The sequence below is a fragment of the Nuphar pumila genome, chromosome 6 (genome assembly GCF_984573655.1).
Source record: "Nuphar pumila chromosome 6, dmNupPumi1.hap1.1, whole genome shotgun sequence".
Lineage (NCBI taxonomy): Eukaryota > Viridiplantae > Streptophyta > Magnoliopsida > Nymphaeales > Nymphaeaceae > Nuphar > Nuphar pumila.
In genome coordinates, this window is record NC_143254.1 from 87756311 (window position 1) to 87828399 (window position 72089).

The 72089-nt window shown below is 36.8% G+C and overlaps 2 protein-coding genes across 4 annotated transcripts; one reads left to right on the forward strand and one right to left on the reverse strand.

The window, feature by feature from the left end:
* Positions 1-12663: 12663 nt before the first annotated feature.
* Positions 12664-24713, forward strand: LOC149835051 (filament-like plant protein 7). Of its 3 annotated transcripts, none has more exons than XM_090011661.1 (6): positions 12664-12820; positions 18526-18630; positions 20131-20272; positions 20428-22963; positions 23090-23141; positions 23856-24713. In XM_090011661.1, the coding sequence occupies exons 2-6, from the start codon at positions 18532-18534 to the stop codon at positions 24432-24434; spliced, it is 3408 nt and encodes a 1135-aa protein (XP_089867787.1). In that variant the 5' UTR covers positions 12664-12820; positions 18526-18531; the 3' UTR covers positions 24435-24713. The 3 variants fall into 3 exon arrangements, with proteins under 3 accessions (XP_089867787.1, XP_089867788.1, XP_089867786.1); XM_090011662.1 differs by lacking the exon at positions 12664-12820 and adding an exon at positions 17556-18214; XM_090011660.1 differs by lacking the exon at positions 12664-12820 and adding an exon at positions 17556-18214 and having other exon boundaries at positions 18531-18630.
* A 30396-nt stretch (positions 24714-55109) lies between these two features.
* On the reverse strand, positions 55110-69053 carry LOC149835052 (kinesin-like protein KIN-4A). Its single transcript, XM_090011663.1, has 26 exons — positions 68643-69053; positions 68094-68240; positions 67844-67993; positions 67049-67296; positions 65604-65791; positions 65373-65497; positions 65170-65206; positions 64679-64770; positions 64423-64533; positions 64208-64321; positions 63771-63975; positions 63566-63681; positions 63163-63261; positions 62970-63083; positions 62751-62867; positions 62541-62621; positions 61667-61738; positions 60231-60324; positions 59787-59818; positions 59370-59473; positions 59189-59290; positions 58805-59026; positions 58438-58600; positions 56106-56261; positions 55713-55999; positions 55110-55432 (listed from the first exon to the last, which is right to left on the reverse strand). The coding sequence occupies exons 1-25, from the start codon at positions 68760-68762 to the stop codon at positions 55784-55786; spliced, it is 3225 nt and encodes a 1074-aa protein (XP_089867789.1). The 5' UTR covers positions 68763-69053; the 3' UTR covers positions 55110-55432; positions 55713-55783.
* Between the last annotated feature and the right edge of the window lie 3036 nt (positions 69054-72089).

Below are 72089 nucleotides of genomic sequence, written 5' to 3' on the forward strand. Positions count from 1 at the left end.
ACTTTTTTGCCAGGTACCTGACTATTTTATATGTATTTTTTACTAAAAATAAAATTTTAAATTAGCCAGCTCTGAGCTTGGGATTCCATTTTCGTGACCTAGCAAATCTTGAACCTGGTCATTAATTATATGGGCGGATCTGAGTTGACCTAGACCGAGCGCTCACTTGACCCGTTTACATTCCTATACTCACCTTCATTTAAGTCATGTTATTTGCAAGAGACCCTGATACTGGCATTTGTAATTGATTTTCTTATATCCTCCCCAAATGTATATCAAGTACAGGAAAGATAAACCACCACAGTGCAAGTGTACATCGGCAATCAGCACTGTTTTTCTGAGAGCCACAGGTAGGGTGACCTTATATTTATATATATATATATATATATATATATATATATATATATATATATATATATATATATATATATATATATATATATATATATATATATATATACCTTAAGACCAAGAGCAAGACATTGAAAATTGTCAATTGTCCAGATATGCCGAAACAACCAAATTGAGGGATGCATTGAAACCTCAATTCTCTTCAACTCTGTCTAATCATGGGCAGACAAGATATGGACATATGAATCTTTCTAGGCACAATTTTACCATGTAGGTGTGTGCAACTTTTCAGGACAACCCTAGATGCATACTGCTCAACCTTGTGAGTTGTGACCTTTTTCTTTGGTGGGTTTTCTTTTTCACTTTGCTGCTATTTAATCATTTACATGACAAAGGACCATAACGATAGGGCACCTACCTTTAATCATGATCTACTGTTTTTGGATCCAGAGGCCTTTTACTTATTCATAGCTTATTTAGTCTATGTGTAAGGTGCACTTATAACACAAAGGTAGGAAAAAGGTACCCCTTGAGTATGTGCCCCTTGTTTGTTTCATTGCTTACGGAAATAAATAGTGTCTTCAGGAATACGCCCGAATGTTTATTGATTGGGAATCCACATACATCTATAGACTAAATAAATGATGTGCATCTTCTCATACCCGTTATCACTAGAACCAAAAAGGCTGGTTGGTGAGCACTTGTTGGCATTATTTAAGTGAAAAGTCACTGTTTTTAACATTGATCTTCTTCTTGCTAAGGGTTAACCTTACCTAGTTCAAGAGCATCCACAACCAACATTTATGCCTATTGCACCTATCTTTACGAAAGATGCATAATTGATGAGCATTTGTCATTTCCCTAATCTTTCTTGCTATGTGGATTACTGAAACAGCTCTTATGCTGTATTGCCCAATCACATTTTAAACTCAAGTTACAGCCCCAAATGCATCTGGTCTGAGTGAGAGAGAGAGAGATGGCATGCTAGATGATGGTACTTTTTATGGTTTGGAAACTTTAGAAAAAGATTTTCAATAAAAGAAAGTGAAAATCGTCCATCAAAAAAAATAAAAACCGACTTTCACTGTTATAGTGAGTCGGGTCGATCCACACGGAACGAAAGATATCCAAATTCCAATATCCAATCGAATGTCACTTTATTAATATTTAAAGACAATGTTAATAAATAGTCTACGAAATACAACCATCTGTATTACAAGTTAAGACTAAAAGAACAATAATAATAAAATCCTATCTAGTAAGCGTGAGCACTCAGAGCTCTCAAGTCAATTTTGCCTTCTTCTACAAGTTGTGCATTCACTTCCAAATTGTTGAACGCGACCTGAAGAATGTACACACGCCCTGCCAATACTTCAAGAAAATACTTTAGTACTCAAAACCAGCAAGTAAAAACTATTTAACCTAATATGGTGATCTATCTCACTAAAACAAATATGTGACTAACACTTATGTTCCATCTAACAACCGATCTACTAATACAGTGACACAAATGATGACCAAGTAAATTCAGTAAACAAGTAAACTCAACCACATCAACATGATGCGCTATTAGTATTGAATGAAACCGTGATGAAAATTAAAAACACTTAACTACTTGACATTAATCTAGAATTGTCTTAAATCTGCATATAATTTAAAACTAAAATAAAACAACCAAGAGACTAACGCCTAAGCTATGGCACTTCCTATGTGGGGTCCATACCAGCTAAATGGCAAACAAGGGTGACTGACACGTAGCTGGAGTGGAACCATTAAGGAATAATTGGATCTTATACTATGTAACCCCTTAATTATCAAGAGCTTAAAGAAAATAAAGGCAAAGAAAAATGCTAAAATCTCCTTAACTAGATTAGGTAAATTTAACAACTACAAAGTAAATTAGAAGCTAATGAAACCTTACTAAAGTTAGCTTCATATGGATCCAAGCAAAATAATACCAAAGATAAAAAATGGAAAAGGATTAGAGGTGAGAGAGGGAGAGAGAGTTAACGTGGAAAAGAGATAAAGAAAGAAAGGTGGACCTCTCTTTGGGGCCCACACGTTTTATAGCTTTAATGTTGATGCTAATCTAATCTACTTAAATGCAATGCAAAGCTAATTAAATGCATAGTAGTTACTAAATAAAACATTATTCTAAAGAAAACATTAGTTGAGATATATGGAATGCAATAACTCAAGCAATTCTATCTTTTTAAGCAAACAACTAATACTCTCTAAAATTTAGGAAACGACTTTTTTTCTCTTTTCAAACTTTGACTCTAGCTAAACCAACCAGTGAAAGACGTCCTTCAAGGAAGTTAATTTCCTAGAAGGTTTCTTGCTATATTCAAAAATTTGATTTTCAAAAACTAATAGATAGTTTTTAAAACAAGGATTGACTCCCTTGTACCACAAATACCCTTACAATTTTTACCTAGTCACTAGACTACCCTTATTTACATGACATGCATTGATGCAATTTAATGAAATATGCAATGAGCAAAAATTCAGTGTCTTATCATATGCAAAACCCAACAGTAATATGAATAATGCACTTAGCTATAATACCTATATGCTTAATGTATATGCAATGAAATAGTAAAAATTAACTAATGCATATTAAGCAAAGAAAAAACACCATGACCTGGACACACGACTTCCTGATGAAAAACAAAAAAGAATCAGACCAATAAACCACCAATAGCATGTCGAAAAAAAAATAATCCTAAGACCGATTGAATTCTAAGACTACACCGGTGGTACCCAAAACAATCTCAATAGGTTCCTGAGATTCGAGTCCTCAAACAAGCTGCCTAAGACACTTGAATCTAGACTGAAAGTAGATTGAACAGACCAAAATCTATAAGTATGACACCGTATTTTCAAAGAGATTGAGGTAATTTTTTTAGAATCAATGTGAACCCTACTCATGCGCCGGTGATTTTTTATCACTTAGTGCAACAAATGAATCAGCCACTTGCTGATCATCCACAGTCTGTACTAACCAAGGTCTAAAACGAATATGAGATGACTCAATAAAAAAATTAAAATGAACTAAAAAGAAAAGAAAATCCAAATACTTGATTTTAACCAATGATCCTATACTACGAAAGAAGATGCAAGAAGGCTTACCTTTCAAAAGCCCGATGAATGTAAGTGCAAGAAGAACATACCATGGCTTCTGGATCATTCCAAGGATGTCCTTCAATGGCTGCCTCAATGTCTACAAAAATCTAGCAGGTTTCACGATGGATGGGTAGAGGGAAAAAGAGCACAAATGCCCATAAGAAGAAGATTCAGTCATTAGATACAAAAAGGCCGACTGGATCTTCGATAGTGCTTGATTACTCAAGCATGATTCATGTCGTTCTCCTGCTAAATCTCTGCAAAAACACAGCAGCAACCATGAAGAAAAATGCACGAAGAAATTTAGAGAAATGAAAATGAAGGGATGAAGAATGATGGATTGATAGAAAAGACGATTTAGCCAGATTTTCGACGAAGAACACGTAGGCTAGATGCAAGAACAAAGTGGAGATTTTTTTCCAGCAGCCATGGACAAAACCCCTCAATGAAAAGCATGTCTTTTATGAGGAGACTCAGAAAATGACTTTTCAAAAAATTTAAAACACTTCTTATTTTTCAAATAAATTCATTTTCACTCAAAAATCCCTTTAAAAATGCATTTGGCCTAAAAACGCCCCTTTATTTTGAGTTATTTTAAAATTTGTAAAATATGAAGTTAGATGAATTTGAGTTAAAGAATGGATATTAGGACCTTGTTTGATCCAAAACCCACAATACTTAGTTTGGGTCGGATTGAAATTTGATCCACTGTCGAATTCGCTTCAGAATATTGAAATGCCTTTAACTTTTTCATTTTAACTCTGTTTTTGCTCAAATTCGAAATGTAGCTCCTTGAACCTTACGATAACCTAATTATGAACTTAAATAAAAAAAATATACTTAAATACATGCAATTAATTACTCAAATATATTGTATTTCATGCATCATCACTAAACCTAGTAGTAGATTAGTGTGGTACCAAAACCTGCCCTACAACATATGCAATGCTGCAGTTGATACTAGTGTCATAATATTAAGAATTATATAATTGCAAGCTAATCGCTCTGGACCTTTGTTATCCTGTACATGTTGTCATGCACATGGCAGCTTAGTAAGGACACCTCCAAAGGGATTATTGCCATTCATGGTCAGTAAAGATACAGAGAGTACGCACATTTGGCAGTACGTCCAACTGTGACCAAGCTCATAAATTCCAACATTTGCATACCCTTAAAAATGCATGCATAATTAAAGAACAAGCAGTGTGTAAATGAGTTGTGTTCAGGTTGGATGTAGTTGAATCTAGGTTAATTGGGCTCATATTTGAATGCAAAGTGCACCTACCAAATCTAGATGCCACTAGGATTATATATGCCCTATTCAGTACATATAATTGGTTTGGAATTTAATGAATTTTTAAGTCCGAATCAAGTTCAGATTGGGAGTTGGATGCAGAAATAGTTTAACCAAAACAATATTCTGATTATTGTTTTTGGGGAGTCCCATTGGAACGTGATCTTTGGGAGGTTTCCTTATGTGAGATATATACCTTCCTTATTTAAGAACATTTCATTACGTGAGAGTCTCATGACATAATATATATTGGTCTTGCATGTCCGTCTTGGACTCTTTGATTGAGAGGACTTTTTGTTGAGTGTGATCTTCTTGAACTTTCTCGATACCAAATCTTAACTTGGATAATAAATCCTAATATAGTAGTATTCTAACAATAACCACCGTTGGTGACTTTTAAATATCTCATTTATTCTTAAAGCTTTAACATATTTTTTTTAATTTTAACTTTGAGTTATATAGGATGGCACTACAAGAAAAATGTGGATTAGCAACGGGCGCTAATCCGTCACTAAACAGTTTAGTGATGGATTGATGATGGATTAGCGATGGATAGCATCTGTCGCATAATCCTAGTTGCTAATTAGCGACAAAACTTATTTGTCGCTACTTTTGTTGCTAATTTGCGACGGATTAGTGACGAACATGATCCGTCGCGAGTTCGTTGCTAAATAAGCACTGATTTGGGTTTGTGACAGATTATATTCTGTCGCTAAAATAGCGACGAAATATAATCTGTCTCAAACCATCAAAAATTCATCGCTAAATATTAGCGACGAATATTATCCATCGTAAAATTTAAAAAAAAAGAGCCCTGAGGCGTGCGCCTCATACGCCTTGAGGCGCACACCTCGAGGTGAGGTGCGCCTCAAGCTGAGGTGTACACGTCTTGAATTTTTTAATCAAATAAGGGTCAAAGTCCTCATTTGACCAAAAATTAGGGTTTTTTGTGCAGTTTTAACTAAGCTGCTAGTAAAAAATCGGGTATAATCCATAAAAAATCGGGTCTCAAACATAAGCCCAAGAAAAAATTTGGTCCCCCGCTGGGGGAACCCCCCTCCTGTAAGAAAAAAAACTCTGAATCAGGCTCCACAACTCATCTTCATATGATGACATTGCACGCTTAACAATTGCAATGTGTGTATTGTTCCATGCGTTGTTATCCACAATTACAGTTCTGGCAGTTATTTGATAACCATAATCCCAACATGACATCACTTTAGCATCCGGAGGTGTATTCTGGCACGACCAAAAGTAGGCCTCACAATAGTCATCAAAGATAACCCTACCACCATGGGCACCTCTTGCAGCCAAGACTATGAAAGGTGAAGAATATGCCTCTGATGTGACCCATGTGCAGTGTATAACATATCTGGATAGTAGGTAAAATGTAGCTACAAGCAGAGCAATAGCTCCATCTCTTTGGAAAGGAAGAGATGAATCAAGTCATGCTTGTCACAAAAACAAAGTTCAATGTTAACCGGTTAATATATGCAAGTGAAAATGAAACCATGGTAAAATGCAGCTACAAGCAGAGGAATAACTCCATCTCTTTGGAAAGGGAGAGATGAATCAAGTGATGTGCCTCACAAAAACAAAGTTCCATGTTAACCTGTTAATGTATGAAAGTTGAAATGAGATCATCATCCTAACTGTGTCACACCTTATACTACTGTTTGGCGTTAAAAGCCCTACCAAGTTACCAACTCCATGCAAGAGGACGCAGTTCATCATAATGAGAGAACATAACAATAGGAAGAAAAAAAAAGCCAAAAGGGGCACAAATGGAAGCAATTAGCTTAGGGATTCTGTAAGAGGAAAGTACATATATGCTGCAGGAAAAAGATTTTGCTTCAGAATACGTGTACAATAAGATTATGAAGTACTTTGTATCAACAATGCTAAATGGTAGATCAAAGCATCAAATATTAAGCAACATTCTCACGTTCTTAACTATATAGCTCTAGTTGCGAGTCTTTTTCTTTTGAGAAGACTTTAAGCTATTTTCGATAAACTCAGAAGAACAAAAATTTTCATAAAAAATCAGGTGAAAATGTCATGAAAAGGCTGAAAATTTGACACTGCTTGTAAGCATCACAAGGAAACATTGAAATTTTCTATGAAAATAATTAATTCCTGGAATTTTCTTTTTTACTAAAAAACTTTGCTGATATTTTTTATTTATCTCAATCAAGCAATAAACTCACCTCCAGTTAGCAATTGCCTTTGCAGTGTTCTCTAGTTCCATAGGATCTGGTGGTGCATGATTCCTGCTAGTTTTCACAGCACACAATCTACAACCCCGTGTACATGTATCCCCTAAAAGCATGATTGTTGCAGTCCCAATACCATCTCCTTCTCCGCCAGCCCCTCCCCCTCCATTCCAACACTGCAAGCAGCAAATCAAACCCCAAATGATCATTTCTTTCAGATGATTATGATCATAAACTTCCAATGTAATTCAATATCATCAATAAAATCCACTAAAAGACATTCCAAAAAAATTTCAGATTTCGAGTTGTAGATAATGCTTAATTAAAGATCAAACCGATCATGAAATGATCAAGAGATCTCAAAAGATGGACACAATATCCCATAAATAAGAGGCAGGTTGGATCCATGCTAACCTTCTGTTTTTTGCAAGTGTTGGCTGCCCCATGTTATGCACTTGGTAATCAGAGCATTTCAAGATTGCATCAAGCAATGCCTCTCGATCAAAAACAGAAAAGATCTACCTACTTAATGAAATGCCAAATATTAACACACAAATCCCAAAACAAGTACTCCTACACCTGTGAACAAAAGGAACCCCCTGCATAGTCATAACAAGCTAAAAAGTATTATTTCCATGCAATTTCACTTCAAAGACAAATTCAAGTACCATGAACCAAAAGCTCAAAAGTTTGAAAGAGTTCCCCGAGGACATCATTTCCATTGATGGTAAAAGAAAAAAGGTTGTTTAGATTCAAATCATAACCCGTAAAGCTATGATGAACAACCGTTTCAACATAACTAAATAACCCAAACAATACTTTGATAGAAATAACCATATTTAGAAATGCACATTTCATCAGAATAGATGAATTCTGCTTCAGAAGCAAATAGACCACAACCAAGACTATGTCATAGCTATTATGTTCCTCAGATTATTTACAAGTGGTATTAATAAAGATTCAATTGGATCAAATGATAACAGAACAATGATGGAGGGGAAACGTGGGCCCCATAGCATCCTACATTGGGCTTGTTTTCCTATGGGAGGTGTTTGCTTCACCTACCACAGGAAAATGACCATTTTTCATATGAAATCTGTCCTTTTTCGGTGAATAATTGTGCCCTTAGAAACAGATGCTCAAGGTACAACAAATAACATTATTTTCCCTCAAGTGTTAAAAGCCATGCATACATTCATCATGCTACAAGCCATTTATATACTCTTAACAAAAAAGGGAATGAATTAAACTATGAGTCAATAATTACCTTTGTTTCATGTAGTATTCTTGTTCTTTGTATGTTTTCTTTTTCTCTTAGTTGCTGATTTTTAGGACTGTTCATGATAAAACTTGTCTTTTGTGGAACCAGGGGGTAAAGAAATGTATAGAGAAAGTAGGGATTGGTTTTATTATGAGTCATGAGTACCATCCAACAATGAAAATTGTTTCCCCTGTATAAAAAAATTGAAATTGAAGACAATATTCAACATACTAGGCCCAATGTTGAATCCATCACGGGTTCCATATGCTATTGTTGGTGTCTATCATCAAGAACTGGTAATTTAAAAGTTTCCTTCAATATGCTCTTTAGTTTGTATTTTTCATTCTTCTTGTATGTTCCCTTTTCCTGTACTGCTCTCTAGTTGTTTAGGCTAAGGAATGGTTATATCTTCACTTTTTATGAAGGAATTTTATTAATTTAATGTACTTTGTAGTTTGCTCTCTTTATTCTTCTCATTTATCTTGATCACTTCACTGTAGCGACTAGCAACGTTGTGTTTTTCGCTCCTTATCAAGTCTGATACATGACACAAGGGCAGATTGCTATGGTATCCAAATAGCAACTTTTCTCATCAAGTTTCATCATTAAAGATATCATTTTAGTCATGAAAACTTAATGCCTTGCGAATCACCCTCTGCTTCTTTTGGAGTGCATCAAAATTGGCTTAAGGGTGAAGAATTCAAATATTGATAGAAACAAAAAAAGAAAGAAAAAGAAGTATAAATCTCCATAAGCGCATTCACATGATCAACTATCCCCTTTATTCATCACCATGTTATTAAGAAGAAGAACAATGTATAAGCTTTTATGCAACCCCTTGTTACTCTAAAACTTAAATTTCTTAAAAGCAACAAACTCCCAGTCTTTGAATCATACAGACTTCATCTTACCAAAAGAAAATCAAAACTCTACCTCATAATCAGCACCACCAACCTAAAACTTTCTTCCAGAGAATTTTGACTAGACCTAACAAGTCAGGACATGTAACTATAAAGCAACCAAAATAATTTCTAGACGCGAGCAATATATACAATTCAAAAAAAATGCACACAAAAATCTACTTAACGCCATTATCAACAACAAAATCCTAAACTCCCATCATTCAACACCACCACCAAATTCCTTGAACCAAAAAAAGAAACTAACGTTACCAATGTTGGGGCACTGGAATTTAGAGAGAGAGAGAGGGGTCACCTCCCCAATGGTAGGGCATTGGGCTTCCTCACAGACGGTATTGAGCTTCAGATGGGACAGTGAATCCTTGAGATCCCTGTACCTCTCTCCTTGTGCGGCCCTCTGCCTCAACCATTCTGACTTCTTCACGTCTGGTTCGCACCCCGTGTAGCATCCCAGGCCTCCAGGGTAAGACCAGCTCGCCAAAACAACGATTGATTTGAAGAGCTTGGGTGGATTTGCCAACGATGAACCAGAAATCTTTTAAAACGATGAGTTTGTTGCCTCTGATCTGATGGTGGTGGCGAATGGAAGGAAAGAGGCATGATTCGAGAACTTGGGTTTTCTTGGGTGGAGAAAAATCGAAGGAAAATGTGAAAGAGAGGGGAAAAGAAGAGGGGAAAAGGAAAGGAGAGAGGAAGGAGGGGAAGACGAGTCGGCCGACGAGGGTCGGCGACGATATGGCTCTGATCGGTCTGCGGACGAGGAAGAGAAGGGAAAAGAAGAGAAGGCTCAGGGGCCGCTGCATACAGTGAAAGGGGGAAAAGTGTGAAGGGGGTGAAAAAAATTTTGTGGTTTAAATTGAAAAGTAGCGACGCAAAATCCGTCTCTAATTAGCGACAGACAAATATTGTCCCTCATCCGTCGCGAAGTTGAGATGAAATATTTTCGTCGCTAATTAGCAACGAAATAATTCTATCGCAAATTCCGTCGCTAATTTCAATTATGGCGATGACTAGTTTTCTCCAGTTAATCTGTCGCAAATTTGCGATGAAAAACATCTATCACTAATTAACGTTTTCCTTGTAGTGTGGGCTTTATAGGAGATGACCTACCTATGCACTTCTACTCTTCAATAGGTTTTAATTAACTCTTATTTATTATTTTATTATTTTATTATTTTATTAATTGATTTTATTTAATGACTTTACATGTAATCTAAATTATTTTAAATTTATATAAAATTCTTTTAAATGTTTATTTGGCATAATTATCTAAATTCTTTGATCAAAAATGTTATTTTCTTTTGAAATAAATTTTGAGTATTATTTTCACAGGTCGACAAGAATTTTACTGTTTTACTACCATCCATTATCCAATGTACATCTTTGTTAAAGGACCAAGGCTGAAGCACGTGTATCTTAATCGAAATCAACGGACGAAATCAATGGAAGTACCGCTAAGTTACGCCAGTACAAAGCCTTGCCGGCCGTGTAAGTATGGACACACGTGGGCCTTGGGTCCCACAGAATACGGTACACATGTTCTTCAATTACAATAAATGCTAACCTACAACTCAGGGTATTAATAGTAGCAAATGACCTAAATGCGCTTGCTTCATTCTACGTTTCCATGTCCTTCCTCAACTTCCTCCACGAACGCTTCAGGACCTTTTCCGTCTTTTCATAGTTCTCTCTCTCTCTCTCTTTATATCAGATAAAAATAAAAAAGGAGATCTAAACGGACGACTGCAGTTGTTCTCTTGCCGTATGCAAAGACAAAAGGACGGTTTTGTCATCACTCAGCTTGGCGTTCTTGGTGGCCGGAAAACTTTCCGGGCCGGGATGAGTCGGAGGCGTCGCTGTGGGAACGTGTTTCTTTACTGCTTTCAAGGCCCGTTTGGCGTACGGACGTCTCTCTGACCACCGGGTCAGTGACGTACCGAGAGTCAGCTGATCGACTTAGGGCTGCACCTTGATCTCTCACCACCGACACTCCACATGGGCTTTGACTCGGATACAGGGGACTCGAACCGGTCTGGTTGGCTCCTTGTCGTGTCAAGTATTGGAGACTCGCTAAATAGCGAGTACTGTGGATTGGGTGGGAATGTGGAGGTGGGCTCGACCAAGTCACCCAAGTTCTTAGTTTGACAATAATAGTGGCCAGGTCTTGTGTTCACCTAGGTTTGCTGGTTTAGCCCACATGCACTAGAGACTCGGCTAAAAAAATTATATCGAACGCAACGATGGACTTAAAGTAAAGCAAGTTCTCAGTTTTACCAAATATGTGAATTGTTGCTAATAGGCTTGAATTGGCTCATTAGTACTGAACCGGATCAAAACTGAATTTTTTAAGGGATGAAAATCGGTTTAATGTTTTTTTTTATCCTTTTCTATTTTGAGGTGGCTTGTGTAATTTTTAAAAAATTTCTTTTTAATGACACATATATGTTATCTGATGGTTCAAAATTTGGCTTGAGGATTCAGACAACATTGCTTGATCTGGCAATTCAAGGGCCTCACTTTAGAAGAATGAAACATGCAAGGCACTAGGGGTGCACATGAGCCGAGTTTTGGCTCAAAAAAAGCTCGGTACCAAGCTTGAATTCATTATGTACAAACTTGACAGTGGGCAGGATTTGAACCCCAGACATCACACGCAAATGACCAACACACTGATCAAGCTTGGCTCGTTTACCACACCAATCCAGTTTGGTCAAATTGAAAGGCAATTCTAGTAAACCACAAAATATGAGACTAAAATCTACTCGACTGGCACCAAGACCAGGTCCCAAATGAATCGGACCCACTAACCCACACCGATCCAGGAGGGAGCCATCTTTGAATATCTGCCCGAGTCATCCAGGGGAGGAACCTGAGAAAAAGATGGAGTTCGTAATTAAAACCGGTTTAGCCCGAGCCTTACCACTCTGTGTCTTGGCTGTATAAAAGGGAAAAGCAAAAGTGGCCACTCGATCTTCGAGAACGCAAGGTGGGGTCCACCTTTCTAGACAAAAACATTAATTCCCGGGCCGGGGGCTCCACCCCATTCGGATCCAAGGTGGATCTCAGTCTCTGTCCCCACCTAACCCCGGGGAACAAAATGACTAGAACACCCTCACCGAATTCACGTCACTAATCTTCATCAATCCCCAAGTCCCTTGAAAATTAAGCTGTTTTTTTTTGGTGGGCAATTCTTTTCAGACACCCTCACCTCACTTACATGATGGGTAAATATCACGATATATGAGGGTTTTGTGGGTACTTCGACTCTCGCAACACCCAATTCAGTGCTCAGTGCTGGTTGGGTTCGGTCTTTGATTAAACGAAAGTAAAAAAAAAAAACGTATAGTCTTTTCCTCGGGCAGGCCGCTGCCTTAATCCGAGGGTATTTTGGTAATTTGTTATACACAGTCCAATCGCGGATTTGTGTGCCCGTGAATTGCCCACCCCCACCCCTCCCGCGTATAAAGAGCAGGCATTCCGTTCTTAATGAGGATCTCCTACTCACGGCCGACACTGCGTTGGCGACCGACGGAAAATCCGGGACGCACGCCGGATACCTCCACCGGCGTTCACCTTCCCACGGGGCCAATTTCTCCGTCGTTGAGCCGCACGGTGGAACCCGATCTCCATTCCCGAGTCGTTATGCCCTGAGAAGGTAACGTCTCGCTCCCGTGACCCTCCATTCGAGCCCCTTGAATTTATGTACTTGGAGAGAGACAGAGAGTGAATGTGAGTGAGGTTTTCTTTCCTTCCATCCTGCCTCGGGATAGAGGAGATGTAAATGCTCTCTCTCTCTCTCTTCTTTGCTAGGCTTTTGGTTTCTGGTCTTCTCTGATTTTATTGCGATTAATTGAGTGAGGTGTTGAAATTGATGCACAGTTACTAATTCCGTTTGATGTTTCGTGATTGTGCTAATTCCGTTGGATTAGTGCACGGATTATGCGTGTTTTCCCCCCTCTTAATCGACCTTTTTTTCTCTTTTCTTGCTGCGTGGCCGCACGCTTGGGTTTCTTAAGATGAAATATGGATCGTTATAGATGCCGCTTGAAAAGACTAAGGTACCCTTGGCTCCTGAGGTGAGCAGGGGCGTTTCTGTCATTTTCATCATGACAGGCATCATCATGGTCATCATGAAAGGACTGGTTCTCTGGATACCACGGGCGTAGCTATTCACACACGGTTCCTGAGGTGATCAGGGTCGTGTTTGTCATTTCACAAAATTCTAATATATGGAAAGGTGTGGGGGATGTTAACCGGGTTCACTAACCTTTATTACACTTAATAAATTTGATGGTCCTTTGGTTGTGCCTTGTGTCATCACGAAGCGTATGTTTAATTTCTAGGGAATCTAACATTTATTAATTTGCAATCTTTTAATACTAAATAATTTTTTTTCATGAAAAGAACGCTTGGTGGTTTCATACATGACAAAGACATAGGTACACCTTCAGATTTTAAAACGCGATATGGGCGAGGAGGACATCATTATAGATGCCACTCCAATAAAAGAATATATATATAGTAGAGCGTAGGTGCTTTAACACTGTGTTTGCCATACGTGCTTGATGGGTTGTTCTGATCTTATGCATTCACACCTGGATCATGTGTTTTAGATGAAAAAAATGCTATTTGGAGCCTCAAAATTTTACAAGGATTTTGAATTATAAAAACGATAATCGAACACTTCAAGAGTTGATCCCTATAAAATCAAGTAAAATGGAACGTGCTGAATGAGTTTTTCAGCTTTTTTATTTTATTTTTAAATTATGACATTATACTTGATTTTATAGGGGATCAGCTCTTGAAGTGTTCGATTCCCATACATGGATGAGTTTTTATAACGTTCCAAAAATCAACAATCCAAAATCTTTGTAAAATTTTTAGGCTCCAAATATCATTTTTTTTCATCAAAACACATGATCAAAGTGTGGATTTGCTCATAGATCTACTCTGTTGAACACATTCATAGGGTGGGAATTGTAAAAAAAAAAAAAAAAGAGCAAAGAAAACCCATTTAGCATGTTTCATTTAGCGTGTACCCATCACTCATATATATATATATATATATATATATATATATATATATATATATATATATATATATATATATATATATATATATATATATATATATATATATATAGAGAGAGAGAGAGAGAGAGAGAGAGAGAGAGAGAGAGAGAGAGAGAGGTGTGCTTGCAATAAGTGTTTGATGGGTTTTCAGGTTTTTTTAGTTTCATCTTTAAATTCTGACCATACAGATGTGATCTATGTACTTGATTTTATAGGGATCAGCCCTTGAAGTGTTCCATTCAAACACATGGGTGGGTCTTTTTAAGGTTCAAAAAAGCAACGATCCAAAATCTTCATAAATTTTTTAGGCTCCAAATATCATTTTTTTATCCAAAACACATGATTCAGTTGTAGATTCCTTGTAAATCGACCATGCCCAACACATTTATAGGGTCCGAACTGAAAAAAAAAACACCAGAAGATCAGAAAAACCAATCAAGCACTTATCACAAGCACCTAATGTTCAAGCACCTACGCTCTTCTCTCTCTCTCTCTCTCTCTCTCTCTATATATATATAATGTGATATGGGCTAGAAAGAAAGGAACCCGTCCAAGCCAAAGAAGGTGCAGACTATTCAAACTGCTTTCATATATCAATTGTAGAAGTGTTCTTTCGCAAATCTGACCATACGATGTGATCTCCATGGTTAAAAAACCTAAGAACCAGAAGGATCAATTTTTTTATATAAAAATAAGGTTTTTATAATCTAAAAAGTTTTAAATAGTTTATTTTTTATACATTATAAAATTTTATTTATGCATCAAAAAATTTGAACCAAGGATTGGTTTGTAGGTTTTCAACCATGAAGATCACACCCATATAGTCAGATTTGAAAAAAAAAAAACAATGCTAGAATTGATATATGAATTTTTTTGGTGTTTTTTTTTTAATTCTTACCATAAAGATGTGTTCAGCATTATTGATTTACTAGAAATTGACACTTGGTTCATGAATTTTGGATAAAAAAATGGTATTTGAAGCCTCAAAAATTTATGAAAATGGTACCTCATTGATTTTGGAAACTTATAAAAAACCTATTCATGGATGGGAATCAAATGCTTCAAGAACTGATTCCTATAAAAACGAACATATAGATCACATCTATACGGTTGGAATTTGAAAAAAACACCAAAAATCCAATAAAGCGGCCATTTGAGAGGGTTTTCCATTGAAGAGGTTTTCAAAATCATATATATATATATGCTGGGTCTGCTGCTGGCATCTTCTTCAAGTAGGTTGATAATTTTTTTTGCCCATAACAAATTGTAACATTGGAAGGTGTGGATGTCAAGTGTGTCCAGCGTAGTTGGTATTACCAAATGCCATGTTGTTGTGGACTAGACAATGTGTAATTGTTTGGATCAAATAAATGCTTCGTATGGTTTTTAATCATATGGTTTAGAAGTCAACACCCCAGGTTAGAAAATGCAAAAGTTGATAGTCTAGAATCTAGATCCAGCACGCATCAGAATGCTCTAAGCTTATCTTAATTCTTAAACAGCCAAATCGCATGAGCACTGCTGCGTGACAAGCGAGTTCAGTTCCACTTATCCCCTATGTCATCCTCCATCTTCATACCCCCTCTTAAACCTTACAACGCAAATTGTTTTGATCAAATCTGACGCTATAGATGGATTCAGCATGATCAATTTAATAGGATTTGACCATTTTTTTACAAAAATATGATTTTTTAATTCCCAAAATTTTGTGTTTTGTAAACTATTAATTTTTTAATCACCAAAAAAGTCCTGCACACAAGTTGGATTTCGGCAATTTAAATGTTGATCTTCACTAAATGAATGATTTCTGCGGAGTCCCATTTGATAAAAAACAACTTGCATCAATGAAACCCCTAGGAAGGGTACGAAGATAGATAAGACATAGAGAATTAGTGGAACTGATTTGGTGATGAGTGACAAGCCCGTCTTCAAGAGTAGTCAAGTTCATGAGTTTGTCTTGACATGAATTTTGCCAAATTTTCCATCTATGCAGATAATGATATTTTTAAACTTCAAAGAAAAATCTTCATCATATTTATTTAAGAATCCGAATCTCCCATGTAGCCATGATGGCTATGGTTCAGTTCTGTGTAGACAGGTGACCATATATGTATGTCCTTGTATCTTTCTGCTTTTCATATAGAATGCTTTCCTTCTGTGGAATTTCTGATAGTTTCTCAGTTGATTCATGCCTTTGCATTCCTAGATGAAATGTGAAAGTTAGTGTTTTTTCTTTTCTCCATGACGGGCATAAAGTTTAGACGTCCCATCAAGGGTTGAGAAATGCCATATCGATTGTGGCCTTGTTTGAGGAGCAGGGATTCAGAGAGCGGCCAAGTGTCATGACTATTCAACACAGCCAATCACATGACAGCATTTTATGTGGGGCCTGCACTTAGCCGCTCCTTTGATCTCAACTCCCTGTTCGAGTGTTGGTGGTGTAAAGCTTCACAAGTACTTTTTCTACTCAGAGCAGATCCAGTGATCAGGCCCAGAGTACTTTACAAAATACTCGTATCATACAAAAACACATAAAATTATTGTGTAACGATTTTCTGTGTTTTGTGTTTTACAAAAAAAAAGTCACTGCATGAGTTAGTGATTTTCCGTGTTCTGTGTGACCTGAGTACTTTGTTAAATACTCTTGCCAATCACCTAACCACACCTCTTTTCCCATCCTTGGTTTCGGCTTTGCATCAAGGGACACAAGCCCAAATATCAATTCTTAAAAAAAAAGTGTCAAACTTATATCTCTTTCAACTTGCATGCCTTAAAGCATACCCGCCTTAGCCTGGTGTGCAGAGCCCGAGAGTTAGGTGCCTTATTAAGGACGTGTCTTCGTCATATTTGTTCTGCAGAGGAATGCATTCTTAAGACGCTAAGGCTCTATTTGAAAACTATTAGCTGGGATGGGAGTTAATGCAATTGGTAAAAACTTGGTCAAACTACTGGGCGGTGGACATTTGGAAACTGGTAGCTTTGGATAGGTGTTTATGCATTTGGGATGGGAAGTGAGGTCCTCTCTCTCTCTCTCCTTTGTATTCACACTAGCTACCACCTCCTACAAACAGGTAGTAGTTGCCAAATTCAGGATTTGGCAGCTACCCCTTTTTCAAATGCATAATCTCCATCCGACTGCCCATTTTTAAAAGGTGTCTAGGTTCTTTTTCACATAGCAAGCCATAGGGTCTTTTTGGAAACTGAAAGATCAATGGAATTTATGCATTTGCAAAGTGGTAGCTACCAAATCCACTTTTTAGTGTAAATATAAGAAGGGAGGCAGCGTCTCTCAAATGCATAAACTCCCATCCCTGCTATCAGTTTCCAATGTGTCTACCAAATGCATAAACTCCCGTCCCACTGCCAATTTCCTAACAGTGCCCATGGCTTCGTTTTCTCCATCATGACCTTGGAAGTTGAAATACAAAGCTTCCCCTTACAGAGTTGAAGCAACAAGCTACATTTTTCGATACAATTTGTTATAGATCTCATTTTATTCTTCATGCGTTGTCACTTGGACGCTGCACTGAATCTCCGAACTGCTTTCCTTTCTTCTACTCTGAGAATGGCAGTTGAAAACTTGAATTCAATCTCACTATCTACTCAACCAACTGTTACTACTTGCACTAATATGTTGGGGCTGTTTCAGGGATAGTTTTCTAACACACTTCTGCTCTGTATCATCATCATATATGTATTATGATGATGAGGGGGGCATTTTTTATGGCGGCATGATGAGCTTGCAGAAATGCAGCATATCTCTCATGTTCACTAGCTTCTTCAATTGAGTGGGTCATACAAACAACTCATCTGTGTACTAAAGCTGAAGCAAGCATCTTAATCACTATGTGCATTCTGACAACCAGGGTCTTAAAATAGGCTTTTCTTCTGTTCAGTGTATGCATTAGATGCAAACTGAAGCCACAGAGTCTCAGTCTCTGACTTTGTTCCTCATATTTGCAGGATTGGACGTAAGGTACTGTATTGTTGCATGTTCAGTTATTTCTTTCGTGGTTACCATATATTCTGCCTTCATGCTTTTCTAAATGTATTCTAGCGTACGAATCTTGCTACTTGGTTGATGCCACTCGTATTTTCTAATGAAATTAACTATTCCCCTCTACCTTGGTTTCTGATGGTTGAGTTTTTCTGTTGCTTATTGATGATTGTCCGAGATATTTGGACTGAACAAGTACTAAACTCTTGATGCTTTTTTCTTTTCATTTTTCTGTGAAGTCATCTATCTTCTATTGGTATTAAATTCCATTTCTCTTTGTTTTCATGAAGAGAAGTATGGACCACAAGAGCTGGCTATGGAGGAAACGATCCTCTGATAAGACAATTATTGCGAGTGAGAGAGCGAATGTATTGACCAAAGGAAACGAAGAAGAAGTAAGTGGGTTCTGGCTTCATTCTCATAAGTTCTGCTATTTGATATCTGTTATGCGTCCTGACTCTTGAAAGAGAAAGGAAAAAGGAAATCATTTGTCTTCCTTGTTTCCCTAGTAATCCCATTATACTAAGAGTTGTAGGGCGTGTGGAACAAAATAGACCTATATCTTTTTTTTTTATAGTCAAGCTAGGGTTAGGCAGACACCTACCTGTTCATTGAACCAATATTTGATTCGATTTACACAAAAAATTTCCATTCTGTCAATGGGTGCCAGTTTGAGGGGTGATCTTTCCAAGTCTTTATCATTCCCCCTCTGGCTAACTGTGCTAGTTTTTTTACCAAAAAAGAGCTTTACAGTAGCTATAGTTAATGATAACCCTATCAAAACTGTACAAAATATGTAACAACTCTACAGGCAACTCTCCTGTTCGACCCATACCTTCTAAGGCTCGTGATTCTCTGTGGTAGACGTCCATTCGGCTTGTTTCTATGATGACTTTCCCTTGCACCCTCGAATTGTTTAGGATTTTACACCATGCATACCATTCTCTATCCGTCAATTTGCCATCATGGGAAAATCACCCTGCTACCTCTATATGTGACCTTGTGGAGTGCGTACCGTATACCTCGTTTACCATTTGTCTTGGAAGATGCTTTCGATGTTAACCTTAATCCATTCCCTGGGAGGGGAGTCCTAGTGTTGTAGGTGCCTCCATCGAGCTGCCACCGGGTGTTTGGAGTGCTTGAGAATGTGCATCACCTGTTCCCGTACCTATATCTTACCGTAAGATGGTTTATGTAGAATCAAGTTGTTAGGGAAACAACGAAAATTTTTCACTAGTTAGAATCAGGAACCTATCTAATTGCGCCAGAATTAAAATATACATGATAATGTAACAAATCCAGCACCTGTGAAAGCATATGGTTGCTTCTAACTGAGAAAGAGAACTAATCTATTCACACCACCCAGCCGGCCAGCCCAGACATGTTTACTAACTGATGACCAACATCAAATATCTTTCAACTTTAGTGCTTCAACCTGAAACCGCTGCCCAAAAGTCCAATGCAATACTGTTATTTATGTATCAATTTGTCAGATTGAAATTTTACAGGCTACTTAGCCAAGCCAATTACATGGTATGATTTTCAAATTTTCACCCAAACATTGTTGTCCTTGCTCAAATGGCCTGAAATCTGAAAGGTCACAAAACATAGAGCTACAAACCCAGAAGAAGCTCATTCATCTTTATCCTCTGATGATGAAATAATAAGCAATTCCTTCCTTGGTGAGTAATGTTGCCTATACTGGAAATGTTTTCCAAGTAGGACTTATGTCCATCGATTTTCTAACCAGCCCTCTTCTTTTAAGTCAGTCAAATTTCTATGATGTGCTTTTTTCTGAGCCACTATTTGTTTCCTTATAGTGGAAAATATTTCATAAGCATGTTTAAGGGATCTTAAAATGCGAGTTACATAACATTGTCTTTGATTGCTCGCAGGATTGTGAAACAGATAAACCAGCAGATTTAGAGAAGACTGTGAAGGATTTGAGTGAGAAACTATCTTCTGCTCTTTCTGAAAGTAAAGCTAAAGATGATATTGTAAAGCAACACGCAAAGGTGGCAGAGGAAGCCATTGCAGGTTAGATGTGCAACCCAAGTTACTTCTGAACTATGATTCTGCTGGTTCATAATTGCACAATAATGGTGTTTGTGGTTCTCACTGGGAAAAGCATAAGTTTTAGGGGTTTATTTTGATTTAGATTATTTATGCTTCATTAAATTTCTTTTTTATAGGATGGGAAAAGGCTGAAGCAGAGGCAATATCTTTTAAGCAGGGATTAGATAATGCACTGCAAAAAGCAGCATCCACAGAAGATAGAATAGCTCATTTAGATGGAGCCCTTAAAGAATGTATGAGACAGCTGCGTCATGTCAGAGAAGAACAGGAGCAGCGCATTCATGATGCTGTTCTGAAGGTAACGAGAGTCCATGAGAGAGAAAGGATAAAGCTGGAAGAAAAGGTGGCAGAAGAAAATAAGGAAGCTGTTGAATTGCATGCAGAGAACAATCGATTGAATAAGATCATTCAGGTCAAAGAGAAGCTGATTGAAGAAATTAAAGAGAGAAGCTTGCAGGCAGAAGCAGATTTCAATGCGTTGATGGTCAGGCTGGATTCAGCTGAAAAATGTAATGCTACTCTAAAATATGAACTATGCATGCTTGAAAAAGAGCTTGAAATACGCAATGAAGAAAAAGAGTACAACCGAAGAGTTGCTGATGTGTCACACAAGCAACAGCTTGAGAGCATGAAGAAGATCACAAAGCTGGAAGCAGAGTGCCAGAAATTGCGGCTTATGGTGAGAAAACGGTTGCCAGGCCCTGCTGCTGTTGCACAGATGAAAAATGAAGTTGAAACACTGGGAAAGGATCCAGATGAATTGAGAAGGAAAAGATTTAATCCTGCACACGGTGCTGGCACTTTGTCAGTAAGAAACTTCCTGATGGACAATAATCAGGAGACCATCAGTAAGAGGTTCATTTTTCTGACTGAGCATATGAGTGCAATGGAAGAAGAAACAAAATTTCTGAAGGAAACACTGGAGAATAAAAGTCATGAGCTGGAATCTTCAAGGATCATGTGTGCACACACAATGTCCAAACTATCACAAGTTGAGGCACAGCTTGGACAACTGTTAAAAGGCCAGGATAACTTGGAACCAGCAAAGAGTATCTGTGCTTCCCTTGTCTCAATATCTGAGGACGGCGGGAATGAAGATGAAGTTAGCTGTGCTGAGTCATGGGGTTCTGCTTTGATTTCAGAGCTCGAGCAATTCAGAAGTGGGAAGCCAAAAGGATCATGTAGATCTTTTGGAGCATCAGAACTTAGTCTGATGGATGACTTTCTGGAAATGGAACAATTAGCTATAGTGTCTGTTGATAAGCCTTTGGATAATTCTCATACTCTCCAGAAGGAAGAAAAGCTAGGCGTCAATGATGCTGCCAAGACCATTGTGCCTGTAACTGAATTGACTGGTAAAGAACTTGTTCCTTTTGGTGACAATGGTATAGGGACAGATGGAGAAAACCGAGAAACCCATTCTAAATGCATCCAGAAGGAAAAGTCTCCCGATTGGCTTCTTAATCTTTTGAGAGGTGTCTTGCTGGATCATGTCACTGAAAGGAGCACTGGTGAAATACTGGAAGCAATTAGGGTAGCTTTGAATGATTCTCCCTGTTATTTACCTGTTGAGGCTGTTGAGCTAAGAACCTCCTCAAGCCATTCTTACAACGTGGATCCTTCATACACAAAATCCTGCCAGAGTTCTCGCAGTCCTCCACCAATATCTCCAAGGACAGACTACTCAGTGGATGGTGAGAATTTGTTCCGAAAGGGTAAGCAGCAGCAGTTGTTCTCATCAAAGCTGAACAAATCTATCTCTAAAATAATGCATATTATTGAGGGGGCGATTCAAACGTCACAAACAGATCTTGATAACCATCACACTGCTTTGGAAGATACAAATGCATCTCTACCATACAAGAATTCAAGTGCAGCTACGGGCTATACTGTGCGTATTTTTCAGTGGCAGAGTTTTGAACTCAATGTGGTTCTCCATGGTTTCACAGAAGTATGCAATGACCTATTGCAGGGGAAGATTGGCCTTGAGAAATTTTCTGCAAAACTGTGTTCAACTTTGGACTGGATTGTGAATCATTGCTTTTCACTACAGGACGTTTCAAGCATGAAAGATACAATCAAGAAACGTTTTGAATATGATGAATCACTTAGTGAAAGTGAATCAGAGACTGGTGGAATGGATACTCCAAGGTCACAACCAAAAAGCACCGGATCTGAAAAACATATATGTGCAAATGGAACACCACTCTCAGGCTTATCTGCTTTACAAGGCAATCATAATCTTTGTTATTTGAAGCAAGAGGTTGAATCGAAACTGCAAGAAGAAATCTGTAAATTGAATGATGAGGTTGGAAGAATGAATTTGGAAAAGAAAGATTTAGAAGAAAGACTACAATTGGCAACTAAGCATAACGACTCTTTCAACCAAAAAATTCATCAGTTGGATCAGAAAATTTCAAGTTTAGAATTAGAACTGGCAGATGAAAAAGGTGCAAAGAGCTTAGTCGTGGATCAACTAAAAAAGCATAGGTTGCTGAATGAAGATCTTGAGAAAAAGCTGTCTGCTGCCAAAGCTGAACTAACTGAGGTACACCAAAAGCTGTCATCTTTGGAAGTTGACCTTGAAGATAAAAGTCATTGTGTTGAAGCATTAGAAGCAACATGTCTAGAACTACAGCTTCAGTTAGAAAGGTACTTCGTGTGCACGTGTTTTTCAATCTAGTAAAACACCTTACCATGAGATCAGGCTAGACTAGCTAGTCATATTTTCTCTATATATTAGGAGCAATTAATTTCTCTATCTGTTTAATATTTCAGCATGAAAAAGGAAAATCTTGGCACAGAGGAAGCAGAGAAAAGACTTCGAACGGTAAGCACCTGTCTAATTCTTTTCTGGATGTTTTGCAAACTTATTTTTATTTTCTCCAACATTTCTTTTCTAAGTAATCTGTTAGCTAGAGGAAAGATTAGCATCATGCACTCACATGTGCACACACATACACACAGTAATCATTCCTCCCTGTAGGGATGTAGTAATTAACTGTATAATTCTTAGCTGTATTCACTGAGGTTGCTGAATGTCGCTTCATGCAATTGTACACCATTTATATATATCCTACCTTTTAAGTCATATTTGATGCTCAAGTTAGTGTAGTTCTCTTAAACCAAAAACCATAGTTGGTTTCTGATGTTTTCTGAATTTAAAACCTGGTTCATTTTAGATATACCATACTATGGTTTCTGCTGTTCCATATATTTATTTATCAATTTTGTGGTCCTTGTTTCAGCCGTAGGCTCATAGCAGCCACGTATTACATTGGTTTTGACTGACTTTTTGATCTTTTTCTGGAATCATTCTAATAAATCCAGTTAATGAAAATGTTGGTACTCTTGTTTGAAGTTTCTCTTTTTCTTCTCCATTTAGTAGTAAACCCAACCATAAGGCATTTTCTACTCGAAATTTATCACTTAGGAACTTTGCCGCTTCTTGCATCAGTTTTGCATTTTGCGACATGGTAACCATTTTCTGCTTTTCCTTTTTTTCTCATTCATATCCTTATACTGCATTGGATGTGGTTTCTAGGACTTGGAAATCTCAGCAGCATCAGAAAAGCTAGCCGAGTGTCAAGAAACAATTCTTAGTCTTAGTAAACAATTGAAGGCATTTGCTTCACCAAAGGATGCAGCCCTCCTAGATAAAGTTATTCCTTTCAGCCAGCGCCGGTCATCCCTACTTGACCAAATGTTAGCTGATAATGAAGAAAAAACTGCCTATTCCAAATCCCCCAAAACAAAAGAGATTATTTGCACCAGTGTTCCTGAGGACCAGGCAGCCTCCCATCATCAGAAAACCAACCTTCCTGCTGCCAACACCTCCAAAGCCGGTTTGCTGTATGGCTGGAAAGTTCTCAATGCTGATCCTGACCATCACAATGCTGAAACAACTACTGAGACCCTATATGAGTCTACACCTGTAAAATCTCCTGGAAAGTATTTGGGTTCAGTTGAGAAGCAAAGGCCAGAAAGCATAACCTCTGATGCATCTTTGGCCATTGTTCCAAAGAGACAAGGAGGAGGAGGTGGTGGTGGCGGCGGTTTCCTGAAGAAGCTTCTGTTGAGGAAAAGGAGAGCAAGCAACAACAAGTCGCTTGGCATCATATAGTCTGGTTTTTAATATAGAGAATAACTGCACTTTGAGATATAAAAAGTTGGTATAATGAGGAGACAAAGATATAAACATGGAACGTAATTTGATGGCTTCTTGGATGATAAGGTGAAAGCAGAGATGTTGTTTGAGTGTGTAAAAGGGTTGTGTGTGTTTCTGGTTTCGGAGAGTTTGTGGGAGGATTTTTCATCATGTATTGCTTGTACATGTGTATGTAACTCTGACAGAATGTTTTCTCTGTAATGTTAATATAAATCTCCACTTTGTGGTGCAGTCTTCTTCCTTGCCTTATTGAATTTATTTTTATCTATGATACTCATTCTTGATCCTGCAGCGCTATGGCCATTATATGTCTATTGTATGCTTCAACCATTGCATATTTAGATCTGCTACTTTGGTGGAAATGGATTTCATCGGCAACAAAATCCCAATGTGAACACACAAAGACAAAGGGCTGATCTTTGTAAAGGAAGGAAGAAATGATACAGAATATCTATAGCTATCATCCATCTCCAAAATGGGCTAAGCTTAGGGCACAAGCAAAATTGACAATAATGTTTAAGGTCGAGAACTCATTAAGAATGGTGACTATTCTGTAAAAATTCTGCCAGACCAGTCCAGCGATGCTTATGTATGGTGAGGCCCAGACATTTTTTATGTACTCTCCTTCTACGAAGCCTGCTGCTTTCCAACTTTTTAAACTTATCCAACTCTATACCGGCCAAATCCATCATTACATACTTGTCTTGTATATGTGTTCTCCGTAGTATGCGCATCTTGCATCAATGGTCATATTTTCTTATATAAGCTCTTCATATATATATATATATATATATATATATATATATATATATATATATATATATATATATATATATATATATATATATATATGTGTGTGTATTTCAGGTTAGCTACAGTCCATTGTAGGTGCAAACGACCTAGCAAAGAATGCAGAATAGTCTTTTTTTTTTTTTGACATCTAACACCGTAAATGTGATCTACATGTATTGTTTAGTGGGAACCGGCTTTTGGATCGTTGAAATCCAACATGTATACAGGTTTTTCCGTCAGTTTAAAATTCAATGGCTATAAAGGCATCAATTTTTTTCAGCTCATAAAAACATGTATTTCATTGAAAAACCATGATCCAAGATTCGATTCCTACTAAATCATGCATGCTGAACACAACTATGATGTTAGATTGTGTCAAAACAACTTGCATCATGAGATTCAAACTAGATTGTAGGTACAAACGTACCAAATATCACTACAACAAAGCAGCAGATTAGCGACGACCACATTCCGTCGCTAATCTGTCGTTAATCCGTCGCTAACAGGCGTAGCGATGGATTAGCGACAACGAGGCGACGGTATGCTTACGTCGCGAATATTTCGACGCTAACTGGCGACAGATTTATTCCGTCACCAGGTCTGTTGCTAATTGCGATGGACTAACGAGCGTTGTATTCCGTCGCCAATCTGCCGGTACTAAACGGCGACCACGGCTTGGCGACGGATTTACTTCCGTTGCTATGCCGTTGCTAGATTTATATGAATAGCGACGGATGGTTCCGTCGCAAACACGAAAAAAATTAAAAAAAAAATTATTTGAAAATTAAATACCGAGAACGGTACAATTTATATTTCCTGTACAATTTATATTTCCTGTAAATAAAAAACAAACCACAAAAAAAATTCCATATAACAAGAATCTACAACAATTAATCGTTCTACCTTAAAATTAACAAGTTTAATTATTTACAATTCAACAATTACAATTAGGAAACATAAAAAAATAGAACTTCTTCAACACAGTTCTCTAATCATCGCCAAGATTTTGTGCATCTTCTTGTTCATTGTCTTTATCTGTCCCTTCAGCTCCACTACGCTGATTATCGCTAGCAGCCTACACAAGAAAAGAACAGTCAGTATTGATAAACAAAATATAATGAAATAAATTACACACTATATGTGATTCTATCATGTGCTCATGTGTGATCTAAGGCAATAAAAAAACTCTATATGTGATTCTATCATGCTCATATGTGCTCTAAGGCAGGCAAAAAGTTATATATGTGATTCTATCATGCTCATATGTGTGCTAAGGCAGTCAAAAAATTGAATATGTGATTATAGCATGTTCATATGTGTTCTAAGGCAGCTAGAAAAACTCTATATGTGATTCTACCATGATCAGATGTGCTTTAAGGCAGGCAAAAACCTATATATGTGATTCGATCATGCTCGTATATGTGCTAAGGCAGTCAAAAAATTGAATATGTGATTATAGCATGCTCATATGTGCTCTAAGGCAGGCAAAGCAAAAAAATTTATATGTGATTCTATCATAAATGATATATGTTCTAAGGCAGTAAAAAAACTCTATATGTGATTTGTGCATGCTCATATGTGTTTTAAGGTAGTCAAAAAACTGAATATGTGATTATAACATGCTCATATGTGTTCTTAGGCAGTCAAAAAACTGAATATGTGATTATAGCATGCTCATATGTGCTCTAAGGCAGGCAAAAAAACTTTATATGTGATTATAGCATGCTCATATGTGCTCTAAGGCAATAAAAAAACTCTATGATTCTATCATGCTCATATGTGTGCTAAGGCAGTCAAAAAACTAAATATGTGATTATAACATGCTCATATGTGTTCTTAGGCAGTCAAAAAATTGAATATGTGATTATAGCATGCTCATATGTGCTCTAAGGCAGTCAAAAAAACTTTATATGTGATTCTATCATGCTCATATGTGTTCTAAGGCAGTCAAAAAACTTTATATGTGATTCTATCATGCTCATATGTGTTCTTAGGCAGTCAAAAAACTGAATATGTGATTATAGCATGCTCAAATGTGCTCTAAGGCAGGCAAAAAATTTTATATGTGATTATAGCATGCTCATATGTGCTCCAAGGCAATAAAAAAACTCTATATGTTATTATAGCATGCTCATATGTGCTCTAAGGCAGGCAAAAAACTCTATATATGATTCTATCATGCTCATATGTGCTCTAAGGCAGGCAAAAAGTTATATATGTGATTTGATTATGCTCATATGTGTTCTAAGGCAGACAAAAAACTGAATATGTGATTATACCTGAGAGGGACCTGGAATCGAAGATCCTCTGTTCAGAACAAGATTGTTGATCTCATTTCGGAGAAAGGGGGCGACAGTGTCATTGAAGTAGTTATTCAGTGATTCCGTAACGATCTGGCGTACATCATCACCGGAAAGAATAGTCTGCTGCTTGGAGCTTATGTCGACGCAAGAAGTCGGTGAGCCATAACTGGAAAAAGCAATAACTGGTGAAGTGTTCATATTACTCCCAAACCCGAACACGCGACCTTTTTTGGGTTCACCTGCTGTAGTCATCCATGCTGTAGGATTAAATGATGGATGCTGAGTAGCGTCATCGCCATATCGCTCTACCATCTGTTGCTCATATGCCTCCTACAAAATAATGTTTAAAGTATTCATTAATAATTAATGATAACATTATGATAACTTGCATATATATTGCAATGATTATTAATAGAATAAATACATACCGTTGTCGTTCTCGCCTTCTCTGATACGAAGACTCCCGTGGTCTTCCGTTTATGTGTTTCAACAAACACATCCTTATATGGTACACTGTCTCCTTTTTTTGCTTCCTGCGAAGTTAAATGACAAAAGATTTAGTACACAAGTTTGCAACAATACTTATAAAATTAATATTATATATTGATGAGTTACCATTTTCTTCAGGTGGCTCCCAAATGTCTTAGATCCACCTGTGTGTAGATGGGCTTTGGGCATCTTCGATCGATTTTGTGCAGCCTTCGCAGAGCGATTTCTAAATGCATCTCCCGCCCACTTATCGCACATTTCATCACAGTAATCTCTCCTGATAGTAATAGGGTCATGGCCCTTCCACAGTAATGGATCATCTACTACGCCAGATGCTTTTTTTGCTGCAGTCTTTATAGTGTGCAGCATGTCTGCAAATCGATTGGCAGCCACCTTCTGCTACACCTTCCTTGCATCATTTTTGTCCACCGTAGTTGCGAAGCGATTCGAAGCCTATAAATATTTTCAGAAAGTTAGTAGACATTACTTAAATAAATTAAATATGAAACACATTAACTATGAGGAACAACTGTATACTATGAATGAGGACCACAATCTGTCTAACACCTCCTTTGGGTACTTTTTCCATTGAGTAACCGGTCCTGGTAGATGTTGAATAAGTGAATTCCTAATCTCCCGTATTACTTCTTGTGGCTCAAACCTCGTGTTGCACATGAATTGTTACACAGTAAATATCAATATAAAATATTTATAAGATATGCAATAATTGAAAACAAAATACTTACGGTCGATTATCGATATACACTATTCGAATGAGTCTTCTTGTGCCAGCCTGAGAAGACCCTGTTTCCTGTGTTGGCTCTTGACTTGTGTGATCAACTGGTGTAGGTGGGTCGTGTACAGGCGCAACATCATCTGTAAAAAAATATGTTAGAAATTCTCAGAATGCGCATTTGAACTAATCAAGCATCCAATTAGTTATATGATATACCTATCACAGGAGCCCGTGAAGATGAAGGCTGAGCCTGGCTACTACTGGATGAGCGACCACTATAACCTCCACGAACCATATTCTAACAAATAACATATGTCATACAATACATTCAAAAAATTCACATCAAGTATTACAATGCATTCAAGTCATTCACATCAAGCATTGCAATGCATTCAAATCATTCGCATCAAGTATTACAATGCATTCAAATAATTCAAATCATTCACATCAAGTATTGCAATAATTCAAATCATTCGTTGCATAAATTATACAACAACAACAACAACAACAACAACTACGCCTTCATCCCAAAACAATTGGGGTCAGCGATATGAACCAAAAAAGAAATTCATTTTGGGTCTTCCACATGAATCCTTTTCCTCCAATCATTTCTATCCAACGCCATGTCCTCGGTGAGGTTCAAAGCATTCATATCCTTTCCTATCATCTCCATCCAAGTCTTCCTAGGCCTACCCCGACCTCTTTTAACTAATATATTATCCCATTTCTCCAACCTTCTAACTGGAGCATCATTAGGCCTTCGCCGAATATGTCCAAACCACCGTAAACGATTCTCTCGCATCTTATTTTCAATGGGTGCAACACCTACCTTCTTACGTATCTCTTCGTTCCGAATCTTATCTTTTATTGTATTTCCACACATCCATCTAAGCATCCGCATCTCAGCTACACTCATTTTTTGAATATGATGTCTCTTGGCAGCCCAACATTCCGTACCATATAGTAAAGCGGGTCTAATAGTCGTCCTATAAAACTTTCCCTTCAACCGCAATGGCATTCTACGATCGCACAGCACTCCAGTAGCACTTTTCCATTTCATCCACCCAACCTTTATCCTATGATTTACATCTCCATCAATTTCTCCATACTTTTGAATGATGGATCCCAAATATTTGAAATAATCATTCACCGGTATATCTTGCTCACCAAGCTTCACTACACTCCCATCACTACTTCGTTGCTTACTAAACCGACATTCCATATATTCAGTCTTACTCTTACTCAACTTAAAACCTCTAGCTTCCAATGTCTGTCTCCATAATTCTAACTTAGCATTAACCCCAGCTCTAGACTCATCAATCAAAACAATATCATCAGCAAACAACATACACCACGGTACATTTTCTTGAATTGATCTCGTAAGCTCATCCATCACTATTGCAAATAGGAAAGGGCTTAAAGCAGATCCTTGATGTAACCCAACCGTTATCGGGAAATTGGTTGTCACCCCTCCACAAGTGCGGACATTGGTTACTACTCCTTCATACATATCTTTAATTATACTAATGTACTTGAGAGAAACACCTTTCTTCATCATTGTCCACCAGAGAACGTCCCTAGGTACTCTATCGTATGCCTTCTCTAAATCAATAAAAACCATATGCAAATCTTTGTTCCTCTCTCTATATCTTTCAATAAGTTGTCTAAGAAGATGTATAGCTTCCATAGTTGATCTTCCAGGCATAAAACCAAATTGATTCTCCGATATCATGACAACCTTCCTCAACCTAGACTCAATCACCCTCTCCCAAAGTTTCATAGTATGACTCATGAGTTTTATACCACGATAGTTTGTGCAATCTTGTATATCACCCTTATTCTTATATAAAGGCACCAAAGTACTCTTCCTCCACTCATTAGGCATCTTATTTGTTCGCCAAATCAAGTTAAAAAGATTTGTCAATCATTCTAAACCTTTCTCTCCCAAGCATTTCCAAGCCTCGATAGGTATACCATCTGGGCCAACTGCCCTTCTTGATTTCATTTTCTTCAAAGCCTCTGCAATTTCTTTCTTTTGAATCTTGCGCATGAAGTCACGATTTATCTCATGAAAAGGAATGGAGAAGTCTCCAAGATCTTGAGCATGACTATCATTAAATAGCTTATCAAAATAATCTTTCCATCTCTCCTTAATCTCCTCATCTTTGACTAAAATCCTTTGCGTTTCATCTTTGATACATCTAACCATACCCAAATCCTTTGATTTCCTATCTCTCATCTTTGCAAGCCTATAAATATCCTTCTCGCCTTCTTTGGTATCCAACTTGTCATAAACCTCCTTATATACCTTAGCCCTCGCGTTTCAAACAACTTTTTTAGCTTCCTTCTTTGCTATCATATACTTCTCCAAATTCTCATTATCACGACTCTTACTTAGATTTCTATAACACTCTCTTTTAACCTTAATAGCTAATTTGACATCCTCGTTCCACCATGATGTATCCTTACCTAGTGGTGCACCGCCTTTAGACTCACCCAATACCTCCTTAGCTACTTTTCTCATACCACCCGCTATCTTATTCCACATTGATTCTGAATCCTCCTCGAGACACCAATCAACTTCCTTAACTATCTGCTCTACAAACATTCCTTGTTTAGCTCCTTTCAGTGCCCACCACTTAATTCTAGGATCTATCCTATGTCTATCCCTTTTGCGGCATTGTCTAATTCTAAGATCTAAAATTAAGACTCTATGTTGTGTAGCTACACTTTCTCCTGGTATAACCTTACAATCGATGCAACAACCCCTATCTCTCTTTCTAAGTAGGAAAAAATCTATCTGACTCGTATTAACCCCACTTTTAAATGTTACTAGGTGAGACTCCCTCTTCCTAAACCAAGTGTTTGCTAAGATCATATCATAGGACAAACAAAAATCTAAAATCCTTTCTCCACTTTCATTTCTTTCTCCTATACCATAGCCTCCATGGATATTCTCAAATCCATCCCTACTAATGCCTACATGTCCATTAAGGTCACCGCCGATGAAAAGCTTTTCTCCATAAGATGTCTCTTGTACTACTTCATCTAAATCTTCCCAAAATTGATGCTTAATGGAATCATCTAAACCTACTTGAGGTGCATAAACACTAATAATATTAATAATATCCGTACCTAATACTAATTTAATAAGTAAAATTCTATCACCCTTCCTACGGACCTCAACTACATTATCTATAAACTGACGACTCATAACAATCCCTACTCCATTCCTATTCCTATTTATTCCTGTATACCAAATCTTATATCCCCAAGGTTCTATCACTTTAGCTTTCTCACCTACCCATTTGGTCTCTTGAAGACATAAAATATCAGTCTTTCTCCTACACATAACATCTACTAACTCTACCAACTTACCAGTTAAAGACCCTATGTTCCAAGTGGCTAACCTAATTTTATGGTCTTGGACTAACTTCTTTACCCCCACCCGTCCAACAAAGTGAGGGAACCCTTGCCTATTTGACACCACACCCAGGCGCCGGTGTGACGCGTCGCTTCTGGGCGACGACCTAGCAACCCTTGCACATTTATCACTGCCTCCGGGCCTAGAGAGTACAGCGCGTCGCTCAGTAGGGAACGCCCCAACGAAATTCTCATATTGGTTCATTTTCATAGGATATGACAAAGTTTTTATGCTGGCTGTCACAGGCCTACCGCAACCCTCCTCCTTTATCCGGGCTTGGGACCGGCAGTGTATAACTACACAGGCGGAGTTCGTTGCATAAATTATAATACATTCAAATAATTGAAATCATTCACATCAAGTATTGCAATGCATTCGAATCATTCGTATCAAGTATTACAATACATTCAAATAATTAAAATCATTCACATCAAGTATTACAATGCATTCAAATCATTCGTATCAAGTATCACAATACATTCAAATAAAATTTTTAATCATTCACATCAAGTGTTGCAATACAACTCATGCATTTGCATCAAGTATTACAATACATTCAAATAATTCAAATCATTCACATCAAGTATTGCAATGCATTCGAATCATTCGTATCAAGTATTACAATATATTCAATTAAAATTTTTAATCATTCACACCAAGTATTGCAATGCATTCGAATCATTTGTATCAAGTATTACAATACATTCAAATAAAATTTTTAATCATTCACACCAAGTATTGCAATACAACTCACATCAAGTACTGCAATGCATTTAAATAGAGGTTTGTAGTATAAGATTTTGCTCACTAGCTTGAGAATTCTTCCTCGTCACTAGTTTGACTTTCTTCTTCTTCTTCTTCTTCTTCTTCTTCTTCTTCTTCTTCTTTATTGTTTGCCCATCCACTTGGTACATCATTTGGATCACATTCTTCTATGAATGTTTCATCGGCCAATGGAGATATGACATGCATATCATGCGCAACATTGTGACCATAAGCGAAGTCATAGACATCATCTGATTGATAGTAATCGCTGTCTTCAGCTAACTCATCTTCCTGTAACTGATCATACTTGGGGTATAGTTTGGACTTCACCTTGCAAACTGCCCACCATTCATTTCTTTCTGACTTTTTTATACTCGGATATGAAGTATAATAAACTTGTTGAGCTTGCGAGGCTAATATGAATGGTTCATATGTTCCAAACCTGGATTTATGATTCACCTCCACAATGCCTGAAGCTTTGTCGAGTCATGTTGCAGTTGGATCAAACCAATGACACTTGAATATCGTAACCCTGTTATTCATGCCTAAGTCAACTCCATTATTTCCTCTATAACACCGTAGTAATCATGTTCATTTTCACCGTAGCTGCTACCCTTGACACACACGCCACTATTTATCGTTGATTTGTTTATACCGTAGTCTTTTGTATGGAATCGATAACCATTTACGATATACCCGTTGTAGCATTGCACAACTTTGGTCGGACCATTTTTTAAATCACATATTCCTTGATCTTTAACATCACCATGGTGAACCTACGCACAGACATAAACAATGATTGTGATCACGATCAATTAACTAACTTAGTGTTGTTTATAAGTACAAAATTTATGTTAGCTTCTTTACCAACTGTTTCAACCACTCCACAAACTTAGTTTCACGTTCTTTTTGTACTTCTGCATCAGTGAGATGTGAAACTTCGTTTTACAACTCCAGATCAAATCGCCTGCAAACCACAAATACTTATATTACCGAGCCATGTATCCATATATAGAACATAAAAGGATTTATAATTGAGTTGCATATACATATACTTACTCGATGTATGGGTCGATCGCTGAGCAATTAAAAAGAATATAGATGTGTGCTGCATCTTGCTCTCGATCTGTCAATAGCCTTGATCAGCAACTACAAAATGCATGCCCAAGTGGTTGAAATATCGACAGCTTGTCAGCTACAATTACTTGTTCTCTATCATCGTTACGGGGCGGGCATGTGTAACGTGTTGGAATATGAGGTTCGAAGTACATAGATGAGAAATTTGAAATCTCTTCTAAAGTGTACGCCTCACAAATAGAGCCTTCTACTCTTGCTTTATTACGAACCTTTTTTTTAGGTCGAACATGCATCTGACAAGAATATACATTTCAAATTTTAAATATTTGTCATTAAAGAGACAAATATAAAAAAACATATACCTTTCAAATGGGTACATCCATCGATATTGCACAGGGCCACCAACCCTTAGTTCATATGGCAGATGTATGATCAAATGTTCCACAACATCGAAAAATGCTGGCAGAAATATCTTTTCTAGCAGACAAACAGTGGTGATGACAGAGTCCTCGAGATTCTTTACATCTGATACAACGACCTCCGATGCGCACAATGTTCTGAAAAATCTGCTCAACTCAGACAATACCCCCCATATAGGTTTGTCTAATATATCATGGAATGCTAGGGGTATCAATCGTTGCATAAAGATATGACAATCATGGTTCTTCAACCCATATAACTGTCCATCGTCAATCTTCACAGCCCGGGCAATGTTAGAGACATATCCATCTGAAAATCTCAGTTGTCTCAACCATTGACATACATGTTTTATTTGATCAGGTCCGAGCACGTACTTTGCCATTATACTCTTTGAGTTCCAATTCTGGTTTTTTACATATTAATTTTAAATACATATGGGCCTTCGGATTATCCTTCGTTTTTCTTTTAATATTCATTACTGTATTGAACACATTATCAAACACATTTTTCTCTACATGCATCATATCCAAATTATGTTGTATCAATAGGGTCAGCCAATACGGTAGTTCCCAAAAATAGATTTCTTCGTCCAATTGTGATCCTTCCCAAATCCACGGAAGGGTGTAGGACTGCGGGCATCTGTTAATACATCTGGAATGCATCGCAATCTTCTTAGAATCTCTATGTCGGACAATCTTGAGGATGGACCTTCCGTTTCAGTTGTGTCTGCTTTAAACGCATTCTTTTGTCATCGGAACGGATGATCGCGGGGTAGAAATCGACGACGGCACTCAAACCAGCAAGGCTTTTTTCCATGCCTTAATCTAAAAGCTTTGGAATCCTCCATGCAGTACGGACAAGCCAACCTCCCATGTGTGCTCCAACCAGATAACATACCATATGCAAGGAAGTCACTGATTGTCTATAGAACAACGGCCTTCATATTGAAATTTTATTTTTTGTGGGCATCATACGTGGTAACACCGTCATCCCACAATACTTTTAGTTCATCAATCAATGGCCTTAGATATACATCAAGATTTTGGCCAGGTGAGGTCGGACCAGGGATCAACAGAGACAAGAAAAGATTTGGACATTTCATACACAAGCTTGGTGGAAGGTTGTATGGAGTTACAAATACTGGCCAGCATGAGTATAGAGTTGATCTACCCCCAAATGGATTAAATCCATCTGTACATAGACCGAGTCTAACATTTCGCACTTCCATTGCAAAGTTCTGATGAGTACGATCAAAGTGCTTCCAAGCTTCAGCGTCAACAGGATGCGTGATCTTGTTTTCATCGTGTCGAACTTTATTTGCATGCCATCTCATGTGTTTAGCTGTCCTTGAGGACATATACAATCGCTGCAATCTAGGAGTGATAGGAAAGTAGCGGAGCGACTTGTATGAAACTTCCTTTGATCTCGTGCTACCATTGCCTCTTGTCTTTGGCTTGAACCGAGGATGCCCACATGACGGGCATGATATGTTGTTTTCCTGCTCCTTGAAATACAACATGCAGTGATTTGGACAAGCATCAATCTTTTTGTAACCCATACCTAGAGCGTTGACCATAACTTTCGCACGATAGAAATTTTGTGGCAATTTCTCATCTTTGGGCAACATCTCTTCACAATCATGCACAAACGGTCAAAATATGATTGACTCAAATTATACTCGGACTTCAAATTCATTAGTTGAAGAACTGCAGACAAGATAGTGTGACTCTCACAACCGTTCCAAAGTGGCTCACCAGCATCTCTAAGTAAATCATAAAATCTACTAGCTGCATCGTTTGGTGATTCTTCATCTACGACAGTTCTTACATCACTAGAACTCATAGCAGAACCCCGTTCTGTTCCTGCGGCATCAAATATCAAATTCGTATATGGATTATTGTGCACCACATTCACCCGTGCATCAAAATCGTTTCTAAATTCTTCTCCATGAAACGTCCAGTTCTGATAATCACTCACAAAACCCTTCCTGTATAGGTGATGTCTAACGCCATGAGGTTCTACAAATCGATTATTCTTACAAATCTTGCAGGGACACCTAATCCGACCAGTGGGATCTACTGTACTGACACTTGCCATTGCAAATTCAATAAAACTGTCAACACCATCCATATATTCATGCGATAACTCATTGTCCACTATCCTACGGTATATTCATTCACGGTTTGCAGTCATTTTGTCGTATGATGTTATGAATAGTATTCTAACCAGTTAAAAGAGAATCATCAGAATGCTATGATGAAGAAAATATCAAATTTATCATGCAATATATGATGTCATACAATCACAAGAATTATGATGCATGCATTGATAACTTAATATTTTCATGTGCAAACTATTCATGACACGATATATTCATTTGAAGCATGCTTTCAGTATATAATTTCATATGGAAGACATAATCAAATTGAAAGTAACTACATGCAAGCATGGATACAATCTCATCAAACATTCAATACAACGAAATAATTCATATCAAACAAATGTCAAACATGTACCTGCAGTAAACACACTTCAATATCCCACTAACTACTATCATGCCTAGCATGGACTCCGTACTCCAAAAATAAGAACACTTCCATATTCATACATTAAAATCATGCTCAGCATGATCTCCGAACTCCAACAAAGCAGTCCTAGATATCAACAACTAAGTGAGTGTGTGAACAATAAAGTGTTACATTCAATAAATTAAATAACATGTGATGTGCTTGCATCACTTACTCACCACGGGTATTTACCCGATTTGCATTGTTTTTGTCACTTACTTACCACGGATGGCGGGGCACAAGCGAGTTCCGTTGAGAAATCTGCAAAAAACACTGTGTTAAAATGAAGTCACCATCTGCCGAAAAAAAACAACTAAACTAATGATGATATATCTAATGATGAAATGCGATGAAATAAAGTGTGCAAGTAATGTACTGCAATGAATATTGAAGCTAATTAGGGAAACACAAATACTTATGCAATGCAAAAAACAACTAAACTGATGATGATATATCTAATGTTGAAATGCGATGTAATAAAGTGTGCAAGTAATGTACTGCAATGAATATTGAAGCTAATTAGGGAAACACAAACACTTATGCAATACAAAAAACAATTAAACTGATGATGATATATCTAATGATGAAATGCGATGAAATAAAGTGTGCAAGTAATGTACTGCAATGAATATTGAAGCTAATTAAGGAAATACAAACACTTATGCAAAGGAAGCAAAAAGACTAAATAGAACTTTTACAAGAATGAAAAACTAAAAGATTAACAAAAATTAGCAAAACAAAGAAATGCAGACAAGGAATTATCTAAACATTAAATGCAATGATCAAAAGCAAACACAGAAAAATTAAACAAGAAAATAACAAGAAAAACACAATTGGAAATTGAAATACAGGAAAACAGAAAAATGAACTTGTAAAAAAATTCAGGAAAATAAAATTTGAATGAAATAAACATAAAAAAATCAGATAAAAGCATGAAACATAAAACTGGACAAACAGAATTTTGAATGAAAGAAAAGAAAACAGGGAAAAATTAAAAACAGGAAATTAGAACCAGAAATTAAAAACAGGAACAATTAGCAACATAAAAAAAAACTAAAAACTATACCTAATGTAAACAGTAAAGCAAACAGAAAATTACTGAAAATTCAGAAAAGAAAAACAGGTAATGCAATGCTGAAAAAGAAAGCAAACAGGAACTGACTCAATTGAAAAGCAGGAAATTCAACAATGAAAACAGAAAAATAAAAAATTAACATCAAACAAGACATAAAATGAAAAACAGATTTATGCTAAAGATGAAAACAGGAATTGGAATAGTTCGAGAATTAGGAAACACAAATCTATTACAATGACTGAATCATATTGCAAAAACACTGAATTAAAAACAAATAGAGACAATTGAATGTAAACTGAAAGTGTAATGCAGAAAAAAACACAAGAAATAAAAAAAAACATGAAATTAACGACTGTAAAACAAAAAAAATCAACAATGAACAACAACAATCGACAAACAATGAAAATAAAAACTCAAATCTATGAACCGATTAAAAAAATTTGCAGATGCTTAAGACGGGAAACAGAGAAACAAATGCTGATTTGATCTATTGTTTTTTTCTTTTTATTTTTATTTCTCTTGTTTTTGTTTTTTATTTATTCTCTTTTATATAGAATTAATGGAAGAAGAATAAAATGCAGATGAGGAATCGGAGGAAGAAGAAGAAGAAGAATGAAGATGACTTACCGTACCAGAGGGGTTAGAAGAGAAATGCAGGGGGGTCGTCCCCCTGCTGCCGGAAATGATTACCTGTGCGTCGCCGGGCGGTGGCGGGAGGCTGACGGGGAGCGGCGGCAGCTGGCGAGCAGTGGACGGTGGGGGCCGGATAGAGGCCGACGGGCGGCGAGAGGGAGAGGGCGGCGGGCGGGAGCAAGACAGCGAAACAGGAAAAAGAGAAAGAGGGATGGGATTAGGGATTTACGCGACATTTAGCGACGGCTTAGCGACGAAATAATTCTGTCGCTAAGCCATGGTAAATCAAAATACCAAAATAGCGACGGAATATATTCTGTCGCTAAGCCGTCACTAATTAGCGACAGATTAGCGACGACAGAGTTCCCTCTCTAAATCCTTCGCTAAAATGATTTTCTTGTATTAAGAATTAGCGACAAAAAATTGATGTGGCTAATCCGTCGGTAAGTAGCGACGGATTAGCGATAAAAGTTGTTTCCTCGCTAATCTGTCGCTAATTAGCGATAGATTGTTTCTCTAGCTAATCTATCGTTAATTAGCGACTGAAAAAATCCGTCGCAAATTTTCGTCGCTAATTAACAATTTTCTTGTAGTGTATAAACCCTATACATATATATGACTCACTAATATGAGAACTAGTGTGAACTGAGATTTTCATGGCTCAAAAGAATATGCTAAGCAAGAAAATACTGGTATGAGAAGGTGATAAGAAATATCATCAAAAGAGATTTGGTGATACTATATAACATTCTCTGGTTGATAATAAAGAGGGACATGAAAGATTGTGTAGCTATGGCCTCAGTTTTAAATATAAATAAATAGATAATACTCACATACTTCTGTAGATGGAATCAAGCTTGATGATGATGGTCTTATACTATAAAAAAAAGTGGAAAAACAATTTTCCTCCTTAGATTTTATTTTCCTTCATGGAATCTGCCTGATGTGATCTCGGCCTTTCAGTTGAGAGTATACTCTTAAATTAGCTATTAGCTATTTGTGTATACTCTTTCAGTATATCTTATTTCGTGTTGGATTGCAGCTACACATTTGAACTAGTTTGGTTAATTTGGTTGGCACTGAACTAGATGGTTACCTAGTTAGCTGGCTGCCTGAGCTTTTTTTTTGCTCATGTATTAGCATAAATAATTTATCCAACTAGAATTAAATGGGAGTTGTCAAATCTGTTAACTCACCAGCAATTTGAAGAAATCTGTTAGTGCAGGTATATGTGCATACTCAATGGATAACTTGCACAGATGTTCGTTTTAGTTGCTCTCTCTCTCTCTTTATTTTCTCTTCAATTTTTTTTACATCAACCTTCTGATGAGATCTAAATATTAAGTTTAGTAGAAACTGATCTTTGGATCAAGTTTTTTCTGGTGTATATGTCATTTTATGAGGGTTGAAAAATCAACAGCCTACTGTGCTAAATTTTCAAACCTAAAAAAATCATTTTTTTACTTCGAAAAACTAGGATCCAATGGACTATTTTTACTATTTTGACCATGCCTGGAGGTCAAATTTGGTCAAAACAACCTCCAAGGGGCTTTTGAAGGGTTTTTTTCATGTTTTTCTCGAATCTAACTATATGGATGTATTCCATATGTTTGATTTTATAGAAATGGACTCTTGCATCATCTACATGAAAATTGTCAGTGTAAAATTTGTATAAAATATCATAAATATTCAAGGCTTAAAAAATCTTTTCATCCAAAAAATACAATCCAAGTATTGTTTCCTAGCAAATTGACCATTTTTAAAACATTTGCATGGTTAAGTTTGGGAAAAGCCTGGAATCCCCGGTCACGGTAGGCGCTACCGTAAACACCTACTCCCTTCCCATATATATATATATATATATATATATATATATATATAATGTGTTCCTTCTCCCCACCTTCTCATTTTGCCCTATTCTGCCCCCTCAAAAGTCATCGTTTTTTGTATTTTTCTCACATTTAACACCATAGATGTGATCTATATGTTTTTTTTAGTGGGAACTGACTTTTGGATCAGGTTTTTCGATGATCCAAAATTAATGGCTACAAAGGTATTGGTTTTTTTTTGCTCATAAAAATATGTTTTTTTCATAAAAAAAACATGATGCAAGAATCGATTCCCACTAAATCGAGCATGCTAAACACATCTAATGGTTCATATCTATCATAAAATATTTCAAAACTATGGGGTAGAACGAGAAATGAAGGTAAGAAACTATGGTTCATACCTAATATATTCAATTCTCTATCTCTGTGTATAGAGAAAAATATTTGCTAAAAATGAAGGTAAGAAACTAATAAGCTAGAAATTATAGATGAATGTTGTATTGACTCAATCTAGCAACATAAATGTATTCAACATGGTTTGTTTGCTAAGGATCAATCTTTGGATCGTGCTTTTCTCATGAAAAAATGTGATCTTTTGAGTTATGAAATTTTGGCACATTGTAGACTGTTGACTTTTAGAGCCCTTTAAAAACCTAATTGTTTGTCATAACCACATGATTCAAAAAAAAGTTTCCTACTAAACAAACCATGTAGATTACATTCGTATCATTTTATTTACAAAAAATTAGAATTTTTTGAAGAAAAAAATGATTTTCTACTCATTTGTAATATATTGGCAACTAATGAAAGTAATGAACTAATGACTAGGAAATCACTATTTTTGTAAAAAAATATTTAATTTTTTGTGGGAAATGTTAGGGATGTGATCTACATGGTTTGTTTAGTAGAAAACTTATTTTGAATCATATGGTTACAAGCAATTAGGTTTTTAAAGGGGTCAAAAATCAATGGCCCACAATGTGCCAAAATTTCATAACTCAAAATATCACAGTTTTACATAAAAAAAAACCATGATCTAAGGCTTGATCCTTAAAAAACAAACCATGCTGAACACATCTATGTGGTTAGATTGAGTTGATACAACTTGCACTTATGATTTCTAGCTCATTAGATTCTTACCTTCACAAATAACAATTATTTTCTCATATATATATATATATATATATATATATATATATATATATATATATATATATATATATATATATATATATATAGAGAGAGAGAGAGAGAGAGAGAGAGAGAGAGATTGGCTCTTAGATCGTTAGGTAGGTTTTTATAAGGTTTAAAAATCAAGGGTTTAAGATTTTTCACAAATATTAAAGTTTTAAAAATTCATGTTTTTATTGAAAAACGTGATTTAAGTACAGTTTTTTTGTAAATTGACCATGTCACATTTAAGGAAAACATGAAAAAACCCCTTAAAAAACAGGTTTAACTAAAAAAATATAGTTAGGGCTACACCTTTTATATATATATATATATATATATATATATATATATATATATATATATATATATATATATATATATATATAAAAGGTAATACATCCATGCTAAATAAAATATGCTGGATGAAACATGCTGATGTATACGATTTCTTTCCCCAGTTTTAAGTCATGTTTTCATTGGAAAAAACAAAAGAAAAAAAGTGTCATGTGACTGTAATTTGGACTTGTTCTCTCTCCCTCTCTGAGAGACGGATCACTCCATAGTGTTTCTCTCTCAAGTCTCAACCATGGGGTCAGGTTATGAGACAGGTATCTCTCGATATTGATCGTCTCTTTATGTGCTTTTACCACTGGCCCAGGCTATTATTACTCTTGAAAGTTGGGGTTTTTAATGGCTACACATGTTCCACACATCTGTCCTTTGTTCCAATTACTCTTTACCATCTCAGCTACTGATTGCCACCCCCCCCCCCCCCCCCCCCCCCAAGGTAAAGGGGGTTGCCCCTGACCTTATCGGTGGCTTGAAAAATAGATGGTCATGAAGAAAGACGTGGGGCCCACCACATAGCCTCGTGAACCCCACAATCCATAAATGCCCTCATGTCACATCCCACTGAAAAATAGCCCGAAATTTGCCCTTCTAGAGACAGTTACTGGGGTTGGTAAGCTTAGACTGGACGGGGGTGTTGAAGCTGGTGAGGGGGGGGGGGGGAGCTGGACTTGACCTTCATGCCCAACTCCAGCTGATTCATTAACAAAAAAAAAAAGTGGTTTCTTAATTTTCAAAGAAATTGAACTCTATACCTACTGAGCCAAAGTGCTCAAACTGGCTCATTTACAAAATATAACGCATTGTTTCAATGCTGTAATTAAGCAATAGGATTTGAATGCTATACTTATTTCTTGCAAGCTAAACTCTTAAACTATCTACTGTTTATGATATAAAAATACATTTTATTAATAGTCAACGATCTTATACAAACAGAGTCGAGCTGAACACTCGTTCATTTTTTTATTTGTCCATCTTATTTCACGAGTTTTTTACAAGCCGAGCCACGAGCAACTTGTCTTGTTTCCAGACCTAGCAATTACTGGGGGAGGTGGGTCTAGTGTCAATCCTACTTTCCTGATCGCAAATTCCAGATTCGGGAGATGGCTCTTTAAATGCAATGGCCATCCCATACTCTTAGGGGGCGTTTGATGCGCTGTCCACGAGATCATGCTCAGCGCACGGGCACCTAGCACGTCTGCATGTCCATACAAATGTGGGATGCGCACCCGCTTGGTGCATCATGTGGACTCAATAACAGCGTTTGTCACTGTTGCATGCTGTCCCACAGAACAACAATGGAGGATGGACATGTGGTTGCAACAAAGGCGGTTCAAAATAAAACTCCACGAAGCTTGGTAGAAATGTAAACCCACTGTAAGTATGTTGAGAATATTTTCTGCATAGCTTATGCTTTGATTAACTCTTAATCGATCTAAAATGAATATAAAAGTAAAACATGTATTTTTGTTGACTATAGTGGTGAGACCAAGGGTTACGGTTTTTATAATTCTGTCATTAAGAAATTGATCATAGTAATGTCATTTTTTATAATTAAGAACAGTTGTTGGGATTGGAATAGAGATTGAAAGTGACATCTTTCACTTAAAGAAGATGCGGCGAAAACGTCTCATTCAAAAGAAAAAGAAGTTTCATCATCTATGGTGGAGGAGCCTTTTAAAGAGCAATTCATGAAAGATGTTGAATCAATCTTTGATGTTGAAACTCCTCCAGAGAATGTATGTCATGTAATATTTGAAAATTTTCAATGTTAATAAGATCTGGATATTATTCAAACGGCTAGTTTTTAACGGATCTAGATATTTATCTAGGTTTATATTTCATGAATATATTAATAAATAATTAAATTGTGAGGAGCAAAATGGTAATTTGCCAGGTAAATTTTCAAACCACAAAGGGGTAAAAAAGGTAATTTTTATATTAGAGGTATTTTTAAAAAATTAATAAAATTGTTAAGAGTAAAATGATAATTTATCACCCTAGTGATATATTTAGGTAAATCCTTAAACCACAAAAGGGAAAAATAGTAATTGTTTACCTCAAGTGGTAATATAGTAACATGAGGTCAAGTTAAGGGTATTTCAGTATATAATTCAACAAGTTCTTTTGAATTTTGATAATTTTAGGTTTTTTTTTAAATTTAAAACATGATTTTTAAAAAACCACCACCCAAAACCATGGGAGGTAATGGTTTTCAAAAAACCATACTCCCTCTCTCTCTTCTCTAATGTTGACATGTGGCAGGGAGAGGGCGTGTGACCTTCTCTCCTCCTTAAATGGGTACCACCTTGAGGGGTGTGGGGCGAGAGGGGGGGGGGGTCAAGGGTGCTATAAATAGCCCCCACCCCCTTCTCTCTCTAACTTATCTCTCTCTCTCTCCTAAATCCCTTGTTTTTCTTTCTAAATTTCTAACCTAAATCCTCACCAATTTCTCAATTTGTTCTGCCAAAAACCTCTATGCTCCTTGCCTCTACAGTTTGATGGTCTCGATTTGTTTGTGAGAGTTCTACCTAAACAAATCCAGCTTCTTAAGCATCACTAACAATAGTTTTACCCAAAGCCAGTGACAATTTCAAGTTGACACTGTGGAAGCGTTGGTTTTTTTTTTAAAAAAAATTGATATGTACCTGTAGAACTCATCTGAACCTCTATATGAGCTTATAGGACCTCATAATCTCTCTTAAAAACCATAGAAATTTTTTTACAGACTAAAATATAATAATTTTGCCAAACTTTTAGTCTAATTATACTCCCCATAGGGGAGGTTCTGACAAAAATTTTAAATGCATATTTCAGATTTTTATGCTGAAATGACAAAAGTTCTGTCAAAAATTCTAAAAAGACTGCTAAAATTTTGATCAAAATAAGACAGATTTTATCAAAAATTTTAAAATAATTTTTGAATTTTTTAAAAATAAATAAAGTGTTGCTCAAATTTTAGAAAAACCTATAGACATTATTATGTGGAAATACTGTTTAAACCTTTAGAATAAATTTTGAAATATTAAATTTAAGCCAGATTAAATGCTGCTCAAATTTTTGTAACATCATAAGTTGACTTCTATCAAAAATTGTAAAGCACGTCAGACAGTGATTATTTTGCCTTAATTTCATTCCTAAGCCCTCAAGACAATCACATTTTATTAGATCACACAAAGATCAAGGTAAGTTTTATTATCAAAGACTTGTATTTTTAATGCTAAACATGTTATTAATGCATGCATAATTAGGTTAAAATTTTATTCATGTTTACATACTCTAAACCATGATCATATACATAAATTCTTGTTTTTGCATGCATCAACGAATACATGTTATAATGATAAGATTAAGGGTTGGTAAAACCCTGCGAGCCTTGAATTGAAACGCCTTGAATTTTTATGCAATAAGATATCATGGCCAAGGTCCAAATGACCTTCAATGTCATTAAAAAATTAATTGATGTGTAACATGTTATTACTTAAAAAATTTTGTTATTCAGGATTTCTAAACCAAGAGGTGCAAATAGGACATCAATTATTTAATAAGTCATGTCTACATACAAACTTATATAGTCTGCCTTCATAGGCAAGTGCTCATTTTTGTAGAGCAATATTGAATGGGCTGGGTACATATGCCCTTAGTGGTTGCCTTGGATGGGTATCTGAGTTGTTGAGCCTTGGCTTTGCTTATAAATATGAGGCTAAAAAATGTTAAGTTTTATAATTATAACCCTCCGAGCATATTCATGATTGTATCTACCTTAGAAGGGGTAGATGGTACAGTCAGGAGTGACATTGTTATATTATTATGAGAACAAGTGTGTTACAGTGGGCCTCTTGTTACTCGAGTTAGGAGGCTGAGGTTATCGATGTGTCTTAGGTGATAGACCTTACAGAATGCAGTTAGTTTGGATGCATCATTCTATTATTTAGCCTTAGCAAGAACTCTTACTGATCACTGACTACCTGCTTTGGGATCCAATTCAGTCAGACACTTGGGTAAAATATACTAGAATAATATGCCTCCAAAATACTTCATCTGAATGCAAATGTTATCCCTTACGTACTAGGGTGGATGGTAAATATTGAAACAAAGACCTTCTCTCTCACATAAATCAATGTGGAAATATGCTTTGTTAATATAACACATAATCATAATTTAAGTTGCATAATTGCTTACTGAAGCATGCATTTTTATTACTGAAATTATGTTTAGTATTTTAATTTTTTGAATTTGATAATTACTTACCAAGTTATAATAAGTCTAACCCTATTTTATAGAGAATACAAGTTCAGTTATGGAGCACCCTGCACTGTAGTGGATACTGAACATGAGTGACATCAAAAAATCAAGATTTTCAAGATTTCAGGAAGACTAGGATTTTTATTTTTAAATCTTAAATGTGTAACTATTTGAACTTTTGTAAAGGACTTTATATATAATATATATTTGACTTAAATTATGCTCTGATTTATATTGTGGTTCCTAGAATATAACCCGTTCGAGAACTTAAACTGAAGTTTGAAAATATTTTCGTTATTTATTTTTAAAGATTTATTTTTTTAATTTTTATATATTTTTAAGAGTTAAAAATATCGAGGTGTTACATGTTCTTTGAATTATATATATAAATATGCATTCACTTTTATGGTTGCAGAGCATTTGCATTATAAAAAAGCATGTAAAGATGAGAAGTAGTTAAAAATCAATGAAAGAAGAAATGGATGCTATTGAAAAGAATGGTACATGGGAGGTTATTGATTTGCCTCAAGAAAATGATTCAATTGGCGTGAAGTGGGTATGCAGGGTGAAATATGAAGCAAATAGTAAGATGCAAAAAATATAAATAAATGTTAGTTGTGAAGGGTTATGTGCAAAAATATGAAATTGACTTTTGTGAAACTTTTTCTCCTATTACTTAGATTTGAGACAATTAGAATTGTCTTAGCAGTTGTAGCTCAATTAAATAAAAAGTATTTCAATATGATGTTAAATCAGTTTTTTTGAATGATTATTTAAAAGATGTTTGTATTGAGCAATCACAGGGATTTGTTGTAGAAGGGAATGGAGAACAAAAATTATAAATTGAAGAAAGATCTCTACGGGCTTAAGCAAGCCCTTAAAGTTTAATTGACTTCATGATTACCTTCACCAAAATTTATTTCAAAAAAGGAACAGTGAACCCACACTCTATCTAAAGGTGAAAGGTCAATATATGCTATTGAAAAAATATGCAGTAAATCTTTTCAAGAAGTTCAACATGAATGCTTATGAGAAATTGAGTAAGGATGATGAAACAACAAGGGCCAATGAAAAGCATTTTAGAAGCATGATTGGCAGATTGATGTATCTCACTCACACTTGGCCCAATTTGATTTTGAGGTTTATGCACAATTCGTTCATGCATCACTTTGAAGCTACTAAAAGGATCTTGTGTTATATATGAGCCACCACATACTACGAGATTCTATACAAACATGTTACTAAATGTAATTTGATTAGTTTTGTAGATAGTGATTGGGCAAGTTCTACAGATGATAAAAAAAGTACAAGTGAATTTGTATTCAAATTCAGTTCAGGTGCTGTTTCATGGAGTTCAAAGAAATAGAATTTGACAGCCTTATTATCTTCAGAGGCTAAATACATAGCTGCCACTACTGCAATTTGAAAGATTTTCATGAGTAAAACAATCCAACCGTATTCTTTTGTGATAAGTCAACAATCTTGATTGCAAAAAATCCCACATATCACAAAATGACCAAACATATTGAACTTAGTACCATTTTATTAGAGAGACAACTGCAAGTAGAGAAATTGTGTTGAAGCACTGGTCTACCAATGAGCAAGCTGTTGGCAGTTTCATATTCAAAAGTTGCTGAATTCAAAATCACTAGGAATAATTAGATTTTTGCATCAAGGGAAAGAAAGTGCGGTTGATTCTACAAAACCGTTGGGAGCATAAAGAAAAAAAAAATGTTAGGGGTTTGTGTGGACTCTACGATAATGAAGAGAGAATTTAGAAATTTTCTATAGCCTTCTTCTCCAATGTTGAAAAGAGTTTTTGATTGCTACTTTGAAGACCCTATTAAATCCTATGATGAGGTTAAAAAAATTTAAGTAACTCTTACCCCCACGTTTAGGCGGATTGTAATTGAGAGTTACATGTTTTTTTAACTTTTAGTTTTTACTCTTAATAATAGTCTATGAGGGTGGGAAGTAAAAGAAAAAAAGTGGGTGAGTGGTGCAGCTCATGGGTCACTTGTTTTTTTTATAAATAGTTAGGTTTTGTGAAAGTGTGTCATTTTGAATAAAATCTTAAGTAAAAAAAAAAATCATCCTCTCTCCTACTATTTTCTTATTTCAAGTGTATAAAAGGTAAATTGAAGCTTCACATAACAGTACATGAACGCTATATATATATATATATATATATATATATATATATATATTATTTTTGGGGCAACGTGCGTCCTGTCCTAGCCATCAACATCACCAAACAGGATGTACTGTCCTGTTCTTTGCTGTCTGCCATTAAAATGCCCCTTAGGATAAAAAAAACCCTCTTTTCCTTGCTCAACGACGAGTACTCTAACCCATCTCCCATGTGGGGCCACTCCAATGAAATATCTTCAGTCAGTGAATGCTGCTAACATATCAGTGACAGCCATGGTGTACATAAAAATATATATTTTTTTTAAATCCTCTTTTGTTTGATTGCTGTAATCTTTTGTATTTAATTAGTTAGTTTTTTCTTACTACTCAAAAAAAAATTAAAAAACTCTTTTTCTTTCATAGTCGTTTTCTTGGTTTTTCAAGCGGAAGTCACATTTGTCAAATCGTTATAAATCGAAGGGATCAGTGTCATTTGAAAGCACCGGTCATGCCAAGTCGTCTATATGCCAACGTTGATGCTCTGTGACAAATATCTCGATAATTATAAAAAATATCGCCAATATATCATGAGAAATTGTCTGAAAGTTTAAAACTGCAATTTCTTGCGAGATTTTCAAACCGTGACAAATATCATGATATATTTATGTTTTTTAAAAATATTTATAGTGAAAACTCTTGAGATTTTTATTTTTAAATGTGTTTTATTTATATTTTCTTATAAAAACTATTATTTTTTATTCCTGAGATTTTGCCGAGCGAGATTTATGAAAAAATTCAAAATCTCCCGAGTTTTTTTGTCTGCCAGAGATTTCGCCGTTTGTTAACTTTTGTCACTATGCGTTGATGTAACACCACCAGTTTGGTGGTAGATTTTTATTAAAGAACTTACAAAAATACACTTTTTTTTTTAGATAATCTAAAAGAAAAAAAAACCATCAACGACTGCACCTTGGCTGGCCTCCGGCTTAAGGTTCCCTTGCCCACCGAGGAGTACACCCAACTTAGACTTTGCGGTAAGAGATGCCACCCGTGGCAAACAAGTCACTTTTTTTTTTGTCTAAGTCACTTCTTTTCTTTGTGAGTATCGAGAATATCCTCGTTCATAGGTTCGAGATCCACATTTATGAATTGAAAGGTTCCAATGATCAACTCTGCAATAACTTGTTAGAATTAATAGGTGTTCAAATCGTTCATTTGAATAAATTGAAACCTTTCTTACTGATCACTATACTTCCCAAAGATCAAAATTTTCGATCAATGGAGGAACAAATTTGTGACATCTCCTCAACTTGATGACATTCACAAGTTGCCCCTACCAGATGAGCTGAGCCCTTGTCGGCCCCTGCCACTAATGTTGGCAACAGTGTTATTGTGTTATTTGTAGCTAGATTTTTAAAACCCTAGTTAATTTTGTTTCTCTCCAAAACACACCTACGCATTAGATATATATAAAAAAAAACTGAATAATTTAGAAAAGCTACCTAAACAGTTTTTTTTTTTTTTTTAGAAAAGGACTAACCCACCTTCCTATTATGCAATTAAGCTATTTAGCAAAAGGCCGACCATCTTTTTAATTATGGCATTTAGCCACTTGCCTTTTTAGTTTATGTTTCAAAGGTACCCTTGATCCTAAAGTCATGGAGTTTATCAGAATTCAGTTTTTGATAAAGATCAAGTGAAAGTGAAATTTAGGTAATTTAACGTACGTATAAGGTAAGGTGCTGTATGTTTAAATTTGGATGGTTTAAGGCATCATTATGTTCAGCTTGGGTCATTAGAGTAAATAACCAACATGCATGCAGTATCAACTTTCAAATAGGCTAGAAATCAGCGTATTTATGAAGATTATAAAAAGAGGGTATTTTTTATGCAGTGGCGCGCCGCTGACAGCCACCCATTTCAGGATTTCTTGAGATGAAGACAACACCCATCTCGAGCAATGTCAGGATGGGTGGCTGTCCGCTGCATATAATGTGAACACCTTTGAAAATCTCAGATCAAGGCATGAGAAATTTTCTTTGTGAAACCGATGGTACTGCGTGGACGGGACAGGACAGGATCAGGTGCAATGTCATTGCAGACTTTTACTGTGCTGCTGCACTCACCCTCCATTATTGTTGCTTGGGCATGTAGTTGATTACCTTCCATTATTGCTTGAGCCCCACAGATGACAGGCTGTATCCTAAAGATGAAGAATGATAAGAGCAGTGCACTAAAAGTAACAGCGGGTTCGGAATGGTTGGTAGGAGCTATCAGTGCACGTCTCTTTATGGTGTGAGGTTGCAGGTTTAAAACCCAATGATATTTTGAATAATAACTGATGGGGTCTGCCTAACCCTAGCTTGCCTTTCAAAAAAAAAAGCATTACACTAAAAGTATGCAATTATATTGCACCTGCTCCTCCTTCAGCATGGACACCAGTTTGAATCTTAGGCTTGGTTTGGGAACTGGTACTCTGATGGAGATTATGCATTTGAAAAAGTGGATTTGGCAGCTACCACCTCGTAGCTATCAATTCCATTCTTTAGATCCCGTTTGAAAACTGTCACTCGGTTTCTCTAAAAAAAAAAGAAAGGAAAACTCAGTCGGTGACAGTTAAGGATGCAGAGATTCTCAAATTTTGTGGTTTTACATGGTTGTTTAGGATAAGTGGAACAGTTCAGTTAAGGATTTACCACTTTCACTTGTTAAAATTGGAAGAGCATTGAGAAGGTTATCCAAACAATCACTGGTGTGGGAACTGGTAACTACCACCTCATCTAAGTGAAAAGTGAAATGTGGATTTGGAAATGTCAAATATCACCAGAATTCCATCATATCCTGCAACTGCTTCCATCCCAAACAACTTTGGTGCTGGGTATTTTTAGCTTCTCACTCCAGCTACCTCCAACGCCTAGATTCCAAACAGGGCTATAGTATAAATATACAAAGGACCTCACATACCATCCCACGTGCATACACCCATCCAGCTACCAGTTTCCAAACATCCACCACAAGGCAGTTTGACCAAGTTTGAGATAGGTGATCAGCCTTTTTATCCCTTATGTTTATTTTCTTTTATAAAACTCTTCATATTAATAGTCTTCCACCGAGTGGAGATTCAGTTATCGGATCGAGTATATATTGCAAAGTACCCAGTTCAATCACTGAATGCTAAGCATCCCTTCACTGGGAAGATGAGACCTATGAATGAATGCGTGGCATCCCTTCCTTGGGCCGAGTCGAGTACCAGATCTGCTCTTTGTTTCTACGTCTCTCAACTTTGCACTACCCTTCTTTTACAGAAAGAAAGAAAGAAAGAGGAAAAACTGGTTCCTACACTAAAAGCCCCTTGGGCTTAGAGCGAATTTGACTAAAGAAATCGAGGAACATTAACGACTCGTGACTTGAAACTTGCAAGTTAGGCAGCACGCCAAAGGCCCATCTCAAGGCCAAAGCGCTTGGAAGTGGCGTGACTGGTTCTGGAGCTGCTAATTAAGGTTGCAAAATCTGTAATATTAGGGGCATCTTGTTTTTTTCACATTAGAGATGAAAAACTGGTTTTGTAATTTTTGTCTGTTCTAGATCCGACGGGAACCAACTCCCCCATGTATTTAGCTGTTCCTGATCCGATCAGTTTGCATCCCTATCTAACATGCTGTTTGAGATCTTTGATAGAAGAGAATGAGAGAGGAGGGAGTATCTATCATACCGGATAATGAATAGATAACAACTAAAGAGTCATGACCTTTCTTGAACGGTGCTTAGAGATGTAGATCGTGGATTAACATCATGCAATTCTTACAAGCGGATCACCCATCAAATCAAAGAGCGACAGTGGAGAGCAAATAGTAGGTTTGTTGGAGATGTGAAGCGTGATGATGATGCGGTTGGGTTGAGGGAGAGCTTGGCATCAGCTGCAGCTCCTGACGCAGCATGCGGGCGGCTCTCTCCCACCTGCTGCCACCACCACGACCAGCAGTCACCGGCTCGTCGAGCATGATCCTGCGGAGCCGGAAGGCCATGAGGGTGGTGGTGGCCGAGATAGCTGTGCATACACGGGACAGCTGACGGGCCAAGGGCAGGTAGAGGTTCAATGGCCAGAAGAGAGGGGACACTCTGAACACTTGCAGAAACGGCAGCTTCACAACCGCCGCCACATGAACCACCATTGTCGCCTGCCCAGATTGGTCACAAGAAATGATACTAGAGAGAGAGAGAGAGAGAGAACTCACTGTAAAGTAGAACCTTACAACCTTATTTAACAGAGAGAGAGAGAGAGAGCACTCACAGTAAAGTAGAAACCTTGTTATTTAATATATATATATATATATATATATATATATATATATATATATATATATATATATATATATATATATATATATATGTGTGTGTGTGTGTGCGCACTTTGTGTTCATGATCTTATAAACCGTTAGAAGCCTTAATTTTGTATTTTTGCATATTTCATTATACTTTTTTTTATAATAATTAGAGTTTTTCTTATAATTATTGAAGTTTCTCCTATAATCATTTGAGCTTCTCCCAAAGTGAGAAAGATTAGCAAGCACCGATTCTTCATTGGTTTCTTTAATCTATTTTTCTTCATAGTTAATTCTTCAAGCGTTTTTACTATGGTAGGTACTCCTCCTTTTATAAAGAAATTGATTAAAAATGCTTCATTTTGATTTGATTTTTACAGATTTCTACTTAAAAACAATGCCACTTTAAAAGAGTTAATTCATCCCAAAGAAAAAAAAGAACGTCATAATATTTACTAATGGTCATTTTTTTTTTTGCATATATATATCCGATAGACCATATATATTTTTAAGATACTTCTATGCATTACTTATACAATTAAATTTTGCCAAACTTGAACACTTCTTGATGTTGTGCTATCCAATAATTTTTTAATGACCCTCTAAAATAGCCATTCTACACCAAAAGACAGTTGAGAAAAAGATATCAACTACCAACTCCAGTTATCTTATAGGCTAGAAAACCCAATTGTATAGTTTTATAACCGGTAGGGGTCTGCCTAACCCCAGCTTGCCTTTAAAAAAAACAGTGACATCAATTACAACCAATAGAGGTTGCAGCCGAATTTGGGAGAAGGGATTGAAGGCTGTCAAATGACTCAAAATCCTACCCCATCTCTTGAGATTTTTCATATCCAAGCTCCAAAACAATGATCGGTGCTGGGATTCTGTGAACCTCTTCCAACAGCTACCAACTACAGGCTCCCAAACAGAGCCTGAACCTTTCCACCATGTCCATTTTTATTATATTGGATGATGTCAGGTTCAGACATAGAGAGGGAAAACCGTTCTCAATGTGGACAGTTTTGTAAACATGGAGACAATTGTCAAAAACAGCTCAAATGATAAGGGGGAGAATTTATTGCAAGAAGATTCTAATCTTCAACTCGCCATTCAGACAAAGGAGATATCTAATCCCTATAAAGATGGCCAAAGGCAATTACCATGAGAAGTCTGAATGAAAAAGGCAAGGATAAAGTGAGTAAGGAACACAATTTTCAACATACTATTAATAATGCAACCATTAGTCCTAGCAAAGAAATGGATTGTTCTGGAAATAGGAGACCCTACAAGAAATTGGAGTCTAGTAACGTCCTGCTCTTAATAAGTCCAAATTTAATTGGACTAAGAGATCCAGATGTGGATCCATTGAAGGTAGTGAATCTGAGGATAAGGAGATCAGCGGATCTAGGGGGAAAGCCCAAGTCCTAAGGCAAGAAAAAACAAGTCAAAAGTAATTCGTATGGCTGAACAAATAGAGGAGTTCAATAAGAAAAAGAATGCAAAATCAGAGAGGGGAGCTCGTGTGAAAAAAACTCTTAAATGGGATGTCAATGCAGACATACCACAGGGAAGTCCAAATGTTACAGATTGGGAGATATCGTCTACAGAGGCCTGGATTGATCTTGGAATGAAATTATTATCTTGAAATGTGAGAGACTTGGGTAGATTTTGGGCCAGGAAAGAGATTTATGACATTATGATTAGAAATCAAATTGGTTTGGCCTTTTTGTTAGTGTAAACTCTCGGTGCAGCTCAGAATTTTCACAGGAACTGCTTAGAGAGAGTTTATGAATATGAAAGTTTTCTGTGTAAATGGATCCCCCAAAAGTGTAACTAAGTAGCTTGTTACCTCGCGAAGATTGGGGTCCTGGGAATGGATAGGGGTTGGAAAGATAAACCACCTGATTGGTTTCATTCAGACATGTTTTCTAAAGTGTAATTCGTTCTTTGTAACCTGGTAGGGGTCTGCCTAACCGCAGCTTGCCAATTAACAAAAAAAACTAAATCTTGCATTTAGTTTGTGCTGTTTCACTTCATCACCAATAGTACTAAATGGTATATAATGTGGTGATTTACTATCATTTATCCATTTCTCTTGGACGGCAGAACAAACTAATCTCATAAAAAGTGAGTTCATTTTCTTTTGAAAATTCACAAACACGCAAATTTGAAAATCTCATATATATATATATATATATATATAGAGAGAGAGAGAGAGAGAGAGAGAGATTCTTTTTTTTTTTCCTTCCACTGCAATGAACAGTAATACAGCGGCCAAAACGAAGAGGCCCACAAGTAAAATGACAAACAATTAAGACTTTATTTATAAAAACACATATTGAACAACCATAAACACCGAAGAACACTCTTGAGAAGTGAGAACCATCCTCCCTTTCTTCTCCAAGAAAAGAATAAACATAGAGAGAGAGAGTGCAAAAACTTAGCTGCACAAAAGCTTCCAAAATATAACCAAGAATCTACCCTTCTATCAATGGCTTTGGGGCATCCTCTCCACTGTACAGAGATGCTTCCAACGCTATTAACTCTCCAGCAAGTGAAAAAAAACATCAAACAGCTTACTCTCTATGAAACCAGACAACTTTTGTCCAAATCAGCCTGATCCTGCAAGACGGTTTACATGCAGTCAGAATCTATACAAAACAAATAAAATTTATTTATTTTTTGGAGGAAAAACCCATGGGTGGAGTAGCGAACTATGTTGGGTCAATAAACAGAAAATTGAATTCCTATCAATGGTCTTCACTACCAATGAAATGTCGAAGATTATATGTTATTATTACAACCAACAGCTTCAAGGTTTGTGCAGGAATATCAGAAAAGTTTCTTTATTATCCATGAATTCTGTAGATAGGGAATAGAATGAAGGAAAATCCCTTACAACCTTTTTAACTAAGCCTTGTGGCTGCGTGTTGCAGGTGTGTGGCTGCATCTTGAATGGAAGATAATAGGGCATCATATCATATTGGCCAAACGTTGAGGTCGTTGCCTGGCTCTCATAATAGACTCATCATTATGCCTGATCCATTCTGATAGTCGCCATGGTTTCTGCCATCTCCACTTGAACTGAAGAAGCCACTGGTGGTGACTCCTCTTCCATCTCCAAAGTTTCCCTCCCTGTCCCACCATTGCCAGCTTCTTCCCAACAGTTAATTGTCCCCCTGTGGCCATCTGAAACACCAAGTTCCAATTGGCTAAAACTCATCTGGTGGCAAAGCATTAAGAGTGATACAACCAGATAATTGAAGAATGCAAGATATTGGCAGGGTTGACATGCCTTCCGTGTCAGGCTAGGGAACAACACAGTTCTTGGAACTGAGCCATTTGCTATTCCAGATGTGTATTTGAGTTGCTTTGGTGCTGGTACACTCGTGGGTGAGGACAAGCCATTGGCATCATCTGCAGAGTGCTTTGTTGGCCCATGTGGACTTTCCTATCAATTGCACGATAAAATTATTAGGATTTGGAATCTTGTGATTTGCACAGTAAAAGTTTTGGCTTTGGAGCAATTTTGGATGCATGCATTCATTTGCATGTTGATACTAACAGATACAAGCTAGCAGATCACAAGTTAAACCAGTGACCAGTTGTAATTTGAGGATAAGAGCAGTTAAACCACTCGACCAGTTGTAATTTGTGGATAAGAGCAACCAAGTTATCCTGATTGCTCAGCTTTTTGTGGAAAGAATGTGGTCGTATGCATGCCACCAAGCTACTATACCTTGATTTAGTCAGTAAACCTGTTCTGCGTTATGATGGCACCTCCTTTTAGCCCATTGGCATAGATATGACACTAACACAACCATTTGTGAACATTGTCCAACATATGTTGGACATGGCCAACGCTATATCCATGATTTTACTCACGTGATTTTTCAGACGGACACTTGACTTAACATGTGTATCCCATATCGACATGAACAACACTGGACACACCATGACTCTTCACGGATATGGTCAAACTTGTGTTGGGCACAATCCACACTGGTTTTTAACCTAATCTATTTATTTTTATGATTTTAATTGTTTATTTGTATTCACTTTTGTGCTTTTTCTTTTGAAATTGTCATTCATTACAATGCATTTCAATTAGCAACTTAAATTTGTTCTTTAATATTTTTAATCATATGATATAGAATTGTTATTCAAGAATTTGCACTTTATATGATATTCATGCTTTATTGCTTTAGGTCAAGAGTTTTAAATGTGTAAATAATATATATATATATATATATATATATATATATATATATATATATATATATATATATATATATATATATAAACATGATATTTCAAAAATATCCAAATTTTATAAAATGATATTATGTGTATTTCATTCTCATCCTTTAATAACATTAATAGTGGTATTATCACAAAAATATCAAGACATTACCTAAAAAACGCTTCTGCTCTCTCTCTCTCTCCACAAGTTTTAAAATTCTGTTCTCAGGATTTCCTTAGCAAGGGAAAAACTAAACAGAATAAAAATATAGAAATAAAATAATATCACAATATATCGCCAAGATCCTGAATATATCAAAATACTATTGGGATTTTCATGACCTGTGAATATCCTATGATACTATCACAATGAATATCTTGCCAATATCTTTTACATGGTTTATCGACAGTGTGGTGCCCAACTGTCCTATTAACAAGAAAACTCTCTTGTACACATTGGCAGGTGAGATGGCTAGAATAATTTGGCAATGTGGAGAGACAAAAGATGATATAAAGAAAGGAGTGATCATATCTGCTACTCCATTTGTTTATGTGGACAATGCAATGGAGAAGATAAAACAAGGAAACGATAAACGAAAAAGAGACAAAATGTTTAATTTTGATCATGAGATGATAAATTAAGAACAACAATATAAAACATATCTGGCAAAAGGTTATATTTGTATTTCGCAACAACAATAACCCAGAATAAATAAGAATACACTAGCCCAGGATAAATAATAGCACTGAACCACTAAAAGATCAAAACACAGAGAGCAGGAAACTAGGGCATCTTTACATAAAAGTACTGGATTCCACACAAGCTCTAGAATCAAGATGGTTAACAGATAGTGAAGTCCTCATTCTGCACAACCTATTTCATGGATGGGTCTACAATCTGTTTCATTAAAGAAAGTAAAGGCAAAGAAGACATCAACTTGAGTGCTCCACTCTCCCTGCTGCACCATCTCTAGGGTCTTGAAAGAAGCCCAAAACATAAAAGCAAACTTAAGTAACCTAGTGCAATGTTTTGACCAATTCCTTGTGACAAGTTACTTAACTAGGTAGGACTTCCACTCTCCCACCAGAACCATCTCTACAGAGTCGTGAAAGAACCCAAACATGTGACAGAAATGTTGTCTAACTGACCTAGTAAAATGGGTTTTCTATAGTATCTATGAATAAGCCTAACTTGCTCAAAAGATCTGGCCTAGGTCAAGGCAGTCGGGTTCTCTGTATATCAGCAACATTAAAAACCATATTGGTATTTTATGGCAGAAATAAAATGAAGGAATGGAGTAGTACTTTAGCCCAACACATATCTCCATTAGAAACCAAATTAAAGACCAATCAAACGAGATAGAAATTGAAAAAGATAGTCTCACCAATGATGATGGGGTTAGAGAAGTTGCAATAGCATGCTCTCTCAACCGAAGCTGCTTCTCAGTTTCCCTTCTTCGTGCTTCGCTCTGTCTTAGCAAACCAACAATTTCATTCATTTGTTCTTTGATTTCCTTGTTCTCAATTTCTTTATCTCGTAATTGGCATCTGTTAATAAGTTATGGTGAATACTTAACAAAATGGGCTAACCAGTGAATCACCCAGAGAAGTAATTGCACAAAAAAAAAATCAGGAATGAAAAAAGAGATTCAGAACCACAGACTGAGGTTTGGTTTCCTTTAAATGTTAATATAGGGAAACAAAGAAAAACCAAACAAAAGCAATTTTAACACTAAGCTCTTTAAGCAGTACCTGGCATCAGCAGCAGTGTTAAAGATGTACTGAAGTAAGCTCTTTGCATCTCCCATTGTACGCAGTTGATTCCATCGACTGCGCCCTGTAAATGCACGTTCACGCTCCTCTGCTTCAGAGAGCTGTGATGCCATTGCTACAAGTGTATTTGAAGATATGTTCAACATATTTTCTAGTGATGTGATTCTCGACAACCTTGCATCTGGTGTCATGGTAGACAATCTGAAAATAAAGGAACCAAAAACATTAGTTTTTTCCATTCATAGTATGTAGAACATAGCCACAATCTTATATGTTTGTTCATTACATAAGTATGTCTGCCCTGGTATGCCTGATCAAATTTGTTATAAACAGGAAAGATGAATTAACTCACAAAGGACTTACCTAATAAGTGCTCCATTCTTTCCTTTGGGTGGACTAAGACCTTTAGATACGTTTTCATCCACTTGTTTCAATATAGATAGTTCTTCTGCCATTGCAGCTCGTCTAGAAAACAGCACAGTTAGAAAAAACAGTGATATATGAAGCAACTTTTTACATTTTGAGAGAGAGAGAGAGTACATACACTTGGCTTTGCATCTCGTATTCAGAACGGACCTCATGAATGTTCACCATCACTTCCAGTTCATGATCAAGCCACCGTTGTAACGATTTTTCATTACTCTGAGGCTGCAGCAAATAAGTCGGTAGATTTTTGAGGAAATGGAATGTAATATCTAGGATGATGTTGCTGGGAAACATTGGAGAAATACAGATTAACTTCATGATGGGAGATATCCAATGTATACAGATCCAATAACTTGTATTTACGTTGAATTACATGGATTTTCCCAAGTGACACTGAGTGGATATAGCACACGTCCAATCCAAGTGCTATTCAAGTCCATGTAAGGCACATAACCTTTAGACTTTTTCCATGTATCAAATTCACAAGTTAAAATAAACTGCACGAAAGATGTATAAATCTTAATCCACAAGTTACCTGGACAGATGGAGCATTTCCACTAGCGCAGACTGGAAAAATAAGAGGATGTTAGAAAAATACTGATAAACAGAGTGGTGTGCAACGGGCAGGGATGCTGAAGTCACCCATGGCTAGGCCTGTGTGGCTGGCTAGTTTTTTTGGGAGCCATTCTGTGGCTCATGAATGGGCACCCAGCACAAACATGGGCCCCAGAAGGTGGGTGCAAGTGGTCGAACCCTTATAAAAGGATGATGAACAACCCATGGGTTACCCATGGCATGATCCATCTGTGCTGGGCCTGGGTGGACTCTCGAACACCTGTCCACCCAGACTAGGCCAAGGCCCAGTCATCCATTTGGATGGGTCAATTTGATTGACCTGGTTGCAGCCTGTTGATAGGCTGGCCTATCTCCCAACCCTAGATGAACAACTGAAATGAGTTTCTCACAGACTAACAATCACCTGCATTATCACGTGTTGAAGATTTGCGAGCTTCTAACAACTCTTTAAGCCTCTTGGTGGCCATTGCAGCCTCTTCAGTCTTCCTTTGCAGAACCTAGAGAAAAGAGTTTTTGTTTTATTTGGCATGGATCTCTTAATACAAAACCATAACAGTACAATTTCTTTTTTAATCCCAAAAACAAATCCTACAGCAATGTGAAAACATCATAAAGGGCAATTCCAGTAAGGAGATATATTTTCTACAGAAAGGAATTTTATGCGTGAATGACATGTGGACATACAGGCATCATAGCCAGAACAATGTATACATCATTGTTAAGCATGATCGACAGATAAATCCACTTGGACACTTTAATTTTCCTTTTCCTTGTTGGAAAGGTTACGAGTGAAAACTAGCTCTATGGCATTTGAGACTAGACTATTCAGGCCACCTACTTTTAAGCCAATAGAGAGAGGTGATTCTCAGATATTTTTGGATCTATCAGTATGTCTTGATGCCTAATTACTGATATGAAATGCATGAACGAGTCACCATCCCAACATGCCTTGAGTGTTATAAGATGTATATATATAGGTGTATATACTTAGTTATATACCTATAGATATCACATATGTATATATCTACATATATATGTTTGTATATTGATGTAATAGGTTTTACCCATTAGGGGTATTTTGGTCATTTTCACTCATAGGCTGTGCCCATTAGGGGCACTTTTGTCTTTTTCTGTTTTTTGTATTTCTATTTTATTTATTGTCTTTTAGATTTAGGTTAAGGGCATAATGGTATTTAACCATTATAGCAACAGCTCTTAGTGAGGCCTCTTGTCTATATAAGAGGGGTTGAACCCCTTGTTCATGTATGCTTCTCTCTAGCATTTGATCCTCGATAAATTCTATATTTTTTATGTGGTGTTCTTGCCCCTAAGTGGCTATTGTGCTTGTGTATTATTATTGACCCATAAGAGGTTCTTAGTTATGCACATTATTGTGTGTGTTATAAGCCCATAAGTGGCATCTTTTTGCTTTCTTTTCTACTTCATTACATTGAGAACTAGAAATCAAAACCATTGAAACAATCTCACTTTATTAACTAGCTTTTAGCTCATGCTAGTCTATATACCAGCTTAACTTGCACATGCTGATGCACATAACATATGAAACATGAATTAGAATACATACATGTAGATGAAGCAAACCTTCACCACAGGCATAAAAGGTATGTTAGAAAATCCCCACATGAACTTACTTGAACTAATAAATTATGAAATAAGCATGTAATCCATCTTTCAATGCAATAACAAATCACCATATTATCACTGTCAACCAGCCTTAAACAAACACTTGAAAATTCACACAATTATTTCTACTTTCATCTCCATTCTTTAAGAGTTGATTTATCTAAAGCAATATTAAGTCAATGTCTGCAGTAGTACCATTCTTTGGCGTTGATTCAATGCTTGTAGTTTATGCCGCTCATACTCATTCCTCCTCCCCTCCTTCTTCAGCTAAACAAGACCATGCAGATTATAAAAATGCAGAAAGTCAGTAAAGGGCAACTAGGAAACCACATAGAATTTGTAATGATATCAAGAACAGGAACTAGGGAAAAACAGCCAATAACAATGGATGCTTGTATCCATATTTTCAGAATTTACGCCATGAGCATATAAGTTCTACATCTCTGGGCATGCCATATGCCAGTTTTTCCATAAATTGAACAGAAGTGAAACATCCAATAACATTGTATGTATGTATGTATGTATGGCATGAGAGAGGGGGGGGGGGGGGCAAAAGCAAGCATTAATTGTGCTTTGCTTTCCTTGCCAAGATTAGTTGTGGCCAAGTACACAGACCAATTAGGATTTTGTATCATGCAGATGACATACAGACAAAACCTATTAGTCTGTTCCAACTTCCAATAATCAGCACCCATCTTTCTCTATCAGGAGTTCCAAGGGCATCATGCCTTGCCCTTCAGTTGCAAGAATCAAGAGCTGTTCACAAATTTTACTCCTTGCATGCTGACTTATGATGCTACACAGCAGTTTGTCAGAGAAGACTTTGTGTCTTTCATGGAAGCAAAGAGCCAAGATATGCCACCAAGACTTCATGGATAAAATATATTGTGTGTATGTAGATGCCACAACAGATCTCCAACTGCCGAAAATTCCCTTAGACAGTATGCTATTCCAAGGGAGTCCAATTTGATGGGTTTTCTTCAACATGATTTGCAACATGCGTGTGAAAGGGGAGTGCTACAGGAGTAGATTAGCAAGAAAAATTCAAGCATGATGTATCTACCATTACCTGCAACAGTTCCTTTTCACGAGAGGCCTTCCACATGCGAAACTGTTCTGCTTCTTGCTTTATTTTGTTTTGCAATTGAACCTATTTATTGGAAAATGAGTAGGAATAATATTACAGAAACTCCTCCATGGTGTAAAAGATAAAAGGATGGATATATAGAAACCAATTTGTTTGAGTACTGGTGAGGGGTGTGGGGAGTTTGGACAAAACCTTCTGGGCCTTTATAGATTGTATCTCCTCTTGTAGCCGTTTAGCTGATTCATCGCTTCTTTGCTTCTGCTTTAAAAGGTGAACATGGGTTTCTTGCTTCTTCTTAAGATCTGAAATCTGCACAATGAGTGTGAGTGTTAGCCTCCTCCAGTTGTGAATGGGAACCCAAGGCATATATTTGTACACAACAATACTGTTGAATTGAGAAGACTATTGAACCTGTGCTTCAAGATATTTCAGCTTTTGCAAATGCATGTCCTGCAATTTTTGAGCATGTCCATCTGAAGATGCAGAAAGGTTTTCAACTTCGGTCAAAAGTCTGTCCCTCTCTTTCTGTTGACAAGAAAGAATATATAAGTAATCCTGACAAAACTTGGAAGGAAGCATATGTAGTTGAAGTTTTTCCATCTACCGCTACAGCCCTTTTTTCATCCTCGAGCTCCATAAGCTTCTTCCCAAAGTGCTGCTTAAGGGACTCGGTGTCAAACCCACCAATCATTTTCATCTCCGACTGAATAGAAAAGAACAAAATTGATTTAAGTAGAATTATTGATGCAGATGTAATGTAGTGAAGCAGCACAAACTGATTGCACAGATATTCCACAGCTATGCATCAAGGCGCAGTTTCAAGATATAAGCATATATCAAGGTGGATATTCCCAACCTATAATTCTTCATAGGCACAATCTTTTTTACACAACATACAAAAAATGTTATGGATAAAATCCACCCAACTGGTATAGATAACCCAGTACAATGAAAATATGGCTCTTTTTATAAAAGTAAACTTGGCATTGCACTAGCCTAAAGTTCACCTGTTTCTGTTCCAAACGTTTGTTCAACGCATTTAACTCTTTGTCCATGGTATCCTGCAGAAAAGTATGTTCCCATTCTTTTGCTGCTTCCTCATCTATCTCCTTGGAATTATCACCTGATGAAAGTATGTAGTAAAAAGCATAAGAAGTGCAATTTAAGTTGTAAAAATAGAAAGTATAATACAAAGCTGGTATATTAAGTCACCAGAACCAAGGGTAGTCCTTCCTATTTCCATGGGCACCAAATTGTCAGAATAAGTTCTGTCGGATGACTGAAATGTTTTTGAGGGAGTATCATGAAATGCAAGATAAGTTCCATTAGAAACAGGCTCTGCCCTGTAATCAGATGATTCCATTCCTTGCAATCCACTCTTCAAATTTTCTGACTTTTCAAAACAGCCACCACTTTTCTGCAGAGCAAGATACAATTATGAAATATTTGAAATGTTTAAAATATCTTAAAAAGTTCTATTTATCAAAAGCATCCTCAACTCACAGAGGACGCATACTGCATACAAACTTTGCTGCATTTTACATTTTGTGGTGCCAAATCCACAATGTTTACCTATTGAATTTGTTTTAGCTGATTAAGAGCCTTGATTAACAAGGTAAATACATTATGCAATTGAAGCAACACCAAACCTGCATATTTGCTGCACCCTGCTCTATAGGCAGGTACCGGCCCCGGTATTCATTTAGTTTCCGACAAAGTTCCACATTAGTTGCTTCAAGCCAAGAAACCCTTTCTTTAAGAGCCTAATGAAAACCAGATTCATAATATAAAGTCTCTTAGGGTTTTTCAAATAAGGAAGAAATGGTTACTTGTGAAGAAATGTGCTACTAGTACCAACTGTTACCTGTACTTCATCTGATGAAACACCTGCACGAGCAGAAAGTAGCTCTGCTTGCAAACATTCGAGTTGCTGGCGCATCCTTTGCATTTCACTTGATATAGGATCTCTGTTTACCTGCATAATTAAAAAGATTCACATAACATTTATAAGACAATCCAGAACAAAAGGCAGCCTATATCATAAACACAAACAATCAAAAGGATGTTGGTTCACAAGCATAGAGAAATCTGAACAAAAAGCTAGAATTGGAGAATCTTACAATAGGCTTATTTTGAATATTCCGGGCACGATTTGCATATTTGAGAGCATTCAGACTTTCCTCTGCATTAATATCAGCTGGACTAATACAAGCTGCAAAGGCATGTAATTCAATGTCAAAAGCACAAGAGAAAAGTATGTTAACCAAATACAGATAAACGAAATAACAAAAACTACACTGATGGATGCCAAACAGGGGCAACACAGTTAAAGAAGAAATCAATGTCTCAAGATAGTCATAACAAAGAAGAGGCTGAATAGCATGCCACTATCTCAAAGGCAGGGTTAGACGGCAAACAGAAAATAAATTTTAGTAAAACATCTTAAAGTGCACAATGTAGATTTCTCTACATGAGTCAGCAGCTTTATTAAAGCTCTAAGCGTGAATCAAGCATGGAATGGACCAGAAAATTATACACCATTTCTGACAAGGCCCTGCATTTGCAAAGACTTAAGTCATCCTCAGGAAAGAGTAGGTTTATGAGGCTTTACCTATCATAACGGTCCTGCTGTTTCCACCAAGAGAATCCTGCAACAATGTCAAAAAAGGATATCAGAAAGAGGGCAACACCATTTGGCTTTGTGTCAGTGCAGCTGTAAGCAACTGCAACCAGGTAAGCTTAAACATGTAAAACATGTTATCAAGATTGAATAACTCTCATTTGTTGCCAGAGTGCAATTAAGCACAACCCAACCTGCAAGAGACGAGTAAGTTTGCTGTCCCTGTAAGGAACATGTGCGCCTTCTTTCCGTTTTTTCTCATCTCCAAGTGCACTTATGACGTTGCCAAGTGCAAGAAGCCCCCTGTTAATGTGAACGCCTGAAATAAGAAAAACAGAAAAAAAAAGAAACATTTGTGAAGATGCTGATCCTGTGAGCCTACATTAACTCTAGCATGTCTAAATGTTAATCATACAGATGTTTACCCTCCTTAAAACGAAGGCCATCAGAGCCTGTCCTTTTAGCACGTTCCGAGCCAGCAAGATCCACCAAGTGAAGCTTTGCACAAAGATAATCTTCACCAATATCATGTCTTGGCTGGCCTTCCCCAGAAATAGCAAGATCTACACTGCAAATCTGCTCCATGGTGATTGTGAAAATGGCATGTGAACGACTGTCGCAAACAGGACAACAAAAGAAAAGAAAAACATAAACAACATAGGAGAGCAAATGAATGGACATACCACAACTTGTCCAATTTGAAATTCACATTTACTGTAACATTATGAGAATTTGAAAATACATTATAACAGAAAGATAGTGTGAAGATGTCCATCTCTATATTTAATGCAATTACAGAATAAAAAAGTCCACAGAGAAAAAAGAGTACATAAAATGACAACATAAGATAAAAAAAAGGAGATTAACACAGGTAAGGAGAAATGGAAAAGCATGACAAATCCACATCAGAAAATACAACAACGAAAAGTCAGCATCATCATATAATACATAACACAATAAGCATGCTATCTTTTATGAACCCAATATGATCTAGAGTTTTTCCAGCAATTGGACAAGGATAGAATATACACAAGCACTTTATGAATAAATTCACCATTGAAACAGATAAGGCAAATAAATTTTAATCATATGTCAATGTTAATGGTAATGCCATGGTAGATATGCACAAGCACCAAAACTGGGTTCAGATTTCTATTGTTAAACTATGAAATTACATGCCCATATATGTGCATACATAATGTATTGATACATGCACACACACACATATACATATACATATCACACACATAATTAGGTACTTACATAAGCACATACATAAATAGATGTCTATGCATGTAGTTATATGTATCGTTGATGTTCTGAATAGCTTATTAAAAAATACTGAAAAAACTGATATTGTGATATTTAAAAAAAACTCCTAGTTTACAATAATCTTTATAGTTTCAAAATGTTTTTGGAGAAATATAGTTTTATTTTGTTTTTTAAAAATATTTTTGTTATTTTTATCATTTATAAGAAAAAAAACTCTCAGGTTGTTCTAAACCAAGCACTTATTTTTACATTCCCCTGAAAAAAACCATTGCCAGGACCAATACTGGTGCCCATAACATACATACGCACATACATCTATATTTATATTTATATTTATATTTATATTTATATTTATATTTATATTTATATTTATATTTATATTTATATTTATATTTATATTTATATTTATATTTATATTTATTTATTTGTTTATTTATTCACATATATTGTGCATTAGAGCATGCATGTGAGCTTTTCTGAGAGAGACAAAGAGTGACTATAACTTGACTATAGCTGTTTTTCCTCCTTGTCTAAGATAGCAATCTATAAAGAATTATATGTAAAGAGGGAAAAAGAATGATTAGACACATAACAGTACCTTGATTGATTGTTCATATTCGTGCTTCCAGTTGCTCGGCTCAATGAACCTTGCTCAAGACATGCAGCCATTTCCTTTTCTGTAGTAACAACAATTTCTGTTGATCCTGCAAGTGTTATCACTCCACTTGAGTTTTCACGTATCTGTATTGGTGGTTTCCCATGAACCGCCGTCTTCCCTGTTCCATTAGCATCTGATTTCCCCAGGGATGCAAGCTCAAGCAAGTCGCACACTTCCTCTTTTAGGATCTTTACATCCACAGATATTCATTATGTACACACCATCAGAGATAGGGAATACAAAAATAAGCAAACTATGAGAGAGAGAGATAATGACACAGATTTGTTTCAATTAGAAATGCCATAAGCAATGCGCAAAATTAGAACAAAATTTCCCCTGGTTCTACCATGCATCCACTATTTTAGTTTATTTTACTGTAATTAGTTATAGACAGCTTCTAGCCCTATTTTCCATTTGTTCATGCTTTAAAAAATAAGTGTTTTCCATGGTTTCTACATAAACCATCTTATCTATTCTTAGGCTCAAGTGTTTGAAATATACTTGGCTATATGAGGTGTCGACCACATCATGTACATAGTGTCTAATTACTTGATATCTTGTCATTCTTCCGCATATATAGAGCTTCATATATGCTTATTAACTTGGAGCTCCCTGCCACATCTTCATGTTACATTCTTGGTGATTTGCCGTTATGCAACTAAAACAAAACCGAAAACCTAACACCAATGATCTGATGCACGGGCAAAAGAAGCAATCAAGGACAAAACAACGAACCTCAATAAACGAAACACGTAATTGGAATTCAATTTTATGCGAGAGGGCTTCAATCTTATTAAACAAAGCATCCATGACTTGAGGTATAATCCCAATTTGACTGTCATCCCGATAACCAGTTCCCATCGTGTATGTCTTGCCCGAGCCCGTCTGCATCAAAATTCAAGCCACCAATCCACAATAAGAAACACCCCCAGCAGCCAATCTTCAAATTAAATACGACTCCTACTAAATATCAAAGGTCTTTCACCTGCCCATAAGCCAGAACCGTTGCGTTGTACCCTTGAAACAAACCATCGACAAGCGGGGAGACGCATTCTTCGAAAATACTGGAGGATGGGGAACCGCTGCTTCCATAAACATGATCAAAGGTAAAAGAATGCGTCCCAATTTGGACCTGAATCAGTACATTAAACAGAACTCAATCAGAATTAGCCCAAATTATCCCAAGATCAAAATCATCAACACTAACTCACATTCTAGAAAAGAACCAACATCCCCACAAATAGAAATACGAGATATTACACCTTCGATTCAATCCAAATTGGCCTCCCCTTCTATATAACTACCAAAAACAAACAATTAAAAGCTACCCCCATATCCCCAAAACGAGTCAAACCACGACTTGGGTGCGAATGAAAAAATCAAGAAAAACGGAGAACCCGCGGACCACAAAGTTAAAAAAAGATCAGAGAAAGGAAACCTTGATCCCCGCAACAACCAAACTAACCAAATCAAGAAAAACAAAAGATGAATTCAAAAGGGTACAAGGGAAAAGGAGAATGAGGGGAGAAAATGCCTGAGGCGTGCCGGGGACGACGGTGACGCAATCCTTGCATCCCTGAGATCGCTCCTCGGCGATGAGAGGGCGGATGTGCACTGCGACCTTCACACAGCAATCCTCCCCACCAGACTCCATCAACCAACGTCTAATAAGAAGCTGTTCTTTTCAATTCTGCACAACCATTCCCCTTCTTCACACTCAGATAAGATCTACAACAAAGACAGAGAGGCAGCTGTGGGAGGAAGAGGGTGTGTGTGTGTGTATTTGAGTGTGCGGGTAGAAGACGTGTAGGCAGTAAAAAAGGAGGGAAGAGGCGTCTCAAACAAGGGAGGAAGAGGGAGAATGGCGGTAATTGGAGAGAGAGAGAGAGAGGTAACCACCACTATTGGTTTAGTCCAATTTGATATGTTTATGATACGATACGATCTTCCTTGGTGCACACACCATTGTTTGTGTCATGTGTGTGGGGGTGCTTGCTGGTCGGTGGTGGTGCCGTTGCTGAGCAACGGGCATTTTCGGTATAAAAAAATTAAAAAAAGAGGAGAGAGAGAGAGAGAGAGAGATGCAGCCTTGCACGCTCCACTTTGAGAGAGGGGGCAAGCGGAGCCCACCATCACATGGTCCAGTTAGCCTTGGCAGACCTCTCCTCGCCACCTCCCCTCTCTCTCTCTCTCTCTACGTGAGGTCCACACGTGGACACAACTCTCTCTCTCTCTCTCTACGTTTGGGGGGAGTGGAGGTAGGCAGGGGGATGATGGGAAAATGACGATATTAACCTTTGGTAGTCTTTGTCTGTCTTGGGAATGACAGTCACAACGTGTTTTACTTCCCTCGAATTCTGACGCACTCTTTTTCTCAGCAAAATCTTCTTGGTTTCCGTTTCCGGCCAAACAGAAGAAATCTCTGATCCGTGGAAGACGTTGAAATCGAAGAAGGGGGCAGCAGAGCAGCCATCGCACCTGGTGAGAGCGACGGGGCGGCTCGCGTGGAATTTTTGCGTCTTAGCGTTTGAGGTTTCCTATGAAAACTTCAAAGAGAGAAAATAACCGACTTAACTGTGAATCTCTCGTTAAGCTAGTACGGTGTTAGAAAGCTTGAACTTAACGCTGTTAATTTTTAACACGCCTTCTTGAAAAAGGGTAAAGAGAAACGATAGAAACGGAACTCATGTTCTTGTTTGATGTTGTCAAAACGATAGAAAAAATTGCAGAATGGCTAATGATGTTGTCAAAATCAATCGCACGGATTCAGATGAATCGTTGATTCGGATCGAATGGTGTCCTCTCAGCCAAATAAAACGAGGGCAGATTCAGGTATTTTAAAATTAAAATTTTATTTGTTTTTTCAAGCAATCAATTCACTTTTTTTTTATGACATGGAACCCTCAACGACAACCGGGTCATTAATGGGCCTGCCCCCCTTGGGAGGTAAACCCCAGGAGGGTCACCTACAACCAATTCCTTCCATCTAAAAGCCCACCAGTTAAAAGCACCCGCACACTTGGTAAGAGTCGAACCTGCGTTGAAGGGATCAGTACCTTCTCCCAGGCCCACTGCCACTCGAGCAACCCGTTTGGGTGTGTAAGCAATCAATTCTAAAGGTGGCAAAACCTGACACGACCCGCCAACCCGCCTCTTAGGCGGGTTCGGGTTGGGCTTAAGCTAACCTGTTTAATAAATGGGTTGACTCATCTAACCCATTTATTAAACGGGTCGGGTTCGTGTTAGGGGTATGCCAACCCGGCTGACCCATTTAATAAACGGGTTAGGCGGGCGGGTCAACCCGCCAACCCGTTTACCCGACTAACCCGTTTATTAAACGGGTTGGCGGGTCATGTCGGGTTACCCGTTTAATAAACAGGTCGGGTTCGGGTTGAGGTATGCTGACCCACCAACCCGCAGCATCTCAATCTGAAAGGGCATCACGAGTTCAAAACCCATATTTAGCTTCCCTTGCTACAAGGCCGAAAGCTAAGCATACTGACCTAAGGTTTTATACCAGCAGACACTGCCGAGAAGGCACAGATCAATTGATTGTACTTTTGACGTTTTTTTTATATGGAAGGTTGACTTATAAAAGTGGCAATTTAAGTTTTTAAAAACTGCCAGGCAGATCTCATAAGTATATATATATATGGCAATTTAATTTTTTAAAAACTGTGAGGCAGATCTCATAAGCAAAGTGACAAATATCGTGAGATTTATGAAAATCTCGTGATAATATCGCGAGAAATTGCCTGAAAGTTTAAAACAGAAATTTCTCGCGAGATTTATGAAAAAACATAAATACCGTGATTTAAACATGATATTTATGTTTTAAATGGCTATTTATCATGAAAAAACATGTATTTTAAATTTTAAATAATTTTTATTAGTATTTTCTTATAAAAAATAAATTTTATATTTTTTAAATTTATTTTTTTATTGCCAAGATTTTGCCAAAAATGCGAGATTTATAAAAAAAAATTCAAATTCTCACGAGTTTTTGAGAAATGAGAAATTACTCTTTAAAACATTTTTCACTATGCTTATATATATATATATATATATATATATATATATATATATATATATATATATATATATATATATATATATATATATATATATATATATATATAGAGAGAGAGAGAGAGAGAGAGAGAGAGAGAGAGAGTCACTGGAATATGAGAACTAAAAATATGGGTGTTTCCAACGCTTTTTTTGCAAATCCAATTGAAAAAATGAGATTTTTGAATGCTTGAATATTTATGAAGGTTACGAGCCATTAATTTTAAAGCTTTAAAAAAATCTTATTGAGTTCTTATAAAACCAAACATGCTGACCACATCAGTACTCTTAGATTCAAGAGAAAAGAACACAAAAATCTATAAAACCATAGTTCACACATTAGTTCTCATGTTCTATTGACTTTTACAGATCCTAAACACAGATCCCATCATTTGAAATAGGATGGGTTCCATCCTACATTCAATCCTAGCCATCCAAGGTGTTCATTTCTACCAGTAAACTTTTTTCTTACTCAATCACAGTTTTAGCGAGCGTTTGCATAAGAAATTAAACAGAACATGAGACCGTCTTTTCGCCCCCCCCACAAAATCCATGGGACCCGCCTTTCGCGCGTCGGACGCCCTTGTGCAGCACACCTACTGCGAGGACAGTCTGATTTTCCAATCCTTTAAACGTGACCGTCCTAACTTGTTGACACACTGCCGCTTCTGCGTGAAGACGAAGACTGTCGGGTACCTCCGTACCAGACGTTTGATGAGGGGTATTTTCGTCAAACGATGCTCCTTGTAGATTTTCTTCTCTCTTCTTTCCGATCGATCGTTCCAACTGAACCAGACAACGAAACGAGAGGCCGTGCTTGCGACCAAAGCAAACCCAAGAAAAGAGAGAGCGGAGAGTTGAAGGCAGAGAGGCTTCTTTCTTTTTTTAGCTCTTACATGCAGAACTCTATTTT

Coding starts and splice junctions, on each gene's coding strand:
- LOC149835051 (XM_090011660.1), top strand. CDS start 18,147: ATGCAAACTGAAGCCACAGAGTCTCAGTCTCTGACTTTGTTCCTCATA. Junction 18,215..18,530: donor TTTGCAGGATTGGACGTAAG/GTACTGTATTGT, acceptor CATGAAGAGAAG/TATGGACCACAAGAGCTGGC. Junction 18,631..20,130: donor CCAAAGGAAACGAAGAAGAA/GTAAGTGGGTTC, acceptor GATTGCTCGCAG/GATTGTGAAACAGATAAACC.
- LOC149835052 (XM_090011663.1), bottom strand. CDS start 68,762: ATGGAGTCTGGTGGGGAGGATTGCTGTGTGAAGGTCGCAGTGCACATC. Junction 64,322..64,422: donor TTTCATCAGATGAAGTACAG/GTAACAGTTGGT, acceptor GGTTTTCATTAG/GCTCTTAAAGAAAGGGTTTC. Junction 59,474..59,786: donor GAAATGCTCCATCTGTCCAG/GTAACTTGTGGA, acceptor TATTTGCTGCAG/CCTCAGAGTAATGAAAAATC.